Source organism: Nothobranchius furzeri, chromosome 17 (genome assembly GCF_043380555.1).
Source record: "Nothobranchius furzeri strain GRZ-AD chromosome 17, NfurGRZ-RIMD1, whole genome shotgun sequence".
In the NCBI taxonomy this organism is placed as follows: Eukaryota; Metazoa; Chordata; class Actinopteri; order Cyprinodontiformes; family Nothobranchiidae; genus Nothobranchius; species Nothobranchius furzeri.
In genome coordinates this window covers 7216786-7288874 of record NC_091757.1, presented here as the reverse complement: position 1 = coordinate 7288874, position 72089 = coordinate 7216786, and positions in this window count along the sequence as shown.

Below are 72089 nucleotides of genomic sequence, written 5' to 3'. Positions count from 1 at the left end.
CAGATCCAGTGACCTTTGGGACATGGTTTTACTCCCTTAGGAAAGTGCTATCATCATGAAACGTTCAGATCACTTACAACTCAATAGATTCTACCTTCCTGTAACGTTTCAGCCTGATTGGACCTTGTTTTCACACAAATGAACCCAGAATGATGTGAAATTGTACTTCGTGCAACATAATTCTGGGTGCCATTTAAAAACCATAAGTGCTAATGACTCCATTCCTTTTTGTGGTTGTAGGAGCTGTTGATTGGAGTACCCTAAAACAAACCTGATCTCTCTAGGACATTCAGAAGCCAAGTTATAAGCCCACAAATGTGTAACTGGACTACTTCTTTAAATTTACACCAGATCCGGTGACATTTGGGACATGGTTAGACCCCCTTAGGAAAGTGCTATCATCATGAAACGTTAAGATCACTTACAACTCAATAGATTCTACCTTCCTGTAACGTTTCAGACTGATTGGACCTTGTTTTCACACAAATGAACCCAGAATGATGTGAAATTGTGCTTCGTGCAACATAATTCTGGGTGCCATTTAAAAACCATAAGTGCTAATGTCTCCATTCCTTTTTGTGGTTGTAGGGGCTGTTGATTGGAGTACACTAAAACAAACCTGACCTCTCTAGGACATTCAGAAGCCAAGTTATAAGCCCACAAATGTGTAACTGGACTACTTCTTTAAAGTGACACCAGATCCGGTGACCTTTGGGACATGGTTTGACCCCCTTAGGAAAGTGCTATCATCATGAAACGTTCAGATCACTTACAACTCAATAGATTCTACCTTCCTGTGACATTTCAGCCTGATTGGACCTTGTTTTCACACAAATGAACCCAGAATGATGTGAAATTGTGCTTCGTGCAACATAATTCTGGGTGCCATTTACAAACCATAAGTGCTAATGACTCCATTACTTTTGTGGTTGTAGGGGCTTTTGATTGGAGTACACTAAAACAAACCTAACCTCTCTAGGACATTCAGAAGCCAAGTTATAAGCCCACAAATGTGTAACTGGACTACTTCTTTAAATTGACACCTGATCCGGTGACCTTTGGGACATGGTTTGACCCCCTTAGGAAAGTGCTATCATGATGAAACGTTCAGATCACTTACAACTCAATAGATTCTACCTTCCTGTAACGTTTCAGCCTGATTGGACCTTGTTTTAACACAAATGGACCCAGAATGATGTGAAATTGTGCTTCGTGCAACATAATTCTGGGTGCCATTTACAAACCATAAGTGCTAATGACTCCATTCCTTTTTGTGGTTGTAGGGGCTTTTGATTGGAGTACACTAAAACAAACCTAACCTCTCTAGGACATTCAGAAGCCAAGTTATAAGCCCACAAAGGTGTAACTGGACTACATCTTTAAATTGACACCAGGCCCGGTGACGTTTGGGACATGGTTTTACCCCCTATAGGAATGTGCGATCATCTTGAAACGTTCAGATCACTTACAACTCAATAGATTCTACCTTCTTGTAGCGTTTCAGCCTGATTGGACCTTGTTTTCACACAAATGGACACAAAATGATGTGAAATTGTGCTTCGTGCAACATGATTCTGGGTGCCATTTACAAACCATAAGTGCTAATGACTCCATTCCTTTTTGTGGTTGTAGGGGCTGTTGATTGGAGTACACTAAAACAAACCTGATCGCTCTAGGACATTCAGAAGCCAAGTTATAAGCCCACAAATGTGTAACTGGACTACTTCTTTAAATTGACACCTGATCCGGTGACCTTTGGGACATGGTTTGACCCCCTTAGGAAAGTGCTATCATGATGAAACGTTCAGATCACTTACAACTCAATAGATTCTACCTTCCTGTAACGTTTCAGCCTGATTGGACCTTGTTTTCACACAAATGAAGCCAGAATGATGTGAAATTGTGCTTCGTGCAACATAATTCTGGGTGCCATTTAAAAACCATAAGTGCTAATGTCTCCATTCCTTTTTGTGGTTGTAGGGGCTGTTGATTGGAGTACACTAAAACAAACCTGATCGCTCTAGGACATTCAGAAGCCAAGTTATAAGCCCACAAATGTGTAACTGGACAACTTCTTTAAATTGACACCAGATCCGGTGACCTTTGGGACATGGTTTGACCCCCTTAGGAAAGTGCTATCATCATGAAACGTTCAGATCACTTACAACTCAATAGATTCTACCTTCCTGTAACGTTTCAGCCTGATTGGACCTTGTTTTCACATAAATGAACCCAGAATGATGTGAAATTGTGCTTCGTGCAACATAATTCTGGGTGCCATTTAAAAACCATAAGTGCTAATGACTCCGATCCTTTTTGTGGTTGTAGGGGCTGTTGATTGGAGTATACTAAAACAAACCTGATCTCTCTAGGACATTCAGAAGCCAAGTTAGAAGCACACAAATGTGTAACTGGACTACTTCATTAAAGTGACACCAGATCCGGTGACCTTTGGGACATGGTTTGACCCCCTTAGGAAAGTCCTATCATCATGAAACGTTCAGATCACTTACAACTCAATAGATTCTACCTTCATGTAACGTTTCAGCCTGATTGGACCTTGTTTTCACACAAATGGACCCAGAATGATGTGAAATTGTTCTTCGTGCAACATAATTCTGGGTGCCATTTAAAAACCATAAGTGCTAATGTCTCCATTCCTTTTTGTGGTTGTAGGGGCTGTTGATTGGAGTACACTAAAACAAACCTGATCTCTCTAGGACATTCAGAAGCCAAGTTATAAGCCCACAAATGTGTAACTGGACTACTTCTTTAAATTGACACCAGATCCGGTGACCTTTGGGACATGGTTTGAACCCCTTTGGAAAGTGCTATCATCATGAAACGTTCAGATCACTTACAACTCAATAGATTCTACCTTCTTGTAGCGTTTCAGCCTGATTGGACCTTGTTTTCACACAAATGGACCCAGAATGATGTGAAATTGTTCTTCGTGCAACATAATTCTGGGTGCCATTTACAAACCATAAGTGCTAATGACTCCATTCCTTTTTGTGGTTGTAGGGGCTGTTGATTGGAGTACATTAAAACAAACCTGATCTCTCTAGGACATTCAGAAGCCAAGTTATAAGCCCACAAATGTGTAACTGGACTACTTTAAATTGACACCAGATCCGGTGACCTTTGGGACATGGTTTGACCCCCTTAGGTAAGTGCTATCATCATGAAACGTTCAGATCACTTACAACTCAATAGATTCTACCTTCCTGTAACGTTTCAGCCTGATTGGACCTTGTTTTCACACAAATGAACCCAGAATGATGTGAAATTGTGCTTCGTGCAACATAATTCTGGGTGCCATTTACAAACCATAAGTGCTTATGACTCCATTCCTTTTTGTGGTTGTAGGGGCTGTTGATTGGAGTACACTAAAACAAACCTGATCTCTCTAGGACATTCAGAAGCCAAGTTATAAGCCCACAAATGTGTAACTGGACTATTTCTTTAAATTGACACCCGATCCGGTGAACTTTGGGACATGGTTTGACCCCCTTAGGAAAGTGCTATCATCATGAAACGTTCAGATCACTTACAACTCAATAGATTCTACCTTCTTGTAGCGTTTCAGCCTGATTGGACCTTGTTTTCACACAAATGGACCCAGAATGATGTGAAATTGTGCTTCGTGCAACATAATTCTGGGTGCCATTTACAAACCATAAGTGCTAATTACTCCATTCCTTTTTGTGGTTGTAGGGGCTGTTGATTGGAGTACATTAAAACAAACCTGATCTCTCTAGGACATTCAGAAGCCAAGTTATAAGCCCACAAATGTGTAACTGGACTACTTTAAATTGACACCAGATCCGGTGACCTTTGGGACATGGTCTGACCCCCTTAGGAAAGTGCTATCATCATGAAACGTTCAGATCACTTACAACTCAATAGATTCTACCTTCCTGTAACGTTTCAGCCTGATTGGACCTTGTTTTCACACAAATGAACCCAGAATGATGTGAAATTGTGCTTCGTGCAACATAATTCTGGGTGCCATTTACAAACCATAAGTGCTTATGACTCCATTCCTTTTTGTGGTTGTAGGGGCTGTTGATTGGAGTACATTAAAACAAACCTGATCTCTCTAGGACATTCAGAAGCCAAGTTATAAGCCCACAAATGTGTAACTGGACTACTTCTTTAAATTGACACCAGATCCGGTGACCTTTGGGACATGGTTTGACCCCCTTAGGAAAGTGCTATCATCATGAAACGTTCAGATCACTTACAACTCAATAGAATCTACCTTCTTGTAGCGTTTCAGCCTGATTGGACCTTGTTTTCACACAAATGGACCCAGAATGATGTGAAATTGTGCTTCGTGCAACATAATTCTGGGTGCCATTTACAAACCATAAGTTCTAATGTCTCCATTCCTTTTTGTGGTTGTAGGGGCTGTTGATTGGAGTACAATAAAACAAACCTGACCTCTCTAGGACATTCAGAAGCCAAGTTATAAGCCCACAAATGTGTAACTGGACTACTTCTTTAAAGTGACACCAGATCCGGTGACCTTTGGGACATGGTTTGACCCCCTTAGGAAAGTGCTATCATCATGAAACGTTCAGATCACTTACAACTCAATAGATTCTACCTTCCTGTAACGTTTCAGCCTGATTGGACCTTGTTTTCACACAAATGAACCCAGAATGATGTGAAATTGTGCTTCGTGCAACATAATTCTGGGTGCCATTTAAAAACCATAAGTGCTAATGTCTCCATTCCTTTTTGTGGTTGTAGGGGCTGTGTATTGGAGTACACTAAAACAAACCTGATCGCTCTAGGAAATTCAGAAGCTAAGTTATAAGCCCACAAATGTGTAACTGGACAACTTCTTTAAATTGACACCAGATCCGGTGACCTTTGGGACATGGTTTGACCCCCTTAGGAAAGTGCTATCATCATGAAACGTTCAGATCACGTACAACTCAATAGATTCTACCTTCCTGTAACGTTTCAGCCTGACTGGACCTTGTTTTCACACAAATGAACCCAGAATGATGTGAAGTTGGGCTTCGTGCAACATAATTCTGGGTGCCATTTAAAAATCATAAGTGCTAATGTCTCCATTCCTTTTTGTGGTTGTAGGGGCTGTTGATTGGAGTACAGTAAAACAAACCTGACCTCTCTAGGACATTCAGAAGCCAAGTTATAAGCCCACAAAGGTGTAACTGGACTACATCTTTAAAGTGACACCAGGCCCGGTGACCTTTGGGACATGGTTTGACCCCCTTAGGAAAGTGCTATCATCATGAAACGTTCAGATCACTTACAACTCAATAGATTCTACCTTCCTGTAACGTTTCAGCCTGATTGGACCTTGTTTTCACACAAATGGACCCAGAATGATGTGAAATTGTGCTTCGTGAAACATAATTCTGGGTGCCATTTAAAAACCATAAGTGCTAATGACTACATTCCTTTTTGTGGTTGTAGGGGCTGTTGATTGGAGTATACTAAAACAAACCTGATCTCTCAGGGACATTCAGAAGCCAAGTTATAAGCCCACAAATGTGTAACTGGACTACTTCTTTAAATTGACACCAGATCCGGTGACCTTTGGGACATGGTTTGACCCCCTTAGGAAAGTGCTATCATCGTGAAACGTTCAGATCACTTACAACTCAATAGATTCTACCTTCCTGTAACGTTTCAGCCTGATTGGACCTTGTTTTCACACAAATGGACCCAGAATGATGTGAAATTGTGCTTCGTGCAACATAATTCTGGGTGCCATTTAAAAATCATACGTGCTAATGTCTCCATTCCTTTTTGTGGTTGTAGGGGCTGTTGATTGGAGTACACTAAAACAAACCTGACCTCTCTAGGACATTCAGAAGCCAAGTTATAAGCCCACAAATGTGTAACTGGACTACTTCTTTAAAGTGACACCAGATCCGTTGACCTTTGGGACATGGTTTGACCCCCTTAGGAAAGTGCTATCATCATGAAACGTTCAGATCACTTACAACTCAATAGATTCTACCTTCCTGTAACGTTTCAGCCTGATTGGACCTTGTTTTCACACAAATGAACCCAGAATGATGTGAAATTGTGCTTCGTGCAACATAATTCTGGGTGCCATTTACAAACCATAAGTGCTAATGACTCCATTCCTTTTTGTGGTTGTAGGGGCTGTTGATTGGAGTACACTAAAACAAACCTAACCTCTCTAGGACATTCAGAAGCCAAGTTATAAGCCCACAAAGGTGTAACTGGACTACATCTTTAAAGTGACATCAGGCCCGGTGACCTTTGGGACATGGTTTTACCCCCTATAGGAATGTGCGATCATCTTGAAACTTTCAGAACACTTACAACTCAATAGAATCTACCTTCTTGTAGCGTTTCAGCCTGATTGGACCTTGTTTTCACACAAATGGACCCAGAATGATGTGAAATTGTGCTTCGTGCAACATAATTCTGGGTGCCATTTACAAACCATAAGTGCTAATGTCTCCATTCCTTTTTGTGGTTGTAGGGGCTGTTGATTGGAGTAAAATAAAACAAACCTGACCTCTCTAGGACATTCAGAAGCCAAGTTATAAGCCCACAAATGTGTAACTGGACTACTTCTTTAAAGTGACACCAGATCCGGTGACCTTTGGGACATGGTTTGACCCCCTTAGGAAAGTGCTATCATCATGAAACGTTCAGATCACTTACAACTCAATAGATTCTACCTTCCTGTAACGTTTCAGCCTGATTGGACCTTGTTTTCACACAAATGAACCCAGAATGATGTGAAATTGTGCTTCGTGCAACATAATTCTGGGTGCCATTTAAAAACCATAAGTGCTAATGTCTCCATTCCTTTTTGTGGGTGTAGGGGCTGTTGATTGGAGTACACTAAAACAAACCTGATCGCTCTAGGACATTCAGAAGCCAAGTTATAAGCCCACAAATGTGTAACTGGACAACTTCTTTAAATTGACACCAGATCCGGTGACCTTTGGGACATGGTTTGACCCCCTTAGGAAAGTGCTATCATCATGAAACGTTCAGATCACTTACAACTCAATAGATTCTACCTTCCTGTAACGTTTCAGCCTGACTGGACCTTGTTTTCACACAAATGAACCCAGAATGATGTGAAGTTGGGCTTCGTGCAACATAATTCTGGGTGCCATTTAAAAATCATAAGTGCTAATGTCTCCATTCCTTTTTGTGGTTGTAGGGGCTGTTGATTGGAGTACACTAAAACAAACCTGACCTCTCTAGGACATTCAGAAGCCAAGTTATAAGCCCACAAAGGTGTAACTGGACTACATCTTTAAAGTGACACCAGGCCCGGTGACCTTTGGGACATGGTTTTACCCCCTATAGGAATGTGCGATCATCTTGAAACGTTCAGATCACTTACAACTCAATAGAATCTACCTTCTTGTAGCGTTTCAGCCTGATTGGACCTTGTTTTCACACAAATGGACCCAGAATGATGTGAAATTGTGCTTCGTGCAACATAATTCTGGGTGCCATTTACAAACCATAATTGCTAATGTCTCCATTCCTTTTTGTGGCTGTAGGGGCTGTTGATTGGAGTACAATAAAACAAACCTGACCTCTCTAGGACATTCAGAAGCCAAGTTATAAGCCCACAAATGTGTAACTGGACTACTTCTTTAAAGTGACACCAGATCCGGTGACCTTTGGGACATGGTTTGACCCCCTTAGGAAAGTGCTATCATCATGAAACGTTCAGATCACTTACAACTCAATAGATTCTACCTTCCTGTAACGTTTCAGCCTGATTGGACCTTGTTTTCACACAAATGAACCCAGAATGATGTGAAATTGTGCTTCGTGCAACACAATTCTGGGTGCCATTTAAAAACCATAAGTGCTAATGTCTCCATTCCTTTTTGTGGTTGTAGGGGCTGTTGATTGGAGTACACTAAAACAAACCTGATCTCTCTAGGACATTCAGAAGCCAAGTTATAAGCCCACAAATGTGTAACTGGACTACTTCTTTAAATTGACACCAGATCCGGTGACCTTTGGGACATGGTTTGAACCCCTTTGGAAAGTGCTATCATCATGAAACGTTCAGATCACTTACAACTCAATAGATTCTACCTTCTTGTAGCGTTTCAGCCTGATTGGACCTTGTTTTCACACAAATGGACCCAGAATGATGTGAAATTGTGCTTCGTGCAACATAATTCTGGGTGCCATTTACAAACCATAAGTGCTAATGACTCCATTCCTTTTTGTGGTTGTAGGGGCTGTTGATTGGAGTACAATAAAACAAACCTGATCTCTCTAGGACATTCAGAAGCCAAGTTATAAGCCCACAAATGTGTAACTGGACTACTTTAAATTGACACCAGATCCGGTGACCTTTGGGACATGGTTTGACCCCCTTAGGTAAGTGCTATCATCATGAAACGTTCAGATCACTTACAACTCAATAGATTCTACCTTCCTGTAACGTTTCAGCCTGATTGGACCTTGTTTTCACACAAATGAACCCAGAATGATGTGAAATTGTGCTTCGTGCAACATAATTCTGGGTGCCATTTACAAACCATAAGTGCTTATGACTCCATTCCTTTTTGTGGTTGTAGGGGCTGTTGATTGGAGTACACTAAAACAAACCTGATCTCTCTAGGACATTCAGAAGCCAAGTTATAAGCCCACAAATGTGTAACTGGACTATTTCTTTAAATTGACACCAGATCCGGTGAACTTTGGGACATGGTTTGACCCCCTTAGGAAAGTGCTATCATCATGAAACGTTCAGATCACTTACAACTCAATAGATTCTACCTTCTTGTAGCGTTTCAGCCTGATTGGACCTTGTTTTCACACAAATGGACCCAGAATGATGTGAAATTGTGCTTCGTGCAACATAATTCTGGGTGCCATTTACAAACCATAAGTTCTAATGTCTCCATTCCTTTTTGTGGTTGTAGGGGCTGTTGATTGGAGTACAATAAAACAAACCTGACCTCTCTAGGACATTCAGAAGCCAAGTTATAAGCCCACAAATGTGTAACTGGACTACTTCTTTAAAGTGACACCAGATCCGGTGACCTTTGGGACATGGTTTGACCCCCTTAGGAAAGTGCTATCATCATGAAACGTTCAGATCACTTACAACTCAATAGATTCTACCTTCCTGTAACGTTTCAGCCTGATTGGACCTTGTTTTCACACAAATGAACCCAGAATGATGTGAAATTGTGCTTCGTGCAACATAATTCTGGGTGCCATTTAAAAACCATAAGTGCTAATGTCTCCATTCCTTTTTGTGGTTGTAGGGGCTGTGTATTGGAGATACTAAAACAAACCTGATCGCTCTAGGACATTCAGAAGCCAAGTTATAAGCCCACAAATATGTAACTGGACAACTTCTTTAAATTGACACCAGATCCGGTGACCTTTGGGACATGGTTTGACCCCCTTAGGAAAGTGCTATCATCATGAAACGTTCAGATTTCTTACAACTCAATAGATTCTACCTTCCTGTAACGTTTCAGCCTGACTGGACCTTGTTTTCACACAAATGAACCCAGAATGATGTGAAGTTGGGCTTCGTGCAACATAATTCTGGGTGCCATTTAAAAATCATAAGTGCTAATGTCTCCATTCCTTTTTGTGGTTGTAGGGGCTGTTGATTGGAGTACAGTAAAACAAACCTGACCTCTCTAGGACATTCAGAAGCCAAGTTATAAGCCCACAAAGGTGTAACTGGACTATATCTTTAAAGTGACACCAGGCCCGGTGACCTTTGGGACATGGTTTTACCCCCTATAGGAATGTGCGATCATCTTGAAACGTTCAGATCACTTACAACTCAATAGAATCTACCTTCTTGTAGCGTTTCAGCCTGATTGGACCTTGTTTTCACACAAATGGACCCAGAATGATGTGAAATTGTGCTTCGTGCAACATAATTCTGGGTGCCATTTACAAACCATAAGTGCTAATGTCTCCATTCCTTTTTGTGGCTGTAGGGGCTGTTGATTGGAGTACAATAAAACAAACCTGACCTCTCTAGGACATTCAGAAGCCAAGTTATAAGCCCACAAATGTGTAACTGGACTACTTCTTTAAAGTGACACCAGATCCGGAGACCTTTGGGACATGGTTTGACCCCCTTAGGAAAGTGCTATCATCATGAAACGTTCAGATCAATTACAACTCAATAGATTCTACCTTCCTGTAACGTTTCAGCCTGATTGGACCTTGTTTTCACACAAATGAACCCAGAATGATGTGAAATTGTGCTTCGTGCAACATAATTCTGGGTGCCTTTTAAAAACCATAAGTGCTAATGTCTCCATTCCTTTTTGTGGTTGTAGGGGCTGTTGATTGGAGTACACTAAAACAAACCTGATCTCTCTAGGACATTCAGAAGCCAAGTTATAAGCCCACAAATGTGTAACTGGACTACTTCTTTAAATTGACACCAGATCCGGTGACCTTTGGGACATGGTTTGACCCCCTTTGGAAAGTGCTATCATCATGAAACGTTCAGATCACTTACAACTCAATAGATTCTACCTTCTTGTAGCGTTTCAGCCTGATTGGACCTTGTTTTCACACAAATGGACCCAGAATGATGTGAAATTGTGCTTCGTGCAACATAATTCTGGGTGCCATTTACAAACCATAAGTGCTAATGACTCCATTCCTTTTTGTGGTTGTAGGGGCTGTTGATTGGAGTACAGTAAAACAAACCTGATCTCTCTAGGACATTCAGAAGCCAAGTTATAAGCCCACAAAGGTGTAACTGGACTACTTTAAATTGACACCAGATCCGGTGACCTTTGGGACATGGTTTGACCCCCTTAGGTAAGTGCTATCATCATGAAACGTTCAGATCACTTACAACTCAATAGATTCTACCTTCCTGAAACGTTTCAGCCTGATTGGACCTTGTTTTCACACAAATGAACCCAGAATGATGTGAAATTGTGCTTCGTGCAACATAATTCTGGGTGCCATTTACAAACCATAAGTGCTTATGACTCCATTCCTTTTTGTGGTTGTAGGGGCTGTTGATTGGAGTACACTAAAACAAACCTGATCTCTCTAGGACATTCAGAAGCCAAGTTATAAGCCCACAAATGTGTAACTGGACTACTTCTTTAAATTGACACCAGATCCGGTGACCTTTGGGACATGGTTTGACCCCCTTAGGAAAGTGCTATCATCATGAAACGTTCAGATCACTTACAACTCAATAGATTCTACCTTCTTGTAGCGTTTCAGCCTGATTGGACCTTGTTTTCACACAAATGGACCCAGAATGATGTGAAATTGTGCTTCGTGCAACATAATTCTGGGTGCCATTTACAACCCATAAGTGCTAATGACTCCATTCCTTTTTGTGGTTGTAGGGGCTGTTGATTGGAGTACATTAAAACAAACCTGATCTCTCTAGGACATTCAGAAGCCAAGTTATAAGCCCACAAATGTGTAACTGGACTACTTTAAATTGACACCAGATCCGGTGACCTTTGGGACATGGTTTGACCCCCTTCGGAAAGTGCTATCATCATGAAACGTTCAGATCACTTACAACTCAATAGATTCTACCTTCCTGTAACGTTTCAGCCTGATTGGACCTTGTTTTCACACAAATGAACCCAGAATGATGTGAAATTGTGCTTCGTGCAACATAATTCTGGGTGCCATTTACAAACCATAAGTGCTTATGACTCCATTCCTTTTTGTGGTTGTAGGGGCTGTTGATTGGAGTACATTAAAACAAACCTGATCTCTCTAGGACATTCAGAAGCCAAGTTATAAGCCCACAAATGTGTAACTGGACTACTTCTTTAAATTGACACCAGATCCGGTGACCTTTGGGACATGGTTTGACCCCCTTAGGAAAGTGCTATCATCATGAAACGTTCAGATCACTTACAACTCAATAGATTCTACCTTCCTGTAACGTTTCAGCCTGATTGGACCTTGTTTTCACACAAATGAACCCAGAATGATGTGAAATTGTGCTTTGTTCAACATAATTCTGGGTGCCATTTACAAAGCATAAGTGCTAATGACTCCATTCCTTTTTGTGGTTGTAGGGGCTGTTGATTGGAGTATACTAAAACAAACCTGATCTCTCTAGGACATTCAGAAACCAAGTTATAAGCCCACAAATGTGTAACTGGACTACTTCTTTAAATTGACACCAGATCAGGTGACCTTTGGGACATGGTTTGACCCCCTTAGGAAAGTGCTATCATCATGAAACGTTCAGATCACTTACAACTCAATAGATTCTACCTTCCTGTAACGTTTCAGCCTGATTGGACCTTGTTTTCACACAAATGGACCCAGAATGATGTGAAATTGTGCTTCGTGCAACATAATTCTGGGTGCCATTTAAAAACCATACGTGCTAATGACTCCATTCCTTTTTGTGGTTGTAGGGGCTGTTGATTGGAGTATACTAAAACAAACCTGATCTCTCAGGGACATTCAGAAGCCAAGTTATAAGCCCACAAATGTGTAACTGGACTACTTCTTTAAATTGACACCAGATCCGGTGACCTTTGGGACATGGTTTGACCCCCTTAGGAAAGTGCTATCATCATGAAACGTTCAGATCACTTACAACTCAATAGATTCTACCTTCCTGTAACGTTTCAGCCTGATTGGACCTTGTTTTCACACAAATGGACCCAGAATGATGTGAAATTGTGCTTCGTGCAACATAATTCTGGGTGCCATTTACAAACCATAAGTGCTAATGACTCCATTCCTTTTTGTGGTTGTAGGGGCTGTTGATTGGAGTACCCTAAAACAAACCTGACCTCTCTAGGACATTCAGAAGCCAAGTTATAAGCCCACAAAGGTGTAACTGGACTACTTCTTTAAAGTGACACCAGGCCCGGTGACCTTTGGGACATGGTTTGACCCCCTATAGGAATGTGCGATCATCATGTAACGTTCAGATCACTTACAACTCAATAGATTCTACCTTCTTGTAACGTTTCAGCCTGATTGGACCTTGTTTTCACACAAATGGACCCAGAATGATGTTAAATTGTGCTTCGTGCAACATAATTCTGGGTGCCATTTACAAACCATAAGTGCTAATGACTCCAATCCTTTTTGTGGTTGTAGGGGCTGTTTTTTGGAGTACACTAAAACAAACCTGACCTCTCTAGGACATTCAGAAGCCAAGTTATAAGCCCACAAATGTGTAACTGGACTACTTCTTTAAATTGACACCAGATCCGGTGACCTTTGGGACATGGTTTGACCCCCTTAGGAAAGTGCTATCATCATGAAATGTTCAGACCACTTACAACTCAATAGATTCTACCTTCCTGTAACGTTTCAGCCTGAATGGACCTTGTTTTCACACAAATGAACCCAGAATGATGTGAAATTGTGCTTCGTGCAACATAATTCTGGGTGCCATTTACAAACCATAAGTGCTAATGACTCCATTCCTTTTTGTGGTTGTAGGGGCTGTTGATTGGAGTACACTAAAACAAACCTAACCTCTCTAGGACATTCAGAAGCCAAGTTATAAAACCACAAAGGTGTAACTGGACTATTCTTTAAAGTGACACAAGGCCCGGTGACCTTTGGGACATGGTTTTACCCCCTATAGGAATGTGCGATCATCTTGAAACGTTCAGATCACTTACAACTCAATAGATTCTACCTTCTTGTAGCGTTTCAGCCTGATTGGACATTGTTTTCACACAAATGGACCCAGAATGATCTGAAATTGTGCTTCGTGCAACATAATTCTGGGTGCCATTTACAAAGCATAAGTGCTAATGACTCCATTCCTTTTTGTGGTTGTAGGGGCTGTTGATTGGAGTACAGTAAAACAAACCTGATCTCTCTAGGACATTCAGAAGCCAAGTTATAAGCCCACAAATGTGTAACTGGACTACTTCTTTAAATTGACACCAGATCCGGTGACCTTTGGGACATGGTTTGACCCCCTTAGGAAAGTGCTATCATCATGAAACATTCAGATCACTTACATCTCAATAGATTCTACCTTCCTGTAACGTTTCAGCCTGATTGGACCTTGTTTTCACACAAATGGACCCAGAATGATGTGAAATTGTGCTTCGTGCAACATAATTCTGGGTGCCATTTAAAAACCATAAGTGCTAATGACTCCATTCCTTTTTGTGGTTGTAGGGGCTGTTGATTGGAGTACAGTAAAACAAACCTGATCTCTCTAGGACATTCAGAAGCCAAGTTATAAGCCCACAAATGTGTAACTGGACAACTTCTTTAAATTGACACCAGATCCGGTGACATTTGGGACATGGTTTGACCCCCTTAGGAAAGTGCTATCATCATGAAACGTTCAGATCACTTACAACTCAGTAGATTCTACCTTCCTGTAACGTTTCAGCCTGATTGGACCTTGTTTTCACACAAATGAACCCAGAATGATGTGAAATTGTGCTTTGTGCAACATAATTCTGGGTGCCATTTACAAACCATAAGTGCTAATGACTCCATTCCTTTTTGTGGTTGTAGGGGCTGTTGATTGGAGTACATTAAAACAAACCTCATCTCTCTAGGACATTCAGAAGCCAAGTTATAAGCCCACAAATGTGTAACTGGACTACTTCTTTAAATTGACACCAGATCCAGTGACCTTTGGGACATGGTTTTACTCCCTTAGGAAAGTGCTATCATCATGAAACGTTCAGATCACTTACAACTCAATAGATTCTACCTTCCTGTAACGTTTCAGCCTGATTGGACCTTGTTTTCACACAAATGAACCCAGAAAGATGTGAAATTGTACTTCGTGCAACATAATTCTGGGTGCCATTTAAAAACCATAAGTGCTAATGTCTCCATTCCTTTTTGTGGTTGTAGGGGCTGTTGATTGGAGTACACTAAAACAAACCTGACCTCTCTAGGACATTCAGAAGCCAAGTTATAAGCCCACAAATGTGTAACTGGACTACTTCTTTAAAGTGACACCAGATCCGGTGACCTTTGGGACATGGTTTGACCCCCTTAGGAAAGTGCTATCATCATGAAACGTTCAGATCACTTACAACTCAATAGATTCTACCTTCCTGTAACATTTCAGCCTGATTGGACCTTGTTTTCACACAAATGAACCCAGAATGATGTGAAATTGTGCTTCGTGCAACATAATTCTGGGTGCCATTTACAAACCATAAGTGCTAATGACTCCATTACTTTTGTGGTTGTAGGGGCTTTTGATTGGAGTACACTAAAACAAACCTAACCTCTCTAGGACATTCAGAAGCCAAGTTATAAGCCCACAAATGTGTAACTGGACTACTTCTTTAAATTGACACCTGATCCGGTGACCTTTGGGACATGGTTTGACCCCCTTAGGAAAGTGCTATCATGATGAAACGTTCAGATCACTTACAACTCAATAGATTCTACCTTCCTGTAACGTTTCAGCCTGATTGGACCTTGTTTTAACACAAATGGACCCAGAATGATGTGAAATTGTGCTTCGTGCAACATAATTCTGGGTGCCATTTACAAACCATAAGTGCTAATGACTCCATTCCTTTTTGTGGTTGTAGGGGCTTTTGATTGGAGTACACTAAAACAAACCTAACCTCTCTAGGACATTCAGAAGCCAAGTTATAAGCCCACAAAGGTGTAACTGGACTACATCTTTAAATTGACACCAGGCCCGGTGACGTTTGGGACATGGTTTTACCCCCTATAGGAATGTGCGATCATCTTGAAACGTTCAGATCACTTACAACTCAATAGATTCTACCTTCTTGTAGCGTTTCAGCCTGATTGGACCTTGTTTTCACACAAATGGACACAAAATGATGTGAAATTGTGCTTCGTGCAACATGATTCTGGGTGCCATTTACAAACCATAAGTGCTAATGACTCCATTCCTTTTTGTGGTTGTAGGGGCTGTTGATTGGAGTACACTAAAACAAACCTGATCGCTCTAGGACATTCAGAAGCCAAGGTATAAGCCCACAAATGTGTAACTGGACTACTTCTTTAAATTGACACCTGATCCGGTGACCTTTGGGACATGGTTTGACCCCCTTAGGAAAGTGCTATCATGATGAAACGTTCAGATCACTTACAACTCAATAGATTCTACCTTCCTGTAACGTTTCAGCCTGATTGGACCTTGTTTTCACACAAATGAAGCCAGAATGATGTGAAATTGTGCTTCGTGCAACATAATTCTGGGTGCCATTTAAAAACCATAAGTGCTAATGTCTCCATTCCTTTTTGTGGTTGTAGGGGCTGTTGATTGGAGTACACTAAAACAAACCTGATCGCTCTAGGACATTCAGAAGCCAAGTTATAAGCCCAAAAATGTGTAACTGGACAACTTCTTTAAATTGACACCAGATCCGGTGACCTTTGGGACATGGTTTGACCCCCTTAGGAAAGTGCTATCATCATGAAACGTTCAGATCACTTACAACTCAATAGATTCTACCTTCCTGTAACGTTTCAGCCTGATTGGACCTTGTTTTCACATAAATGAACCCAGAATGATGTGAAATTGTGCTTCGTGCAACATAATTCTGGGTGCCATTTAAAAACCCTAAGTGCTAATGACTCCAATCCTTTTTGTGGTTGTAGGGGCTGTTGATTGGAGTATACTAAAACAAACCTGATCTCTCTAGGACATTCAGAAGCCAAGTTAGAAGCCCACAAATGTGTAACTGGACTACTTCATTAAAGTGACACCAGATCCGGTGACCTTTGGGACATGGTTTGACCCCCTTAGGAAAGTCCTATCATCATGAAACGTTCAGATCACTTACAACTCAATAGATTCTACCTTCCTGTAACGTTTCAGCCTGATTGGACCTTGTTTTCACACAAATGAACGCAGAATGTTGTGAAATTGTGCTTCGTGCAACATAATTCTGGGTGCCATTAAAAAACCATAAGTGCTAATGACTCCATTCCTTTTTGTGGTTGTAGGGGCTGTTGATTGGAGTACACTAAAACAAACCTCATCGCTCCAGGACATTCAGAAGCCAAGTTATAAGCCCACAAATGTGTAACTGGACTACTTCTTTAAATTGACACCAGATCCGGTGACCTTTGGGACATGGTTTGACCCCCTTAGGAAAGTGCTATCATCATGAAATGTTCAGGTCACTTACAACTCAATAGATTCTACCTTCCTGTAACGTTTCAGCCTGATTGGACCTTGTTTTCACACAAATGAACCCAGAATGATGTGAAATTGTGCTTCGTGCAACATAATTCTGGGTGCCATTTACAAACCATAAGTGCTAATGACTCCATTCCTTTTTGTGGTTGTAGGGGCTGTTGATTGGAGTACACTAAAACAAACCTAACCTCTCTAGGACATTCAGAAGCCAAGTTATAAGCCCACAAAGGTGTAACTGGACTATTCTTTAAAGTGACACAAGGCCCGGTGACCTTTGGGACATAGTTTTACCCCCTATAGGAATGTGCGATCATCTTGAAACGTTCAGATCACTTACAACTCAATAGATTCTACCTTCTTGTAGCGTTTCAGCCTGATTGGACATTGTTTTCACACAAATGGACCCAGAATGATCTGAAATTGTGCTTCGTGCAACATAATTCTGGGTGCCATTTACAAAGCATAAGTTCTAATGACTCCATTCCTTTTTGTGGTTGTAGGGGCTGTTGATTGGAGTACATTAAAACAAACCTGATCTCTCTAGGACATTCAGAAGTCAAGTTATAAGCCCACAAATGTGTAACTGGACTACTTCTTTAAATTGACACCAGATCCGGTGACCTTTGGGACATGGTTTTACCCCCTTAGGAAAGTGCTATCATCATGAAATGTTCAGACCACTTACAACTCAATAGATTCTACCTTCCTGTAACGTTTCAGCCTGAATGGACCTTGTTTTCACACAAATGAACCCAGAATGATGTGAAATTGTGCTTCGTGCAACATAATTCTGGGTGCCATTTACAAACCATAAGTGCTAATGACTCCATTCCTTTTTGTGGTTGTAGGGGCTGTTGATTGGAGTACACTAAAACAAACCTAACCTCTCTAGGACATTCAGAAGCCAAGTTATAAGCCCACAAAGGTGTAACTGGACTATTCTTTAAAGTGACACAAGGCCCGGTGACCTTTGGGACATGGTTTTACCCCCTATAGGAATGTGCGATCATCTTGAAACGTTCAGATCACTTACAACTCAATAGATTCTACCTTCTTGTAGCGTTTCAGCCTGATTGGACATTGTTTTCACACAAATGGACCCAGAATGATCTGAAATTGTGCTTCGTGCAACATAATTCTGGGTGCCATTTAAAAAGCATAAGTGCTAATGACTCCATTCCTTTTTGTGGTTGTAGGGGCTGTTGATTGGAGTACAGTAAAACAAACCTGATCTCTCTAGGACATTCAGAAGCCAAGTTATAAGCCCACAAATGTGTAACTGGACTACTTCTTTAAATTGACACCAGATCCGGTGACTTTTGGGACATGGTTTGACCCCCTTAGGAAAGTGCTATCATCATGAAACATTCAGATCACTTACATCTCAATAGATTCTACCTTCCTGTAACGTTTCAGCCTGATTGGACCTTGTTTTCACACAAATGGACCCAGAATTATGTGAAATTGTGCTTCGTGCAACATAATTCTGGGTGCCATTTAAAAACCATAAGTGCTAATGACACCATTCCTTTTTGTGGTTGTAGGGGCTGTTGATTGGAGTACAGTAAAACAAACCTGATCTCTCTAGGACATTCAGAAGCCAAGTTATAAGCCCACAAATGTGTAACTGGACTACTTCTTTAAATTGACACCAGATCCGGTGACATTTGGGACATGGTTTGACCCCCTTAGGAAAGTGCTATCATCATGAAACGTTCAGATCACTTACAACTCAGTAGATTCTACCTTCCTGTAACGTTTCAGCCTGATTGGACCTTGTTTTCACACAAATGAACCCAGAATGATGTGAAATTGTGCTTTGTGCAACATAATTCTGGGTGCCATTTACAAACCATAAGTGCTAATGACTCCATTCCTTTTTGTGGTTGTAGGGGCTGTTGATTGGAGTACATTAAAACAAACCTCATCTCTCTAGGACATTCAGAAGCCAAGTTATAAGCCCACAAATGTGTAACTGGACTACTTCTTTAAATTGACACCAGATCCAGTGACCTTTGGGACATGGTTTTACTCCCTTAGGAAAGTGCTATCATCATGAAACGTTCAGATCACTTACAACTCAATAGATTCTACCTTCCTGTAACGTTTCAGCCTGATTGGACCTTGTTTTCACACAAATGAACCCAGAATGATGTTAAATTGTACTTTGTGCAACATAATTCTGGGTGCCATTTAAAAACCATAAGTGCTAATGACTCCATTCCTTTTTGTGGTTGTAGGAGCTGTTGATTGGAGTACCCTAAAACAAACCTGATCTCTCTAGGACATTCAGAAGCCAAGTTATAAGCCCACAAATGTGTAACTGGACTACTTCTTTAAATTTACACCAGATCCGGTGACATTTGGGACATGGTTTGACCCCCTTAGGAAAGTGCTATCATCATGAAACGTTAAGATAACTTACAACTCAATAGATTCTACCTTCCTGTAACGTTTCAGACTGATTGGACCTTGTTTTCACACAAATGAACCCAGAATGATGTGAAATTGTGCTTCGTGCAACATAATTCTGGGTGCCATTTAAAAACCATAAGTGCTAATGTCTCCATTCCTTTTTGTGGTTGTAGGGGCTGTTGATTGGAGTACACTAAAACAAACCTGACCTCTCTAGGACATTCAGAAGCCAAGTTATAAGCCCACAAATGTGTAACTGGACTACTTCTTTAAAGTGACACCAGATCCGGTGACCTTTGGGACATGGTTTGACCCCCTTAGGAAAGTGCTATCATCATGAAACGTTCAGATCACTTACAACTCAATAGATTCTACCTTCCTGTAACATTTCAGCCTGATTGGACCTTGTTTTCACACAAATGAACCCAGAATGATGTGAAATTGTGCTTCGTGCAACATAATTCTGGGTGCCATTTACAAACCATAAGTGCTAATGACTCCATTCCTTTTTGTGGTTGTAGGGGCTGTTGATTGGAGTACACTAAAACAAACCTGATCGCTCTAGGACATTCAGAAGCCAAGTTATAAGCCCACAAATGTGTAACTGGACTACTTCTTTAAATTGACACCTGATCCGGTGACCTTTGGGACATGGTTTGACCCCCTTAGGAAAGTGCTATCAAGATGAAACGTTCAGATCACTTACAACTCAATAGATTCTACCTTCCTGTAACGTTTCAGCCTGATTGGACCTTGTTTTCACACAAATGAAGCCAGAATGATGTGAAATTGTGCTTCGTGCAACATAATTCTGGGTGCCATTTAAAAACCATAAGTGCTAATGTCTCCATTCCTTTTTGTGGTTGTAGGGGCTGTTGATTGGAGTACACTAAAACAAACCTGATCGCTCTAGGACATTCAGAAGCCAAGTTATAAGCCCACAAATGTGTAACTGGACAACTTCTTTAAATTGACACCAGATCCGGTGACCTTTGGGACATGGTTTGACCCCCTTAGGAAAGTGCTATCATAATGAAACGTTCAGATCACTTACAACTCAATAGATTCTACCTTCCTGTAACGTTTCAGCCTGATTGGACCTTGTTTTCACACAAATGAACCCAGAATGATGTGAAATTGTGCTTCGTGCAACATAATTCTGGGTGCCATTTAAAAAGCATAAGTGCTAATGACTCCATTCCTTTTTGTGGTTGTAGGGGCTGTTGATTGGAGTACAGTAAAACAAACCTGATCTCTCTAGGACATTCAGAAGCCAAGTTATAAGCCAACAAATGTGTAACTGGACTACTTCTTTAAATTGACACCAGATCCGGTGACTTTTGGGACATGGTTTGACCCCCTTAGGAAAGTGCTATCATCATGAAACATTCAGATCACTTACATCTCAATAGATTCTACCTTCCTGTAACGTTTCAGCCTGATTGGACCTTGTTTTCACACAAATGGACCCAGAATTATGTGAAATTGTGCTTCGTGCAACATAATTCTGGGTGCCATTTAAAAACCATAAGTGCTAATGACACCATTCCTTTTTGTGGTTGTAGGGGCTGTTGATTGGAGTACAGTAAAACAAACCTGATCTCTCTAGGACATTCAGAAGCCAAGTTATAAGCCCACAAATGTGTAACTGAACTACTTCTTTAAATTGACACCAGATCCAGTGACCTTTGGGACATGGTTTTACTCCCTTAGGAAAGTGCTATCATCATGAAACGTTCAGATCACTTACAACTCAATAGATTCTACCTTCCTGTAACGTTTCAGCCTGATTGGACCTTGTTTTCACACAAATGAACCCAGAATGATGTTAAATTGTACTTCGTGCAACATAATTCTGGGTGCCATTTAAAAACGATAAGTGCTAATGACTCCATTCCTTTTTGTGGTTGTAGGAGCTGTTGATTGGAGTACCCTAAAACAAACCTGATCTCTCTAGGACATTCAGAAGCCAAGTTATAAGCCCACAAATGTGTAACTGGACTACTTCTTTAAATTTACACCAGATCCGGTGACATTTGGGACATGGTTTGACCCCCTTAGGAAAGTGCTATCATCATGAAACGTTAAGATCACTTACAACTCAATAGATTCTACCTTCCTGTAACGTTTCAGACTGATTGGACCTTGTTTTCACACAAATGAACCCAGAATGATGTGAAATTGTACTTCGTGCAACATAATTCTGGGTGCCATTTAAAAACCATAAGTGCTAATGTCTCCATTCCTTTTTGTGGTTGTAGGGGCTGTTGATTGGAGTACACTAAAACAAACCTGACCTCTCTAGGACATTCAGAAGCCAAGTTATAAGCCCACAAATGTGTAACTGGACTACTTCTTTAAAGTGACACCAGATCCGGTGACCTTTGGGACATGGTTTGACCCCCTTAGGAAAGTGCTATCATCATGAAACGTTCAGATCACTTACAACTCAATAGATTCTACCTTCCTGTAACATTTCAGCCTGATTGGACCTTGTTTTCACACAAATGAACCCAGAATGATGTGAAATTGTGCTTCGTGCAACATAATTCTGGGTGCCATTTACAAACCATAAGTGCTAATGACTCCATTCCTTTTTGTGGTTGTAGGGGCTGTTGATTGGAGTACACTAAAACAAACCTGATCGCTCTAGGACATTCAGAAGCCAAGTTATAAGCCCACAAATGTGTAACTGGACTACTTCTTTAAATTGACACCTGATCCGGTGACCTTTGGGACATGGTTTGACCCCCTTAGGAAAGTGCTATCAAGATGAAACGTTCAGATCACTTACAACTCAATAGATTCTACCTTCCTGTAACGTTTCAGCCTGATTGGACCTTGTTTTCACACAAATGAAGCCAGAATGATGTGAAATTGTGCTTCGTGCAACATAATTCTGGGTGCCATTTAAAAACCATAAGTGCTAATGTCTCCATTCCTTTTTGTGGTTGTAGGGGCTGTTGATTGGAGTACACTAAAAAAAACCTGATCGCTCTAGGACATTCAGAAGCCAAGTTATAAGCCCACAAATGTGTAACTGGACAACTTCTTTAAATTGACACCAGATCCGGTGACCTTTGGGACATGGTTTGACCCCCTTAGGAAAGTGCTATCATCATGAAACGTTCAGATCACTTACAACTCAATAGATTCTACCTTCCTGTAACGTTTCAGCCTGATTGGACCTTGTTTTCACACAAATGAACCCAGAATGATGTGAAATTGTGCTTCGTGCAACATAATTCTGGGTGCCATTTAAAAACCATAAGTGCTAATGACTCAGATCCTTTTTGTGGTTGTAGGGGCTGTTGATTGGAGTATACTAAAACAAACCTGATCTCTCTAGGACATTCAGAAGCCAAGTTAGAAGCCCACAAATGTGTAACTGGACTACTTCATTAAAGTGACACCAGATCCGGTGACCTTTGGGACATGGTTTGACCCCCTTAGGAAAGTCCTATCATCATGAAACGTTCAGATCACTTACAACTCAATAGATTCTACCTTCCTGTAACGTTTCAGCCTGATTGGACCTTGTTTTCACACAAATGAACGCAGAATGTTGTGAAATTGTGCTTCGTGCAACATAATTCTGGGTGCCATTAAAAAACCATAAGTGCTAATGACTCCATTCCTTTTTGTGGTTGTAGGGGCTGTTGATTGGAGTACACTAAAACAAACCTCATCGCTCCAGGACATTCAGAAGCCAAGTTATAAGCCCACAAATGTGTAACTGGACTACTTCTTTAAATTGACACCAGATCCGGTGACCTTTGGGACATGGTTTGACCCCCTTAGGAAAGTGCTATCATCATGAAATGTTCAGATCACTTACAACTCAATAGATTCTACCTTCCTGTAACGTTTCAGCCTGATTGGACCTTGTTTTCACACAAATGAACCCAGAATGATGTGAAATTGTGCTTCGTGCAACATAATTCTGGGTGCCATTTACAAACCATAAGTGCTAATGACTCCATTCCTTTTTGTGGTTGTAGGGGCTTTTGATTGGAGTACACTAAAACAAACCTAACCTCTCTAGGACATTCAGAAGCCAAGTTATAAGCCCACAAAGGTGTAACTGGACTATTCTTTAAAGTGACACAAGGCCCGGTGACCTTTGGGACATGGTTTTACCCCCTATAGGAATGTGCGATCATCTTGAAACGTTCAGATCACTTACAACTCAATAGATTCTACCTTCTTGTAGCGTTTCAGCCTGATTGGACATTGTTTTCACACAAATGGACCCAGAATGATCTGAAATTGTGCTTCGTGCAACATAATTCTGGGTGCCATTTACAAAGCATAAGTGCTAATGACTCCATTCCTTTTTGTGGTTGTAGGGGCTGTTGATTGGAGTACATTAAAACAAACCTGATCTCTCTAGGACATTCGGAAGCCAAGTTATAAGCCCACAAATGTGTAACTGGACTACTTCTTTAAATTGACACCAGATCCGGTGACCTTTGGGACATGGTTTGACCCCCTTAGGAAAGTGCTATCATCATGAAACGTTCAGATCACTTACAACTCAATAGATTCTACCTTCCTGTAACGTTTCAGCCTGATTGGACCTTGTTTTCACACAAATGAACCCAGAATGATGTGAAATTGTGCTTCGTGCAACATAATTCTGGGTGCCATTTAAAAACCATAAGTGCTAATGACTCCATTCCTTTTTGTGGTTGTAGGAGCTGTTGATTGGAGTACACTAAAACAAACCTGATCTCTCTAGGACATTCAGAAGCCAAGTTATAAGCCCACAAATGTGTAACTGGACTACTTCTTTAAAGTGACACCAGATCCGGTGACCTTTGGGACATGGTTTGACCCCCTTAGGAAAGTGCTATCATCATGAAACAATCAGATCACTTACAACTCAATAGATTCTACCTTCCTGTAACGTTTCAGCCTGATTGGGCCTTGTTTTCACACAAATGAACCCAGAATGATGTGAAATTGTGCTTCGTGCAACATAATTCTGGGTGCCATTTACAAACCATAAGTGCTAATGACTCCATTCCTTTTTGTGGTTGTAGGGGCATTTGTTTGGAGTACACTAAAACAAACCTAACCTCTCTAGGACATTCAGAAGCCAAGTTATAAGCCCACAAAGGTGTAACTGGACTACATCTTTAAAGTGACACCAGGCCCGGTGACCATTGGGACATGGTTTTACCCCCTATAGGAATGTGCGATCATCTTGAAACGTTCAGATCACTTACAACTCAATAGATTCTACCTTCTTGTAGCGTTTCAGCCTAATTGGACCTTGTTTTCACACAAATGGACACAGAATGATGTGAAATTGTGCTTCGTGCAACATAATTCTGGGTGCCATTTACAAACCATAAATGCTAATGACTCCATTCCTTTTTGTGGTTGTAGGGGCTGTTGATTGGAGTACACTAAAACAAATCTGATCTCTCTAGGACATTCAGAAGCCAAGTTATAAGCCCACAAATGTGTAACTGGACTACTTCTTTAAATTGACACCTGATCCGGTGACCTTTGGGACATGGTTTGACCCCCTTAGGAAAGTGCTATCATCATGAAACGTTCAGATCACTTACAACTCAGTAGATTCTACCTTCCTGTAACGTTTCAGCCTGATTGGACCTTGTTTTCACACAAATGGACACAGAATGATGTGAAATTGTGCTTCGTGCAACATAATTCTGGGTGCCATTTACAAACCATAAGTGCTAATGACTCCATTCCTTTTTGTGGTTGTAGGGGCTGTTGATTGGAGTACACTAAAACAAACCTGATCGCTCTAGGACATTCAGAAGCCAAGTTATAAGCCCACAAATGTGTAACTGGACTACTTCTTTAAATTGACACCTGATCCGGTGACCTTTGGGACATGGTTTGACCCCCTTAGGAAAGTGCTATCATGATGAAACGTTCAGATCACTTACAACTCAATAGATTCTACCTTCCTGTAACGTTTCAGCCTGATTGGACCTTGTTTTCACACAAATGAACCCAGAATGATGTGAAATTGTGCTTCGTGCAACATAATTCTGGGTGCCATTTAAAAACCATAAGTGCTAATGACTCCGATCCTTTTTGTGGTTTTAGGGGCTGTTGATTGGAGTATACTAAAACAAACCTGATCTCTCTAGGACATTCAGAAACCAAGTTATAAGCCCACAAAAGTGTAACTGGACTACTTCTTTAAATTGACACCAGATCAGGTGACCTTTGGGACATGGTTTGACCCCCTTAGGAAAGTGCTATCATCATGAAATGTTCAGATCACTTACAACTCAATAGATTCTACCTTCCTGTAACGTTTCAGCCTGATTGGACCTTGTTTTCACACAAATGGACCCAGAATGATGTGAAATTGTGCTTCGTGCAACATAATTCTGGGTGCCATTTAAAAACCATACGTGCTAATGACTCCATTCCTTTTTGTGGTTGTAGGGGCTGTTGATTGGAGTATACTAAAACAAACCTGATCTCTCAGGGACATTCAGAAGCCAAGTTATAAGCCCACAAATGTGTAACTGGACTACTTCTTTAAATTGACACCAGATCCGGTGACCTTTGGGACATGGTTTGACCCCCTTAGGAAAGTGCTATCATCATGAAACGTTCAGATCACTTACAACTCAATAGATTCTACCTTCCTGTAACGTTTCAGCCTGATTGGACCTTGTTTTCACACAAATGGACCCAGAATGATGTGAAATTGTGCTTCGTGCAACATAATTCTGGGTGCCATTTACAAACCATAAGTGCTAATGACTCCATTCCTTTTTGTGGTTGTAGGGGCTGTTGATTGGAGTACCCTAAAACAAACCTGACCTCTCTAGGACATTCAGAAGCCAAGTTATAAGCCCACAAAGGTGTAACTGGACTACTTCTTTAAAGTGACACCAGGCCCGGTGACCTTTGGGACATGGTTTGACCCCCTTAGGAAAGTGCTATCATCATGAAATGTTCAGACCACTTACAACTCAATAGATTCTACCTTCCTGTAACGTTTCAGCCTGAATGGACCTTGTTTTCACACAAATGAACCCAGAATGATGTGAAATTGTGCTTCGTGCAACATAATTCTGGGTGCCATTTACAAAGCATAAGTGCTAATGACTCCATTCCTTTTTGTGGTTGTAGGGGCTGTTGATTGGAGTACAGTAAAACAAACCTCATCTCTCTAGGACATTCAGAAGCCAAGTTATAAGCCCACAAATGTGTAACTGGACTAAATCTTTAAATTGACACCAGATCCAGTGACCTTTGGGACATGGTTTTACTCCCTTAGGAAAGTGCTATCATCATGAAACGTTCAGATCACTTACAACTCAATAGATTCTACCTTCCTGTAACGTTTCAGCCTGATTGGACCTTGTTTTCACACAAATGAACCCAGAATGATGTGAAATTGTACTTCGTGCAACATAATTCTGGGTGCCATTTAAAAACCATGAGTGCTAATGACTCCATTCCTTTTTGTGGTTGTAGGAGCTGTTGATTGGAGTACGCTAAAACAAACCTGATCTCTCTAGGACATTCAGAAGCCAAGTTATAAGCCCACAAATGTGTAACTGGACTACTTCTTTAAATTTACACCAGATCCGGTGACATTTGGGACATGGTTTGACCCCCTTAGGAAAGTGCTATCATCATGAAACGTTAAGATCACTTACAACTCAATAGATTCTACCTTCCTGTAACGTTTCAGACTGATTGGACCTTGTTTTCACACAAATGAACCCAGAATGATGTGAAATTGTGCTTCGTGCAACATAATTCTGGGTGCCATTTAAAAACCATAAGTGCTAATGTCTCCATTCCTTTTTGTGGTTGTAGGGGCTGTTGATTGGAGTACACTAAAACAAACCTGACCTCTCTAGGACATTAAGAAGCCAAGTTATAAGCCCACAAATGTGTAACTGGACTACTTCTTTAAAGTGACACCAGATCCGGTGACCTTTGGGACATGGTTTGACCCCCTTAGGAAAGTGCTATCATCATGAAACGTTCAGATCACTTACAACTCAATAGATTCTACCTTCCTGTAACATTTCAGCCTGATTGGACCTTGTTTTCACACAAATGAACCCAGAATGATGTGAAATTGTGCTTCGTGCAACATAATTCTGGGTGCCATTTACAAACCATAAGTGGTAATGACTCCATTACTTTTGTGGTTGTAGGGGCTTTTGATTGGAGTACACTAAAACAAACCTAACCTCTCTAGGACATTCAGAAGCCAAGTTATAAGCCCACAAATGTGTAACTGGACTACTTTAAATTGACACCTGATCCGGTGACCTTTGGGACATGGTTTGACCCCCTTAGGAAAGTGCTATCATGATGAAACGTTCAGATCACTTACAACTCAATAGATTCTACCTTCCTGTAACGTTTCAGCTTGATTGGACCTTGTTTTAACACAAATGGACCCAGAATGATGTGAAATTGTGCTTCGTGCAACATAATTCTGGGTGCCATTTACAAACCATAAGTGCTAATGACTCCATTCCTTTTTGTGGTTGTAGGGGCTTTTGATTGGAGTACACTAAAACAAACCTAACCTCTCTAGGACATTCAGAAGCCAAGTTATAAGCCCACAAAGGTGTAACTGGACTACATCTTTAAAGTAACACCAGGCCCGGTGACCTTTGGGACATGGTTTTACCCCCTATAGGAATGTGCGATCATCTTGAAACGTTCAGATCACTTACAACTCAATAGATTCTACCTTCTTGTAGCGTTTCAGCCTGAATGGACCTTGTTTTCACACAAATGGACACAAAATGATGTGAAATTGTGCTTCGTGCAACATAATTCTGGGTGCCATTTACAAACCATAAGTGCTAATGACTCCATTCCTTTTTGTGGTTGTAGGGGCTGTTGATTGGAGTACACTAAAACAAACCTGATCGCTCTAGGACATTCAGAAGCCAAGTTATAAGCCCACAAATGTGTAACTGGACTACTTCTTTAAATTGACACCTTATCCGGTGACCTTTGGGACATGGTTTGATCCCCTTAGGAAAGTGCTATCATGATGAAACGTTCAGATCACTTACAACTCAATAGATTCTACCTTCCTGTAACGTTTCAGCCTGATTGGACCTTGTTTTCACACAAATGAAGCCAGAATGATGTGAAATTGTGCTTCGTGTAACATAATTCTGGGTGCCATTTAAAAACCATAAGTGCTAATGTCTCCATTCCTTTTTGTGGTTGTAGGGGCTGTTGATTGGAGTACACTAAAACAAACCTGATCGCTCTAGGACATTCAGAAGCCAAGTTTTAAGCCCACAAATGTGTAACTGGACAACTTCTTTAAATTGACACCAGATCCGGTGACCTTTGGGACATGGTTTGACCCCCTTAGGAAAGTGCTATCATCATGAAACGTTCAGATCACTTACAACTCAATAGATTCTACCTTCCTGTAACGTTTCAGCCTGATTGGACCTTGTTTTCACACAAATGAACCCAGAATGATGTGAAATTGTGCTTCGTGCAACATAATTCTGGGTGCCATTTAAAAACCATAAGTGCTAATGACTCCGATCCTTTTTGTGGTTGTAGGGCCTGTTGATTGGAGTATACTAAAACAAACCTGATCTCTCTAGGACATTCAGAAGCCAAGTTAGAAGCCCACAAATGTGTAACTGGACTACTTCATTAAAGTGACACCAGATCCGGTGACCTTTGGGACATGGTTTGACCCCCTTAGGAAAGTCCTATCATCATGAAACGTTCAGATCACTTACAACTCAATAGATTCTACCTTCCTGTAACGTTTCAGCCTGATTGGACCTTGTTTTCACACAAATGAACGCAGAATGTTGTGAAATTGTGCTTCGTGCAAGATAATTCTGGGTGCCATTAAAAAACTATAAGTGCTAATGACTCCATTCCTTTTTGTGGTTGTAGGGGCTGTTGATTGGAGTACACTAAAACAAACCTCATCGCTCCAGGACATTCAGAAGCCAAGTTATAAGCCCACAAATGTGTAACTGGACTACTTCTTTAAATTGACACCAGATCCGGTGACCTTTGGGACATGGTTTTACCCCCTTAGGAAAGTGCTATCATCATGAAACGTTCAGATCACTTACAACTCAATAGATTCTACCTTCCTGTAACGTTTCAGCCTGATTGGACCTTGTTTTCACACAAATGAACCCAGAATGATGTGAAATTGTGCTTCGTGCAACATAATTCTGGGTGCCATTTAAAAACCATAAGTGCTAATGACTCCATTCCTTTTTGTGGTTGTAGGAGCTGTTGATTGGAGTACCCTAAAACAAACCTGATCTCTCTAGGACATTCAGAAGCCAAGTTATAAGCCCACAAATGTGTAACTGGACTACTTCTTTAAAGTGACACCAGATCCGGTGACCTTTGGGACATGGTTTGACCCCCTTAGGAAAGTGCTATCATCATGAAACAATCAGATCACTTACAACTCAATAGATTCTACCTTCCTGTAACGTTTCAGCCTGATTGGGCCTTGTTTTCACACAAATGAACCCAGAATGATGTGAAATTGTGCTTCGTGCAACATAATTCTGGGTGCCATTTACAAACCATAAGTGCTAATGACTCCATTCCTTTTTGTGGTTGTAGGGGCATTTGTTTGGAGTACACTAAAACAAACCTAACCTCTCTAGGACATTCAGAAGCCAAGTTATAAGCCCACAAAGGTGTAACTGGACTACATCTTTAAAGTGACACCAGGCCCGGTGACCTTTGGGACATGGTTTTACCCCCTATAGGAATGTGCGATCATCTTGAAACGTTCAGATCACTTACAACTCAATAGATTCTACCTTCTTGTAGCGTTTCAGCCTAATTGGACCTTGTTTTCACACAAATGGACACAGAATGATGTGAAATTGTGCTTCGTGCAACATAATTCTGGGTGCCATTTACAAACCATAAATGCTAATGACTCCATTCCTTTTTGTGGTTGTAGGGGCTGTTGATTGGAGTACACTAAAACAAACCTGATCTCTCTAGGACATTCAGAAGCCAAGTTATAAGCCCACAAATGTGTAACTGGACTACTTCTTTAAATTGACACCTGATCCGGTGACCTTTGGGACATGGTTTGACCCCCTTAGGAAAGTGCTATCATCATGAAACGTTCAGATCACTTACAACTCAGTAGATTCTACCTTCCTGTAACGTTTCAGCCTGATTGGACCTTGTTTTCACACAAATGGACACAGAATGATGTGAAATTGTGCTTCGTGCAACATAATTCTGGGTGCCATTTACAAACCATAAGTGCTAATGACTCCATTCCTTTTTGTGGTTGTAGGGGCTGTTGATTGGAGTACACTAAAACAAACCTGATCGCTCTAGGACATTCAGAAGCCAAGTTATAAGCCCACAAATGTGTAACTGGACTACTTCTTTAAATTGACACCTGATCCGGTGACCTTTGGGACATGGTTTGACCCCCTTAGGAAAGTGCTATCATGATGAAACGTTCAGGTCACTTACAACTCAATAGATTCTACCTTCCTGTAACGTTTCAGCCTGATTGGACCTTGTTTTCACACAAATGAAGCCAGAATGATGTGAAATTGTGCTTCGTGCAACATAATTCTGGGTGCCATTTAAAAACCATAAGTGCTAATGTCTCCATTCCTTTTTGTGGTTGTAGGGGCTGTTCATTGGAGTACACTAAAACAAACCTGATCGCTCTAGGACATTCAGAAGCCAAGTTATAAGCCCACAAATGTGTAACTGGACAACTTCTTTAAATTGACACCAGATCCGGTGACCTTTGGGACATGGTTTGACCCGCTTAGGAAAGTGCTATCATCATGAAACGTTCAGATCACTTACAACTCAATAGATTCTACCTTCCTGTAACGTTTCAGCCTGATTGGACCTTGTTTTCACACAAATGAACCCAGAATGATGTGAAATTGTGCTTCGTGCAACATAATTCTGGGTGCCATTTAAAAACCATAAGTGCTAATGACTCCGATCCTTTTTGTGGTTTTAGGGGCTGTTGATTGGAGTATACTAAAACAAACCTGATCTCTCTAGGACATTCAGAAACCAAGTTATAAGCCCACAAAAGTGTAACTGGACTACTTCTTTAAATTGACACCAGATCAGGTGACCTTTGGGACATGGTTTGACCCCCTTAGGAAAGTGCTATCATCATGAAACGTTCAGATCACTTACAACTCAATAGATTCTACCTTCCTGTAACGTTTCAGCCTGATTGGACCTTGTTTTCACACAAATGGACCCAGAATGATGTGAAATTGTGCTTCGTGCAACATAATTCTGGGTGCCATTTAAAAACCATACGTGCTAATGACTCCATTCCTTTTTGTGGTTGTAGGGGCTGTTGATTGGAGTATACTAAAACAAACCTGATCTCTCAGGGACATTCAGAAGCCAAGTTATAAGCCCACAAATGTGTAACTGGACTACTTCTTTAAATTGACACCAGATCCGGTGACCTTTGGGACATGGTTTGACCCCCTTAGGAAAGTGCTATCATCATGAAACGTTCAGATCACTTACAACTCAATAGATTCTACCTTCCTGTAACGTTTCAGCCTGATTGGACCTTGTTTTCACACAAATGGACCCAGAATGATGTGAAATTGTGCTTCGTGCAACATAATTCTGGGTGCCATTTACAAACCATAAGTGCTAATGACTCCATTCCTTTTTGTGGTTGTAGGGGCTGTTGATTGGAGTACCCTAAAACAAACCTGACCTCTCTAGGACATTCAGAAGCCAAGTTATAAGCCCACAAAGGTGTAACTGGACTACTTCTTTAAAGTGACACCAGGCCCGGTGACCTTTGGGACATGGTTTGACCCCCTTAGGAAAGTGCTATCATCATGAAATGTTCAGACCACTTACAACTCAATAGATTCTACCTTCCTGTAACGTTTCAGCCTGAATGGACCTTGTTTTCACACAAATGAACCCAGAATGATGTGAAATTGTGCTTCGTGCAACATAATTCTGGGTGCCATTTACAAACCATAAGTGCTAATGACTCCATTCCTTTTTGTGGTTGTAGGGGCTGTTGATTGGAGTACACTAAAACAAACCTAACCTCTCTAGGACATTCAGAAGCCAAGTTATAAGCCCACAAAGGTGTAACTGGACTATTCTTTAAAGTGACACAAGGCCCGGTGACCTTTGGGACATGGTTTTACCCCCTATAGGAATGTGCGATCATCTTGAAACGTTCAGATCACTTACAACTCAATAGATTCTACCTTCTTATAGCGTTTCAGCCTGATTGGACATTGTTTTCACACAAATGGACCCAGAATGATCTGAAATTGTGCTTCGTGCAACATAATTCTGGGTGCCATTTACAAAGCATAAGTGCTAATGACTCCATTCCTTTTTGTGGTTGTAGGGGCTGTTGATTGGAGTACAGTAAAACAAACCTCATCTCTCTAGGACATTCAGAAGCCAAGTTATAAGCCCACAAATGTGTAACTGGACTACTTCTTTAAATTGACACCAGATCCAGTGACCTTTGGGACATGGTTTTACTCCCTTAGGAAAGTGCTATCATCATGAAACGTTCAGATCACTTACAACTCAATAGATTCTACCTTCCTGTAACGTTTCAGCCTGATTGGACCTTGTTTTCACACAAATGAACCCAGAATGATGTGAAATTGTACTTCGTGCAACATAATTCTGGGTGCCATTTAAAAACCATAAGTGCTAATGACTCCATTCCTTTTTGTGGTTGTAGGAGCTGTTGATTGGAGTACCCTAAAACAAACCTGATCTCTCTAGGACATTCAGAAGCCAAGTTATAAGCCCACAAATGTGTAACTGGACTACTTCTTTAAATTTACACCAGATCCGGTGACATTTGGGACATGGTTTGACCCCCTTAGGAAAGTGCTATCATCATGAAACGTTAAGATCACTTACAACTCAATAGATTCTACCTTCCTGTAACGTTTCAGACTGATTGGACCTTGTTTTCACACAAATGAACCCAGAATGATGTGAAATTGTGCTTCGTGCAACATAATTCTGGGTGCCATTTAAAAACCATAAGTGCTAATGTCTCCATTCCTTTTTGTGGTTGTAGGGGCTGTTGATTGGAGTACACTAAAACAAACCTGACCTCTCTAGGACATTCAGAAGCCAAGTTATAAGCCCACAAATGTGTAACTGGACTACTTCTTTAAAGTGACACCAGATCCGGTGACCTTTGGGACATGGTTTGACCCCCTTAGGAAAGTGCTATCATCATGAAACGTTCAGATCACTTACAACTCAATAGATTCTACCTTCCTGTAACATTTCAGCCTGATTGGACCTTGTTTTCACACAAATGAACCCAGAATGATGTGAAATTGTGCTTCGTGCAACATAATTCTGGGTGCCATTTACAAACCATAAGTGGTAATGACTCCATTACTTTTGTGGTTGTAGGGGCTTTTGATTGGAGTACACTAAAACAAACCTAACCTCTCTAGGACATTCAGAAGCCAAGTTATAAGCCCACAAATGTGTAACTGGACTACTTTAAATTGACACCTGATCCGGTGACCTTTGGGACATGGTTTGACCCCCTTAGGAAAGTGCTATCATGATGAAACGTTCAGATCACTTACAACTCAATAGATTCTACCTTCCTGTAACGTTTCAGCTTGATTGGACCTTGTTTTAACACAAATGGACCCAGAATGATGTGAAATTGTGCTTCGTGCAACATAATTCTGGGTGCCATTTACAAACCATAAGTGCTAATGACTCCATTCCTTTTTGTGGTTGTAGGGGCTTTTGATTGGAGTACACTAAAACAAACCTAACCTCTCTAGGACATTCAGAAGCCAAGTTATAAGCCCACAAAGGTGTAACTGGACTACTTCTTTAAAGTGACACCAGGCCCGGTGACCTTTGGGACATGGTTTGACCCCCTTAGGAAAGTGCTATCATCATGAAATGTTCAGACCACTTACAACTCAATAGATTCTACCTTCCTGTAACGTTTCAGCCTGAATGGACCTTGTTTTCACACAAATGAACCCAGAATGATGTGAAATTGTGCTTCGTGCAACATAATTCTGGGTGCCATTTACAAACCATAAGTGCTAATGACTCCATTCCTTTTTGTGGTTGTAGGGGCTGTTGATTGGAGTACACTAAAACAAACCTAACCTCTCTAGGACATTCAGAAGCCAAGTTATAAGCCCACAAAGGTGTAACTGGACTATTCTTTAAAGTGACACAAGGCCCGGTGACCTTTGGGACATGGTTTTACCCCCTATAGGAATGTGCGATCATCTTGAAACGTTCAGATCACTTACAACTCAATAGATTCTACCTTCTTATAGCGTTTCAGCCTGATTGGACATTGTTTTCACACAAATGGACCCAGAATGATCTGAAATTGTGCTTCGTGCAACATAATTCTGGGTGCCATTTACAAAGCATAAGTGCTAATGACTCCATTCCTTTTTGTGGTTGTAGGGGCTGTTGATTGGAGTACAGTAAAACAAACCTCATCTCTCTAGGACATTCAGAAGCCAAGTTATAAGCCCACAAATGTGTAACTGGACTACTTCTTTAAATTGACACCAGATCCAGTGACCTTTGGGACATGGTTTTACTCCCTTAGGAAAGTGCTATCATCATGAAACGTTCAGATCACTTACAACTCAATAGATTCTACCTTCCTGTAACGTTTCAGCCTGATTGGACCTTGTTTTCACACAAATGAACCCAGAATGATGTGAAATTGTACTTCGTGCAACATAATTCTGGGTGCCATTTAAAAACCATAAGTGCTAATGACTCCATTCCTTTTTGTGGTTGTAGGAGCTGTTGATTGGAGTACCCTAAAACAAACCTGATCTCTCTAGGACATTCAGAAGCCAAGTTATAAGCCCACAAATGTGTAACTGGACTACTTCTTTAAATTTACACCAGATCCGGTGACATTTGGGACATGGTTTGACCCCCTTAGGAAAGTGCTATCATCATGAAACGTTAAGATCACTTACAACTCAATAGATTCTACCTTCCTGTAACGTTTCAGACTGATTGGACCTTGTTTTCACACAAATGAACCCAGAATGATGTGAAATTGTGCTTCGTGCAACATAATTCTGGGTGCCATTTAAAAACCATAAGTGCTAATGTCTCCATTCCTTTTTGTGGTTGTAGGGGCTGTTGATTGGAGTACACTAAAACAAACCTGACCTCTCTAGGACATTCAGAAGCCAAGTTATAAGCCCACAAATGTGTAACTGGACTACTTCTTTAAAGTGACACCAGATCCGGTGACCTTTGGGACATGGTTTGACCCCCTTAGGAAAGTGCTATCATCATGAAACGTTCAGATCACTTACAACTCAATAGATTCTACCTTCCTGTAACATTTCAGCCTGATTGGACCTTGTTTTCACACAAATGAACCCAGAATGATGTGAAATTGTGCTTCGTGCAACATAATTCTGGGTGCCATTTACAAACCATAAGTGGTAATGACTCCATTACTTTTGTGGTTGTAGGGGCTTTTGATTGGAGTACACTAAAACAAACCTAACCTCTCTAGGACATTCAGAAGCCAAGTTATAAGCCCACAAATGTGTAACTGGACTACTTTAAATTGACACCTGATCCGGTGACCTTTGGGACATGGTTTGACCCCCTTAGGAAAGTGCTATCATGATGAAACGTTCAGATCACTTACAACTCAATAGATTCTACCTTCCTGTAACGTTTCAGCTTGATTGGACCTTGTTTTAACACAAATGGACCCAGAATGATGTGAAATTGTGCTTCGTGCAACATAATTCTGGGTGCCATTTACAAACCATAAGTGCTAATGACTCCATTCCTTTTTGTGGTTGTAGGGGCTTTTGATTGGAGTACACTAAAACAAACCTAACCTCTCTAGGACATTCAGAAGCCAAGTTATAAGCCCACAAAGGTGTAACTGGACTACATCTTTAAAGTAACACCAGGCCCGGTGACCTTTGGGACATGGTTTTACCCCCTATAGGAATGTGCGATCATCTTGAAACGTTCAGATCACTTACAACTCAATAGATTCTACCTTCTTGTAGCGTTTCAGCCTGATTGGACCTTGTTTTCACACAAATGGACACAAAATGATGTGAAATTGTGCTTCGTGCAACATAATTCTGGGTGCCATTTACAAACCATAAGTGCTAATGACTCCATTCCTTTTTGTGGTTGTAGGGGCTGTTGATTGGAGTACACTAAAACAAACCTGATCGCTCTAGGACATTCAGAAGCCAAGTTATAAGCCCACAAATGTGTAACTGGACTACTTCTTTAAATTGACACCTGATCCGGTGACCTTTGGGACATGGTTTGATCCCCTTAGGAAAGTGCTATCATGATGAAACGTTCAGATCACTTACAACTCAATAGATTCTACCTTCCTGTAACGTTTCAGCCTGATTGGACCTTGTTTTCACACAAATGAAGCCAGAATGATGTGAAATTGTGCTTCGTGCAACATAATTCTGGGTGCCATTTAAAAACCATAAGTGCTAATGTCTCCATTCCTTTTTGTGGTTGTAGGGGCTGTTGATTGGAGTACACTAAAACAAACCTGATCGCTCTAGGACATTCAGAAGCCAAGTTATAAGCCCACAAATGTGTAACTGGACAACTTCTTTAAATTGACACCAGATCCGGTGACCTTTGGGACATGGTTTGACCCCTTTAGGAAAGTGCTATCATCATGAAACGTTCAGATCACTTACAACTCAATAGATTCTACCTTCCTGTAACGTTTCAGCCTGATTGGACCTTGTTTTCACACAAATGAACCCAGAATGATGTGAAATTGTGCTTCGTGCAACATAATTCTGGGTGCCATTTAAAAACCATAAGTGCTAATGACTCCGATCCTTTTTGTGGTTGTAGGGGCTGTTGATTGGAGTATACTAAAACAAACCTGATCTCTCTAGGACATTCAGAAGCCAAGTTAGAAGCCCACAAATGTGTAACTGGACTACTTCATTAAAGTGACACCAGATCCGGTGACCTTTGGGACATGGTTTGACCCCCTTAGGAAAGTCCTATCATCATGAAACGTTCAGATCACTTACAACTCAATAGATTCTACCTTCCTGTAACGTTTCAGCCTGATTGGACCTTGTTTTCACACAAATGAACGCAGAATGTTGTGAAATTGTGCTTCGTGCAACATAATTCTGGGTGCCATTAAAAAACTATAAGTGCTAATGACTCCATTCCTTTTTGTGGTTGTAGGGGCTGTTGATTGGAGTACACTAAAAGAAACCTCATCGCTCCAGGACATTCAGAAGCCAAGTTATAAGCCCACAAATGTGTAACTGGACTACTTCTTTAAATTGACACCAGATCCGGTGACCTTTGGGACATGGTTTGACCCCCTTAGGAAAGTGCTATCATCATGAAATGTTCAGATCACTTACAACTCAATAGATTCTACCTTCCTGTAACGTTTCAGCCTGATTGGACCTTGTTTTCACACAAATGAACCCAGAATGATGTGAAATTGTGCTTCGTGCAACATAATTCTGGGTGCCATTTACAAACCATAAGTGCTAATGACTCCATTCCTTTTTGTGGTTGTAGGGGCTGTTGATTGGAGTACACTAAAACAAACCTAACCTCTCTAGGACATTCAGAAGCCAAGTTATAAGCCCACAAAGGTGTGACTGGACTATTCTTTAAAGTGACACAAGGCCCGGTGACCTTTGGGACATGGTTTTACCCCCTATAGGAATGTGCGATCATCTTGAAACGTTCAGATCACTTACAACTCAATAGATTCTACCTTCTTGTAGCGTTTCAGCCTGATTGGACATTGTTTTCACACAAATGGACCCAGAATGATCTGAAATTGTGCTTCGTGCAACATAATTCTGGGTGCCATTTACAAAGCATAAGTGCTAATGACTCCATTCCTTTTTGTGGTTGTAGGGGCTGTTGATTGGAGTACATTAAAACAAACCTGATCTCTCTAGGACATTCAGAAGCCAAGTTATAAGCCCACAAATGTGTAACTGGACTACTTCTTTAAATTGACACCAGATCCGGTGACCTTTGGGACATGGTTTTACCCCCTATAGGAATGTGCGATCATCTTGAAACGTTCAGATCACTTACAACTCAATAGATTCTACCTTCTTGTAGCGTTTCAGCCTGATTGGACCTTGTTTTCACACAAATGGACACAAAATGATGTGAAATTGTGCTTCGTGCAACATAATTCTGGGTGCCATTTACAAACCATAAGTGCTAATGACTCCATTCCTTTTTGTGGTTGTAGGGGCTTTTGATTGGAGTACACTAAAACAAACCTAACCTCTCTAGGACATTCAGAAGCCAAGTTATAAGCCCACAAAGGTGTAACTGGACTACATCTTTAAAGTAACACCAGGCCCGGTGACCTTTGGGACATGGTTTTACCCCCTATAGGAATGTGCGATCATCTTGAAACGTTCAGATCACTTACAACTCAATAGATTCTACCTTCTTGTAGCGTTTCAGCCTGATTGGACCTTGTTTTCACACAAATGGACACAAAATGATGTGAAATTGTGCTTCGTGCAACATAATTCTGGGTGCCATTTACAAACCATAAGTGCTAATGACTCCATTCCTTTTTGTGGTTGTAGGGGCTGTTGATTGGAGTACACTAAAACAAACCTCATCGCTCCAGGACATTCAGAAGCCAAGTTATAAGCCCACAAATGTGTAACTGGACTACTTCTTTAAATTGACACCAGATCCGGTGACCTTTGGGACATGGTTTTACCCCCTTAGGAAAGTGCTATCATCATGAAACGTTCAGATCACTTACAACTCAATAGATTCTACCTTCCTGTAACGTTTCAGCCTGATTGGACCTTGTTTTCACACAAATGAACCCAGAATGATGTGAAATTGTGCTTCGTGCAACATAATTCTGGGTGCCATTTAAAAACCATAAGTGCTAATGACTCCATTCCTTTTTGTGGTTGTAGGAGCTGTTGATTGGAGTACCCTAAAACAAACCTGATCTCTCTAGGACATTCAGAAGCCAAGTTATAAGCCCACAAATGTGTAACTGGACTACTTCTTTAAAGTGACACCAGATCCGGTGACCTTTGGGACATGGTTTGACCCCCTTAGGAAAGTGCTATCATCATGAAACAATCAGATCACTTACAACTCAATAGATTCTACCTTCCTGTAACGTTTCAGCCTGATTGGGCCTTGTTTTCACACAAATGAACCCAGAATGATGTGAAATTGTGCTTCGTGCAACATAATTCTGGGTGCCATTTACAAACCATAAGTGCTAATGACTCCATTCCTTTTTGTGGTTGTAGGGGCATTTGTTTGGAGTACACTAAAACAAACCTAACCTCTCTAGGACATTCAGAAGCCAAGTTATAAGCCCACAAAGGTGTAACTGGACTACATCTTTAAAGTGACACCAGGCCCGGTGACCTTTGGGACATGGTTTTACCCCCTATAGGAATGTGCGATCATCTTGAAACGTTCAGATCACTTACAACTCAATAGATTCTACCTTCTTGTAGCGTTTCAGCCTAATTGGACCTTGTTTTCACACAAATGGACACAGAATGATGTGAAATTGTGCTTCGTGCAACATAATTCTGGGTGCCATTTACAAACCATAAATGCTAATGACTCCATTCCTTTTTGTGGTTGTAGGGGCTGTTGATTGGAGTACACTAAAACAAACCTGATCTCTCTAGGACATTCAGAAGCCAAGTTATAAGCCCACAAATGTGTAACTGGACTACTTCTTTAAATTGACACCTGATCCGGTGACCTTTGGGACATGGTTTGACCCCCTTAGGAAAGTGCTATCATCATGAAACGTTCAGATCACTTACAACTCAGTAGATTCTACCTTCCTGTAACGTTTCAGCCTGATTGGACCTTGTTTTCACAAAAATGGACACAGAATGATGTGAAATTGTGCTTCGTGCAACATAATTCTGGGTGCCATTTACAAACCATAAGTGCTAATGACTCCATTCCTTTTTGTGGTTGTAGGGGCTGTTGATTGGAGTACACTAAAACAAACCTGATCGCTCTAGGACATTCAGAAGCCAAGTTATAAGCCCACAAATGTGTAACTGGACTACTTCTTTAAATTGACACCTGATCCGGTGACCTTTGGGACATGGTTTGACCCCCTTAGGAAAGTGCTATCATGATGAAACGTTCAGGTCACTTACAACTCAATAGATTCTACCTTCCTGTAACGTTTCAGCCTGATTGGACCTTGTTTTCACACAAATGAAGCCAGAATGATGTGAAATTGTGCTTCGTGCAACATAATTCTGGGTGCCATTTAAAAACCATAAGTGCTAATGTCTCCATTCCTTTTTGTGGTTGTAGGGGCTGTTCATTGGAGTACACTAAAACAAACCTGATCGCTCTAGGACATTCAGAAGCCAAGTTATAAGCCCACAAATGTGTAACTGGACAACTTCTTTAAATTGACACCAGATCCGGTGACCTTTGGGACATGGTTTGACCCGCTTAGGAAAGTGCTATCATCATGAAACGTTCAGATCACTTACAACTCAATAGATTCTACCTTCCTGTAACGTTTCAGCCTGATTGGACCTTGTTTTCACACAAATGAACCCAGAATGATGTGAAATTGTGCTTCGTGCAACATAATTCTGGGTGCCATTTAAAAACCATAAGTGCTAATGACTCCGATCCTTTTTGTGGTTTTAGGGGCTGTTGATTGGAGTATACTAAAACAAACCTGATCTCTCTAGGACATTCAGAAACCAAGTTATAAGCCCACAAAAGTGTAACTGGACTACTTCTTTAAATTGACACCAGATCAGGTGACCTTTGGGACATGGTTTGACCCCCTTAGAAAAGTGCTATCATCATGAAACGTTCAGATCACTTACAACTCAATAGATTCTACCTTCCTGTAACGTTTCAGCCTGATTGGACCTTGTTTTCACACAAATGGACCCAGAATGATGTGAAATTGTGCTTCGTGCAACATAATTCTGGGTGCCATTTAAAAACCATACGTGCTAATGACTCCATTCCTTTTTGTGGTTGTAGGGGCTGTTGATTGGAGTATACTAAAACAAACCTGATCTCACAGGGACATTCAGAAGCCAAGTTATAAGCCCACAAATGTGTAACTGGACTACTTCTTTAAATTGACACCAGATCCGGTGACCTTTGGGACATGGTTTGACCCCCTTAGGAAAGTGCTATCATCATGAAACGTTCAGATCACTTACAACTCAATAGATTCTACCTTCCTGTAACGTTTCAGCCTGATTGGACCTTGTTTTCACACAAATGGACCCAGAATGATGTGAAATTGTGCTTCGTGCAACATAATTCTGGGTGCCATTTACAAACCATAAGTGCTAATGACTCCATTCCTTTTTGTGGTTGTAGGGGCTGTTGATTGGAGTACCCTAAAACAAACCTGACCTCTCTAGGACATTCAGAAGCCAAGTTATAAGCCCACAAAGGTGTAACTGGACTACTTCTTTAAAGTGACACCAGGCCCGATGACCTTTGGGACATGGTTTGACCCCCTTAGGAAAGTGCTATCATCATGAAATGTTCAGACCACTTACAACTCAATAGATTCTACCTTCCTGTAACGTTTCAGCCTGAATGGACCTTGTTTTCACACAAATGAACCCAGAATGATGTGAAATTGTGCTTCGTGCAACATAATTCTGGGTGCCATTTACAAACCATAAGTGCTAATGACTCCATTCCTTTTTGTGGTTGTAGGGGCTGTTGATTGGAGTACACTAAAACAAACCTAACCTCTCTAGGACATTCAGAAGCCAAGTTATAAGCCCACAAAGGTGTAACTGGACTATTCTTTAAAGTGACACAAGGCCCGGTGACCTTTGGGACATGGTTTTACCCCCTATAGGAATGTGCGATCATCTTGAAACGTTCAGATCACTTACAACTCAATAGATTCTACCTTCTTATAGCGTTTCAGCCTGATTGGACATTGTTTTCACACAAATGGACCCAGAATGATCTGAAATTGTGCTTCGTGCAACATAATTCTGGGTGCCATTTACAAAGCATAAGTGCTAATGACTCCATTCCTTTTTGTGGTTGTAGGGGCTGTTGATTGGAGTACAGTAAAACAAACCTCATCTCTCTAGGACATTCAGAAGCCAAGTTATAAGCCCACAAATGTGTAACTGGACTACTTCTTTAAATTGACACCAGATCCAGTGACCTTTGGGACATGGTTTTACTCCCTTAGGAAAGTGCTATCATCATGAAACGTTCAGATCACTTACAACTCAATAGATTCTACCTTCCTGTAACGTTTCAGCCTGATTGGACCTTGTTTTCACACAAATGAACCCAGAATGATGTGAAATTGTACTTCGTGCAACATAATTCTGGGTGCCATTTAAAAACCATAAGTGCTAATGACTCCATTCCTTTTTGTGGTTGTAGGAGCTGTTGATTGGAGTACCCTAAAACAAACCTGATCTCTCTAGGACATTCAGAAGCCAAGTTATAAGCCCACAAATGTGTAACTGGACTACTTCTTTAAATTTACACCAGATCCGGTGACATTTGGGACATGGTTTGACCCCCTTAGGAAAGTGCTATCATCATGAAACGTTAAGATCACTTACAACTCAATAGATTCTACCTTCCTGTAACGTTTCAGACTGATTGGACCTTGTTTTCACACAAATGAACCCAGAATGATGTGAAATTGTGCTTCGTGCAACATAATTCTGGGTGCCATTTAAAAACCATAAGTGCTAATGTCTCCATTCCTTTTTGTGGTTGTAGGGGCTGTTGATTGGAGTACACTAAAACAAACCTGACCTCTCTAGGACATTCAGAAGCCAAGTTATAAGCCCACAAATGTGTAACTGGACTACTTCTTTAAAGTGACACCAGATCCGGTGACCTTTGGGACATGGTTTGACCCCCTTAGGAAAGTGCTATCATCATGAAACGTTCAGATCACTTACAACTCAATAGATTCTACCTTCCTGTAACATTTCAGCCTGATTGGACCTTGTTTTCACACAAATGAACCCAGAATGATGTGAAATTGTGCTTCGTGCAACATAATTCTGGGTGCCATTTACAAACCATAAGTGGTAATGACTCCATTACTTTTGTGGTTGTAGGGGCTTTTGATTGGAGTACACTAAAACAAACCTAACCTCTCTAGGACATTCAGAAGCCAAGTTATAAGCCCACAAATGTGTAACTGGACTACTTTAAATTGACACCTGATCCGGTGACCTTTGGGACATGGTTTGACCCCCTTAGGAAAGTGCTATCATGATGAAACGTTCAGATCACTTACAACTCAATAGATTCTACCTTCCTGTAACGTTTCAGCTTGATTGGACCTTGTTTTAACACAAATGGACCCAGAATGATGTGAAATTGTGCTTCGTGCAACATAATTCTGGGTGCCATTTACAAACCATAAGTGCTAATGACTCCATTCCTTTTTGTGGTTGTAGGGGCTTTTGATTGGAGTACACTAAAACAAACCTAACCTCTCTAGGACATTCAGAAGCCAAGTTATAAGCCCACAAAGGTGTAAATGGACTACATCTTTAAAGTAACACCAGGCCCGGTGACCTTTGGGACATGGTTTTACCCCCTATAGGAATGTGCGATCATCTTGAAACGTTCAGATCACTTACAACTCAATAGATTCTACCTTCCTGTAACGTTTCAGCCTGATTGGACCTTGTTTTCACACAAATGAAGCCAGAATGATGTGAAATTGTGCTTCGTGCAACATAATTCTGGGTGCCATTTAAAAACCATAAGTGCTAATGTCTCCATTCCTTTTTGTGGTTGTAGGGGCTGTTGATTGGAGTACACTAAAACAAACCTGATCGCTCTAGGACATTCAGAAGCCAAGTTATAAGCCCACAAATGTGTAACTGGACAACTTCTTTAAATTGACACCAGATCCGGTGACCTTTGGGACATGGTTTGACCCCCTTAGGAAAGTGCTATCATCATGAAACGTTCAGATCACTTACAACTCAATAGATTCTACCTTCCTGTAACGTTTCAGCCTGATTGGACCTTGTTTTCACACAAATGAACCCAGAATGATGTGAAATTGTGCTTCGTGCAACATAATTCTGGGTGCCATTTAAAAACCATAAGTGCTAATGACTCCGATCCTTTTTGTGGTTGTAGGGGCTGTTGATTGGAGTATACTAAAACAAACCTGATCTCTCTAGGACATTCAGAAGCCAAGTTAGAAGCCCACAAATGTGTAACTGGACTACTTCATTAAAGTGACACCAGATCCGGTGACCTTTGGGACATGGTTTGACCCCCTTAGGAAAGTCCTATCATCATGAAACGTTCAGATCACTTACAACTCAATAGATTCTACCTTCCTGTAACGTTTCAGCCTGATTGGACCTTGTTTTCACACAAATGAACGCAGAATGTTGTGAAATTGTGCTTCGTGCAACATAATTCTGGGTGCCATTAAAAAACTATAAGTGCTAATGACTCCATTCCTTTTTGTGGTTGTAGGGGCTGTTGATTGGAGTACACTAAAAGAAACCTCATCGCTCCAGGACATTCAGAAGCCAAGTTATAAGCCCACAAATGTGTAACTGGACTACTTCTTTAAATTGACACCAGATCCGGTGACCTTTGGGACATGGTTTGACCCCCTTAGGAAAGTGCTATCATCATGAAATGTTCAGATCACTTACAACTCAATAGATTCTACCTTCCTGTAACGTTTCAGCCTGATTGGACCTTGTTTTCACACAAATGAACCCAGAATGATGTGAAATTGTGCTTCGTGCAACATAATTCTGGGTGCCATTTACAAACCATAAGTGCTAATGACTCCATTCCTTTTTGTGGTTGTAGGGGCTGTTGATTGGAGTACACTAAAACAAACCTAACCTCTCTAGGACATTCAGAAGCCAAGTTATAAGCCCACAAAGGTGTAACTGGACTATTCTTTAAAGTGACACAAGGCCCGGTGACCTTTGGGACATGGTTTTACCCCCTATAGGAATGTGCGATCATCTTGAAACGTTCAGATCACTTACAACTCAATAGATTCTACCTTCTTGTAGCGTTTCAGCCTGATTGGACATTGTTTTCACACAAATGGACCCAGAATGATCTGAAATTGTGCTTCGTGCAACATAATTCTGGGTGCCATTTACAAAGCATAAGTGCTAATGACTCCATTCCTTTTTGTGGTTGTAGGGGCTGTTGATTGGAGTACATTAAAACAAACCTGATCTCTCTAGGACATTCAGAAGCCAAGTTATAAGCCCACAAATGTGTAACTGGACTACTTCTTTAAATTGACACCAGATCCGGTGACCTTTGGGACATGGTTTTACCCCCTTAGGAAAGTGCTATCATCATGAAACGTTCAGATCACTTACAACTCAATAGATTCTACCTTCCTGTAACGTTTCAGCCTGATTGGACCTTGTTTTCACACAAATGAACCCAGAATGATGTGAAATTGTGCTTCGTGCAACATAATTCTGGGTGCCATTTAAAAACCATAAGTGCTAATGACTCCATTCCTTTTTGTGGTTGTAGGAGCTGTTGATTGGAGTACCCTAAAACAAACCTGATCTCTCTAGGACATTCAGAAGCCAAGTTATAAGCCCACAAATGTGTAACTGGACTACTTCTTTAAATTGACACCAGATCCGGTGACATTTGGGACATGGTTTGACCCCCTTAGGAAAGTGCTATCATCATGAAACGTTAAGATCACTTACAACTCAATAGATTCTACCTTCCTGTAACGTTTCAGCCTGATTGGACCTTGTTTTCACACAAATGAACCCAGAATGATGTGAAATTGTGCTTCGTGCAACATAATTCTGGGTGCCATTTAAAAACCATAAGTGCTAATGTCTCCATTCCTTTTTGTGGTTGTAGGGGCTGTTGATTGGAGTACACTAAAACAAACCTGACCTCTCTAGGACATTCAGAAGCCAAGTTATAAGCCCACAAATGTGTAACTGGACTACTTCTTTAAAGTGACACCAGATCCGGTGACCTTTGGGACATGGTTTGACCCCCTTAGGAAAGTGCTATCATCATGAAACAATCAGATCACTTACAACTCAATAGATTCTACCTTCCTGTAACGTTTCAGCCTGATTGGACCTTGTTTTCACACAAATGAACCCAGAATGATGTGAAATTGTGCTTCGTGCAACATAATTCTGGGTGCCATTTACAAACCATAAGTGCTAATGACTCCATTCCTTTTTGTGGTTGTAGGGGCATTTGTTTGGAGTACACTAAAACAAACCTAACCTCTCTAGGACATTCAGAAGCCAAGTTATAAGCCCACAAAGGTGTAACTGGACTACATCTTTAAAGTGACACCAGGCCCGGTGACCTTTGGGACATGGTTTTACCCCCTATAGGAATGTGCGATCATCTTGAAACGTTCAGATCACTTACAACTCAATAGATTCTACCTTCTTGAAGCGTTTCAGCCTAATTGGACCTTGTTTTCACACAAATGGGCACAGAATGATGTGAAATTGTGCTTCGTGCAACATAATTCTGGGTGCCATTTACAAACCATAAGTGCTAATGACTCCATTCCTTTTTGTGGTTGTAGGGGCTGTTGATTGGAGTACACTAAAACAAACCTGATCTCTCTAGGACATTCAGAAGCCAAGTTATAAGCCCACAAATGTGTAACTGGACTACTTCTTTAAATTGACACCTGATCCGGTGACCTTTGGGACATGGTTTGACCCCCTTAGGAAAGTGCTATCATGATGAAACGTTCAGATCACTTACAACTCAGTAGATTCTACCTTCCTGTAACGTTTCAGCCTGATTGGACCTTGTTTTCACACAAATGAAGCCAGAATGATGTGAAATTGTGCTTCGTGCAACATAATTCTGGGTGCCATTTAAAAACCATAAGTGCTAATGTCTCCATTCCTTTTTGTGGTTGTAGGGGCTGTTCATTGGAGTACACTAAAACAAACCTGATCGCTCTAGGACATTCAGAAGCCAAGTTATAAGCCCACAAATGTGTAACTGGACAACTTCTTTAAATTGACACCAGATCCGGTGACCTTTGGGACATGGTTTGACCCCCTTAGGAAAGTGCTATCATCATGAAACGTTCAGATCACTTAAAACTCAATAGATTCTACCTTCCTGTAACGTTTCAGCCTGATTGGACCTTGTTTTCACACAAATGAACCCAGAATGATGTGAAATTGTGCTTCGTGCAACATAATTCTGGGTGCCATTTAAAAACCATAAGTGCTAATGACTCCGATCCTTTTTGTGGTTTTAGGGGCTGTTGATTGGAGTATACTAAAACAAACCTGATCTCTCTAGGACATTCAGAAGCCAAGTTAGAAGCCCACAAATGTGTAACTGGACTACTTCATTAAAGTGACACCAGATCCGGTGACCTTTGGGACATGGTTTGACCCCCTTAGGAAAGTGCTATCATCATGAAACGTTCAGATCACTTACAACTCACTAGATTCTACCTTCCTGTAACGTTTCAGCCTGATTGGACCTTGTTTTCACACAAATGAACCCAGAATGATGTGAAATTGTGCTTCGTGCAACATAATTCTGGGTGCCATTTACAAACCATAAGTGCTAATGACTCCATTCCTTTTTGTGGTTGTAGGGGCTGTTGATTGGAGTATACTAAAACAAACCTGATCTCTCTAGGACATTCAGAAGCCAAGTTATAAGCCCACAAATGTGTAACTGGACTACTTCTTTAAATTGACACCAGATCCGGTGACCTTTGGGACATGGTTTGACCCCCTTAGGAAAGTGCTATCATCTTGAAATGTTCAGATCACTTACAACTCAATAGATTCTACCTTCCTGTAACGTTTCAGCCTGATTGGACCTTGTTTTCACACAAATGGACCCAGAATGATGTGAAATTGTGCTTCGTGCAACATAATTCTGGGTGCCATTTACAAACCATAAGTGCTAAAGACTCCATTCATTTTTGTGGTTGTAGGGGCTGTTGATTGGAGTACACTAAAACAAACCTGACCTCTCTAGGACATTCAGAAGCCAAGTTATAAGCCCACAAATGTGTAACTGGACTACTTCTTTAAAGTGACACCAGGCCCGGTGACCTTTGGGACATGGTTTGACCCCCTATAGGAATGTTCGATCATCATGAAACGTTCAGATCACTTACAACTCAATAGATTCTACCTTCTTGTAACGTTTCAGCCTGATTGGACCTTGTTTTCACACAAATGAACCCAGAATGATGTGAAATTGTGCTTCGTGCAACATAATTCTGGGTGCCATTTACAAACCATAAGTGCTAATGACTCCATTCCTTTTTGTGGTTGTAGGGGCTGTTGATTGGAGTACACTAAAACAAACCTGACCTCTCTAGGACATTCAGAAGCCAAGTTATAAGCCCACAAAGGTGTAACTGGACTACTTCTTTAAAGTGACACCAGGCCCGGTGACCTTTGGGACATGGTTTGACCCCCTATAGGAATGTGCGATCATCATTAAACGTTCAGATCACTTACAACTCAATAGATTCTACCTTCTTGTAACGTTTCAGCCTGATTGGACCTTGTTTTCACACAAATGAACCCAGAATGATGTGAAATTGTGCTTCGTGCAACATAATTCTGGGTGCCATTTACAAACCATAAGTGCTAATGACTCCATTCCTTTTTGTGGTTGTAGGGGCTGTTGATTGGAGTACACTAAAACAAACCTGATCTCTCTAGGACATTCAGAAGCCAAGTTATAAGCCCACAAATGTGTAACTGGACTATTTCTTTAAATTGACACCAGATCCGGTGAACTTTGGGACATGGTTTGACCCCCTTAGGAAAGTGCTATCATCGTGAAACGTTCAGATCACTTACAACTCAATAGATTCTACCTTCCTGTAACGTTTCAGCCTGATTCGACCTTGTTTTCACACAAATGAACCCAGAATGATGTGAAATTGTGCTTTGTGCAACATAATTCTGGGTGCCATTTAAAAACCATAAGTGCTAATGACTCCATTCCTTTTTGTGGTTGTAGGGGCTGTTGATTGGAGTATACTAAAACAAACCTTATCTCTCTAGGACATTCAGAAGCCAAGTTATAAGCCCACAAATGTGTAACTGGACTACTTCTTTAAATTGACACCAGATCCGGTGACCTTTGGGACATGGTTTGACCCCCTTAGGAAAATGCTATCATCATGAAACGTTAGGATCACTTACAACTCAATAGATTCTACCTTCCTGTAACGTTTCAGCCTGATTGGACCTTGTTTTCATACAAATGGACCCAGAATGATGTGAAATTGTGCTTCGTGCAACATAATTCAGGGTGCCATTTACAAACCATAAGTGCTAATGACTCCATTCCTTTTTGTGGTTGTAGGGGCTGTTTATTGGAGTACACTTAAACAAACCTGACCTCTCTAGGACATTCAGAAGCCAAGTTATAAGCCCACAAAGGTGTAACTGGACTACTTCTTTAAAGTGACACCAGGCCCGGTGACCTTTGGGACATGGTTTGACCCCCTATAGGAATGTGCGATCATCATGAAACGTTCAGATCACTTACAACGCAATAGATTCTACCTTCTTGTAACGTTTCAGCCTGATTGGACCTTGTTTTCACACAAATGGACCCAGAATGATGTGAAATTGTGCTTTGTGCAACATAATTCTGGGTGCCATTTACAAACCATAAGTGCTAATGACTCCATTCCTTTTTGTGGTTGTAGGGACTGTTGATTGGAGTACACTAAAACAAACCTGACCTCTCTAGGACATTCAGAAGCCAAGTTATAAGCCCACAAATGTGTAACTGGACTACTTCTTTAAATTGACACCAGATCCGGTGACCTTTGGGACATGGTTTGACCCCCTTAGGAAAATGCTATCATCATGAAACGTTCAGATCACTTACAACTCAATAGATTCTACCTTCCTGTAACGTTTCAGCCTGATTGGACCTTGTTTTCATACAAATGGACCCAGAATGATGTGAAATTGTGCTTCGTGCAACATAATTCAGGGTGCCATTTACAAACCATAGGTGCTAATGACTCCATTCCTTTTTGTGGTTGTAGGGGCTGTTTATTGGAGTACACTTAAACAAACCTGACCTCTCTAGGACATTCGGAAGCCAAGTTATAAGCCCACAAAGGTGTAACTGGACTACTTCTTTAAAGTGACACCAGGCCCGGTGACCTTTGGGACATGGTTTGACCCCCTATAGGAATGTGCGATCATCATGAAACGTTCAGATCACTTACAACTCAATAGATTCTACCTTCTTGTAACGTTTCAGCCTGATTGGACCTTGTTTTCACACAAATGGACCCAGAATGATGTGAAATTGTGCTTTGTGCAACATAATTCTGGGTGCCATTTACAAACCATAAGTGCTAATGACTCCATTCCTTTTTGTGGTTGTAGGGACTGTTGATTGGAGTACACTAAAACAAACCTGACCTCTCTAGGACATTCAGAAGCCAAGCTATAAGCCCACAAATGTGTAACTGGACTACTTCTTTAAAGTGACACCAGATCCGGTGACCTTTGGGACATGGTTTGACCCCCTTAGGAAAGTGCTATCATCATGAAACGTTCAGATCACTTACAACTCAATAGATTCTACCTTCCTGTAACGTTTCAGCCTGATTGGACCTTGTTTTCACACAAATGAACCCGGAATGATGTGAAATTGTGCTTCGTGCAACATAATTCTGGGTGCCATTTACAAACCATAAGTGCTAATGACTCCATTCCTTTTTGTGGTTGTAGGGGCTGTTGATTGGAGTACACTAAAACAAACCTAACCTCTCTAGGACATTCAGAAGCCAAGTTATAAGCCCACAAATGTGTAACTGGACTACTTCTTTAAATTGACACCAGATCCGGTGACCTTTGGGACATGGTTTTACCCCCTTAGGAAAGTGCAATCATCATGAAACGTTCAGATCACTTACAACTCAATAGATTCTACCTTCCTGTAACGTTTCAGCCTGATTGGACCTTGTTTTCACACAAATGAACCCAGAATGATGTGAAATTGTGCTTCGTGCAACATAACTCTGGGTGCCATTTAAAAACCATAAGTGCTAATGACTCCATTCCTTTTTGTGGTTGTAGAGGCTGTTGATTGGAGTACCGTAACACAAACCTGATCTCTCTAGGACATTCAGAAGCCAAATTATAAGCCCACAAAGGTGTAACTGGACTACTTCTTTAAATTGACACCAGATCCGGTGACATTTGGGACATGGTTTGACCCCCTTAGGAAAGTGCTATCATCATGAAACGTTCAGATCACTTACAACTCAATAGATTCTACCTTCCTGTAACGTTTCAGCCTGATTGGACCTTGTTTTCACACAAATGAACCCAGAATGATGTGAAATTGTGCTTCGTGCAACATAATTCTGGGTGCCATTTAAAAACCATAAGTGCTAATGTCTCCATTCCTTTTTGTGGTTGTAGGGGCTGTTGATTGGAGCACACTAAAACAAACCTGACCTCTCTAGGACATTCAGAAGCCAAGTTATAAGCCCACAAATGTGTAACTGGACTACTTCTTTAAAGTGACACCAGATCCGGTGACCTTTGGGACATGGATTGACCCCCTTAGGAAAGTGCTATCATCATGAAACGTTCAGATCACTTACAACTCAATAGATTCTACCTTCCTCTAACATTTCAGCCTGATTGGACCTTGTTTTCACACAAATGAACCCAGAATGATGTGAAATTGTGCTTCGTGCAACATAATTCTGGGTGCCATTTACAAACCATAAGTGCTAATGACTCCATTCCTTTTTGTGGTTGTAGGGGCTTTTGATTGGAGTACACTAAAACAAACCTAACCTCTCTAGGACATTCAGAAGCCAAGTTATAAGCCCACAAAGGTGTAACTGGACTACATCTTTAAAGTGACACCAGGCCCGGTGAACTTTGGGACATGGTTTTACCCCCTATAGGAATGTGCGATCATCTTGAAACATTCAGATCACTTACAATTCAATAGATTCTACCTTCTTGTAGAGTTTCAGCCTGATTGGACCTTGTTTTCACACAAATGGACCCAGAATGATGTGAAATTGTGCTTCGTGCAACATAATTCTGGGTGCCATTTACAAACCATAAGTGCTAATGTCTCCATTCCTTTTTGTGGTTGTAGGGGCTGTTGATTGGAGTACAATAAAAAAAAACCTGACCTCTCTAGGACATTCAGAAGCCAAGTTGTAAGCCCACAAATGTGCAACTGGACTACTTCTTTAAAGTGACACCAGATCCGGTGACCTTTGGGACATGGTTTGACCCCCTTAGGAAAGTGCTATCATCATGAAACGTTCAGATCACTTACAACTCCATAGATTCTACCTTCCTGTAACTTTTCAGCCTGATTGGACCTTGTTTTCACACAAATGAACCCAGAATGATGTGAAATTGTGCTTCGTGCAACATAATTCTGGGTGCCATTTAAAAACCATAAGTGCTAATGTCTCCATTCCTTTTTGTGGTTGTAGGGGCTGTTGATTGGAGTACACTAAAACAAACTTGATCGCTCTAGGACATTCCGAAGCCAAGTTATGAGCCCACAAATGTGTAACTGGACAACTTCTTTAAATTGACACCAGATCCGGTGACCTTTGGGACATGGTTTGACCCCCTTAGGAAAGTGCTATCATCATGAAACGTTCAGATCAATTACAACTCAATAGATTCTACCTTCCTGTAACGTTTCAGCCTGACTGGACCTTGTTTTCACACAAATGAACCCAGAATGATGTGAAATTGGGCTTCGTGCAACATAATTCTGGGTGCCATTTAAAAACCATAATTGCTAATGTCTCCATTCCTTTTTGTGGTTGTAGGGGCTGTTGATTGGAGTATACTAAAACAAACCTGATCTCTCTAGGACATTCAGAAGCCAAGTTATAAGCCCACAAATGTGTAACTGGACTACTTCTTTAAATTGACACCAGATCCGGTGACCTTTGGGACATGGTTTGACCCCTTTAGGAAAATGCTATCATCTTGAAACGTTCAGATCACTTACAACTCAATAGATTCTACCTTCCTGTAACGTTTCAGCCTGATTGGACCTTGTTTTCACACAAATGGACCCAGAATGATGTGAAATTGTGCTTCGTGCAACATAATTCTGGGTGCCATTTACAAACCATAAGTGCTAATGACTCCATTCCTTTTTGTGGTTTTAGGGGCTGTTGATTGGAGTACACTAAAACAAACCTGATCTCTCTAGGACATTCAGAAGCCAAGTTATAAGCCCACAAATGTGTAACTGGACTACTTTAAATTGACACCAGATCCGGTGACCTTTGGGACATGGTTTGACCCCCTTAGGAAAGTGCTATCATCATGAAACGTTCAGATCACTTACAACTCAATAGATTCTACCTTCTTGTAGCGTTTCAGCCTGATTGGACCTTGTTTTCACACAAATGGACCCAGAATGATGTGAAATTGTGCTTCGTGCAACATAATTCTGGGTGCCATTTACAAACCATAAGTGCTAATGACTCCATTACTTTTTGTGGTTGTAGGGGCTGTTGATTGGAGTACATTAAAACAAACCTGATCTCTATAGGACATTCAGAAGCCAACTTATAAGCCCACAAATGTGTAACTGGACTACTTCTTTAAATTGACACCAGATCCGGTGACCTTTGGGACATGGTTTGACCCCCTTAGGAAAGTGCTATCATCATGAAACGTTCAGATCACTTACAACTCAATAGATTCTACCTTCCTGTAACGTTTCAGCCTGATTGGACCTTGTTTTCACACAAATGAACCCAGAATTATGTGAAATTGTGCTTCGTTCAACATAATTCTGGGTGCCATTTACAAAGCATTAGTGCTAATGACTCCATTCCTTTTTGTGGTTGTAGGGGCTGTTGATTGGAGTACACTAAAACAAACCTGATCTCTCTAGGACATTCAGAAGACAAGTTATAAGCCCACAAATGTGTAACTGGACTACTTCTTTAAATTGACACCAGATCCGTTGACCTTTGGGACATGGTTTGACCCCCTTAGGAAAGTGCTATCATCATGAAACGTTCAGATCACTTACAACTCAATAGATTCTACCTTCCTGTAACGTTTCAGCCTGATTGGACCTTGTTTTCACACAAATGAACCCAGAATTATGTGAAATTGTGCTTCGTTCAACATAATTCTGGGTGCCATTTACAAAGCATAAGTGCTAATGACTCCATTCCTTTTTGTGGTTGTAGGGGCTGTTGATTGGAGTATACTAAAACAAACCTGATCTCTCTAGGACATTCAGAAGCCAAGTTATAAGCCCACAAATGTGTAACTGGACTACTTCTTTAAATTGACACCAGATCCGGTGACCTTTGGGACATGGTTTGACCCCCTTAGGAAAGTGCTATCATCATGAAACGTTCAGATCACTTACAACTCAATAGATTCTACCTTCCTGTAACGTTTCAGCCTGATTGGACCTTGTTTTCACACAAATGGACCTAGAATGATGTGAAATTGTGCTTCGTGCAACATAATTCTGGGTGCCATTTAAAAACCATAAGTGCTAATGACTACATTCCTTTTTGTGGTTGTAGGGGCTGTTGATTGGAGTATACTAAAACAAACCTGATCTCTCAGGGACATTCAGAAGCCAAGTTATAAGCCCACAAATGTGTAACTGGACTACTTCTTTAAATTGACACCAGATCCGGTGACCTTTGGGACATGGTTTGACCCCCTTAGGAAAGTGCTATCATCATGAAACATTCAGATCACTTACAACTCAATAGATTCTACCTTCCTGTAACGTTTCAGCCTGATTGGACCTTGTTTTCACACAAATGGACCCAGAATGATGTGAAATTGTGCTTCGTGCAACATAATTCTGGGTGCCATTTAAAAACCATAAGTGCTAATGACTCCATTCCTTTTTGTGGTTGTAGGGGCTGTTGATTGGAGTACACTAAAACAAACCTGATCGCTCCAGGACATTCAGAAGCCAATTTATAAGCCCACAAATGTGTAACTGGACAGCTTCTTTAAATTGACACCAGATCCGGTGACCTTTGGGACATGGTTTGACCCCCTTAGGAAAGTGCTATCATCATGAAACGTTCAGATCACTTACAACTCAATAGATTCTACCTTCCTGTAACATTTCAGCCTGATTGGACCTTGTTTTCACACAAATGGACCCAGAATGATGTGAAATAGTGCTTCGTGCAACATAATTCTGGGTGCCATTTATAAACCATAAGTGCTAATGACTCCATTCCTTTTTGTGGTTGTAGGGGCTGTTGATTGGAGTACACTAAAACAAACCTGATCTCTCTAGGACATTCAGAAGCCAAGTTATAAGCCCACAAATGTGTAACTGGACTACTTCTTTAAATTGACACCAGATCCGGTGACCTTTGGGACATGGTTTGACCCCCTTAGGAAAGTGCTATCATCATGAAACGTTCAGATCACTTACAACTCAATAGATTCTACCTTCCTGTAACGTTTCAGCCTGATTGGACCTTGTTTTCACACAAATGGACCCAGAATGATGTGAAATTGTGCTTCGTGCAACATAATTCTGGGTGCCATTTAAAAATCATAAGTGATAATGTCTCCATTCCTTTTTGTGGTTGTAGGGGCTGTTGACTGGAGTACACTAAAACAAACCTGACCTCTCTAGGACATTCAGAAGCCAAGTTATAAGCCCACAAATGTGTAACTGGACTACTTCTTTAAAGTGACACCAGATCCGGTGACCTTTGGGACATGGTTTGACCCCCTTAGGAAAGTGCTATCATCATGAAACGTTCAGATCACTTACAACTCAATAGATTCTACCTTCCTGTAACGTTTCAGCCTGATTGGACCTTGTTTTCACACAAATGAACCCAGAATGATGTGAAATTGTGCTTCGTGCAACATAATTCTGGGTGCCATTTACAAACCATAAGTGCTAATGACTCCATTCCTTTTTGTGGCTGTAGGGGCTTTTGATTGGAGTACACTAAAACAAACCTAACCTCTCTAGGACATTCAGAAGCCAAGTTATAAGCCCACAAAGGTGTAACTGGACTACATCTTTAAAGTGACACCAGGCCCGGTGACCTTTGGGACATGGTTTTACCCCCTATAGGAATGTGCGATCATCTTGAAACGTTCAGATCACTTACAACTCAATAGATTCTACCTTCCTGTAACGTTTCAACCTGATTGGACCTTGTTTTCACACAAATGGACCCAGAATGATGTGAAATTGTGCTTCGTGCAACATAATTCTGGGTGCCATTTACAAAGCATAAGTGCTAATGACTCCATTCCTTTTTGTGGTTGTAGGGGCTGTTGATTGGAGTATACTAAAACAAACCTGATCTCTCTAGGACATTCAGAAGCCAAGTTATAAGCCCACAAATGTGTAACTGGACTACTTCTTTAAAGTGACACCAGATCCGGTGAACTTTGGGACATGGTTTGACCCCCTTAGGAAAGTGCTATCATCATGAAACGTTCAGATCACTTACAACTCAATAGATTCTACCTTCCTGTAACGTTTCAGCCTGATTGGACCTTGTTTTCACACAAATGAACCCAGAATGATGTGAAATTGTGCTTCGTGCAACATAATTCTGGGTGCCATTTAAAAACCATAAGTGCTAATGTCTCCATTCCTTTTTGTGGTTGTAGGGGCTGTTGATTGGAGTACACTAAAACAAACCTGATCGCTCTAGGACATTCAGAAGCCAAGTTATAAGCCCACAAATGTGTAACTGGACAACTTCTTTAAATTGACACCAGATCCGGTGACCTTTGGGACATGGTTTGACCCCCTTAGGAAAGTGCTATCATCATGAAACGTTCAGATCACTTACAACTCAATAGATTCTACCTTCCTGTAACGTTTCAGCCTGACTGGACCTTGTTTTCACACAAATGAACACAGAATGATGTGAAATTGGGCTTCGTGCAACATAATTCTGGGTGCCATTTAAAAACCATAAGTGCTAATGACTCCATTCCTTTTTCTGGTTGTAGGGGCTGTTGATTGGAGTATACTAAAACAAACCTGATCTCTCTAGGACATTCAGAAGCCAAGTTATAAGCCCACAAATGTGTAACTGGACTACTTCTTTAAAGTGACACCAGATCCGGTGACCTTTGGGACATGGTTTGACCCCCTTAGGAAAGTGCTATCATCATGAAACGTTCAGATCACTTACAACTCAATAGATTCTACCTTCCTGTAACGTTTCAGCCTGATTGGACCTTGTTTTCACACAAATGGACCCAGAATGATGTGAAATTGTGCTTCGTGCAACATAATTCTGGGTGCCATTTAAAAACCATAAGTGCTAATGTCTCCATTCCTTTTTGTGGTTGTAGGGGCTGTTGATTGGAGTACACTAAAACAAACCTGATCGCTCTAGGACATTCAGAAGCCAAGTTATAAGCCCACAAATGTGTAACTGGACAACTTCTTTAAATTGACACCAGATCCGGTGACCTTTGGGACATGGTTTGACCCCCTTAGGAAAGTGCTATCATCATGAAACGTTCAGATCACTTACAACTCAATAGATTCTACCTTCCTGTAACGTTTCAGCCTGATTGGACCTTGTTTTCACACAAATGGACCCAGAATGATGTGAAATTGTGCTTCGTGCAACATAATTCTGGGTGCCATTTACAAACCATAAGTGCTAATGTCTCCATTCCTTTTTGTGGTTGTAGAGGCTGTTGATTGGAGTACAATAAAACAAACCTGACCTCTCTAGGACATTCAGAAGCCAAGTTATAAGCCCACAAATGTGTGACTGGACTACTTCTTTAAAGTGACACCAGATCCGGTGACCTTTGGGACATGGTTTGACCCCCTTAGGAAAGTGCTATCATCATTAAACGTTCAGATCACTTACAACTCAATAGATTCTACCTTCCTGTAACGTTTCAGTCTGATTGGACCTTGTTTTCACACAAATGAACCCAGAATGATGTGAAATTGTGCTTCGTGCAACATAATTCTGGGTGCCATTTAAAAACCATAAGTGCTAATGTCTCCATTCCTTTTTGTGGTTGTAGGGGCTGTTGATTGGAGTACACTAAAACAAACCTGATCGCTCTAGGACATTCAGAAGCCAAGTTATAAGCCCACAAATGTGTAACTGGACAACTTCTTTAAATTGACACTAGATCCGGTGACCTTTGGGACATGGTTTGACCCCCTTAGGAAAGTGCTATCATCATGAAACGTTCAGATCACTTACAACTCAATAGATTCTACCTTCCTGTAACGTTTCAGCCTGATTGGACCTTGTTTTCACACAAATGAACCCAGAATTATGTGAAATTGTGCTTCGTTCAACATAATTCTGGGTGCCATTTACAAAGCATAAGTGCTAATGACTCCATTCCTTTTTGTGGTTGTAGGGGCTGTTGATTGGAGTATACTAAAACAAACCTGATCTCTCTAGGACATTCAGAAGCCAAGTTATAAGCCCACAAATGTGTAACTGGACTACTTCTTTAAATTGACACCAGATCCGGTGACCTTTGGGACATGGTTTGACCCCCTTAGGAAAGTGCTATCATCATGAAACGTTCAGATCACTTACAACTCAATAGATTCTACCTTCCTGTAACGTTTCAGCCTGATTGGACCTTGTTTTCACACAAATGGACCTAGAATGATGTGAAATTGTGCTTCGTGCAACATAATTCTGGGTGCCATTTAAAAACCATAAGTGCTAATGACTACATTCCTTTTTGTGGTTGTAGGGGCTGTTGATTGGAGTATACTAAAACAAACCTGATCTCTCAGGGACATTCAGAAGCCAAGTTATAAGCCCACAAATGTGTAACTGGACTACTTCTTTAAATTGACACCAGATCCGGTGACCTTTGGGACATGGTTTGACCCCCTTAGGAAAGTGCTATCATCATGAAACATTCAGATCACTTACAACTCAATAGATTCTACCTTCCTGTAACGTTTCAGCCTGATTGGACCTTGTTTTCACACAAATGGACCCAGAATGATGTGAAATTGTGCTTCGTGCAACATAATTCTGGGTGCCATTTACAAACCATAAGTGCTAATGTCTCCATTCCTTTTTGTGGTTGTAGAGGCTGTTGATTGGAGTACAATAAAACAAACCTGACCTCTCTAGGACATTCAGAAGCCAAGTTATAAGCCCACAAATGTGTGACTGGACTACTTCTTTAAAGTGACACCAGATCCGGTGACCTTTGGGACATGGTTTGACCCCCTTAGGAAAGTACTATCATCATTAAACGTTCAGATCACTTACAACTCAATAGATTCTACCTTCCTGTAACGTTTCAGCCTGATTGGACCTTGTTTTCACACAAATGGACCCAGAATGATGTGAAATTGTGCTTCGTGCAACATAATTCTGGGTGCCATTTAAAAATCATAAGTGCTAATGTCTCCATTCCTTTTTGTGGTTGTAGGGGCTGTTGATTGGAGTACACTAAAACAAACCTGACCTCTCTAGGACATTCAGAAGCCAAGTTATAAGCCCACAAATGTGTAACAGGACTACTTCTTTAAAGTGACACCAGATCCGGTTACCTTTGGGACATGGTTTGACCCCCTTAGGAAAGTGCTATCATCATGAAACGTTCAGATCACTTACAACTCAATAGATTCTACCTTCCTGTAACGTTTCAGCCTGATTGGACCTTGTTTTCACACAAATGAACCCAGAATGATGTGAAATTGTGCTTCGTGCAACATAATTCTGGGTGCCATTTACAAACCATAAGTGCTAATGACTCCATTCCTTTTTGTGGCTGTAGGGGCTTTTGATTGGAGTACACTAAAACAAACCTAACCTCTCTAGGACATTCAGAAGCCAAGTTATAAGCCCACAAAGGTGTAACTGGACTACATCTTTAAAGTGACACCAGGCCCGGTGACCTTTGGGACATGGTTTTACCCCCTATAGGAATGTGCGATCATCTTGAAACGTTCAGATCACTTACAACTCAATAGATTCTACCTTCCTGTAACATTTCAGCCTGATTGGACCTTGTTTTCACACAAATGGACCCAGAATGATGTGAAATTGTGCTTCGTGCAACATAATTCTGGGTGCCATTTACAAAGCATAAGTGCTAATGACTCCATTCCTTTTTGTGGTTGTAGGGGCTGTTGATTGGAGTATACTAAAACAAACCTGATCTCTCTAGGACATTCAGAAGCCAAGTTATAAGCCCACAAATGTGTAACTGGACTACTTCTTTAAAGTGACACCAGATCCGGTGAACTTTGGGACATGGTTTGACCCCCTTAGGAAAGTGCTATCATCATGAAACATTCAGATCACTTACAACTCAATAGATTCTACCTTCCTGTAACGTTTCAGCCTGATTGGACCTTGTTTTCACACAAATGGACCCAGAATGATGTGAAATTGTGCTTCGTGCAACATAATTCTGGGTGCCATTTAAAAATCATAAGTGCTAATGTCTCCATTCCTTTTTGTGGTTGTAGGGGCTGTTGATTGGAGTACACTAAAACAAACCTGACCTCTCTAGGACATTCAGAAGCCAAGTTATAAGCCCACAAATGTGTAACTGGACTACTTCTTTAAAGTGACACCAGATCCGGTGACCTTTGGGACATGGTTTGACCCCCTTAGGAAAGTGCTATCATCATGAAACGTTCAGATCACTTACAACTCAATAGATTCTACCTTCCTGTAACGTTTCAGCCTGATTGGACCTTGTTTTCACACAAATGAACCCAGAATGATGTGAAATTGTGCTTCGTGCAACATAATTCTGGGTGCCATTTACAAACCATAAGTGCTAATGACTCCATTCCTTTTTGTGGCTGTAGGGGCTTTTGATTGGAGTACACTAAAACAAACCTAACCTCTCTAGGACATTCAGAAGCCAAGTTATAAGCCCACAAAGGTGTAACTGGACTACATCTTTAAAGTGACACCAGGCCCGGTGACCTTTGGGACATGGTTTTACCCCCAATAGGAATGTGCGATCATCTTGAAACGTTCAGATAACTTACAACTCAATAGATTCTACCTTCCTGTAACGTTTCAGCCTGATTGGACCTTGTTTTCACACAAACTGACCCAGAATGATGTGAAATTGTGCTTCGTGCAACATAATTCTGGGTGCCATTTACAAAGCATAAGTGCTAATGACTCCATTCCTTTTTGTGGTTGTAGGGGCTGTTGATTGGAGTATACTAAAACAAACCTGATCTCTCTAGGACATTCAGAAGCCAAGTTATAAGCCCACAAATGTGTAACTGGACTACTTCTTTAAAGTGACACCAGATCCGGTGAACTTTGGGACATGGTTTGACCCCCTTAGGAAAGTGCTATCATCATGAAACGTTCAGATCACTTACAACTCAATAGATTCTACCTTCCTGTAACGTTTCAGCCTGATTGGACCTTGTTTTCACACAAATGAACCCAGAATGATGTGAAATTGTGCTTCGTGCAACATAATTCTGGGTGCCATTTAAAAACCATAAGTGCTAATGTCTCCATTCCTTTTTGTGGTTGTAGGGGCTGTTGATTGGAGTACACTAAAACAAACCTGATCGCTCTAGGACATTCAGAAGCCAAGTTATAAGCCCACAAATGTGTAACTGGACAACTTCTTTAAATTGACACCAGATCCGGTGACCTTTGGGACATGGTTTGACCCCCTTAGGAAAGTGCTATCATCATGAAACGTTCAGATCACTTACAACTGAATAGATTCTACCTTCCTGTAACGTTTCAGCCTGACTGGACCTTGTTTTCACACAAATGAACCCAGAATGATGTGAAATTGGGCTTCGTGCAACATAATTCTGGGTGCCATTTAAAAACCATAAGTGCTAATGACTCCATTCCTTTTTCTGGTTGTAGGGGCTGTTGATTGGAGTATACTAAAACAAACCTGATCTCTCTAGGACATTCAGAAGCCAAGTTATAAGCCCACAAATGTCTAACTGGACTACTTCTTTAAATTGACACCAGATCCGTTGACCTTTGGGACATGGTTTGACCCCCTTAGGAAAGTGCTATCATCATGAAACGTTCAGATCACTTACAACTCAATAGATTCTACCTTCCTGTAACGTTTCAGCCTGATTGGACCTTGTTTTCACACAAATGGACCCAGAATGATGTGAAATTGTGCTTCGTGCAACATAATTCTGGGTGCCATTTACAAACCATAAGTGCTAATGTCTCCATTCCTTTTTGTGGTTGTAGAGGCTGTTGATTGGAGTACAATAAAACAAACCTGACCTCTCTAGGACATTCAGAAGCCAAGTTATAAGCCCACAAATGTGTGACTGGACTACTTCTTTAAAGTGACACCAGATCCGGTGACCTTTGGGACATGGTTTGACCCCCTTAGGAAAGTACTATCATCATTAAACGTTCAGATCACTTACAACTCAATAGATTCTACCTTCCTGTAACGTTTCAGCCTGATTGGACCTTGTTTTCACACAAATGGACCTAGAATGATGTGAAATTGTGCTTCGTGCAACATAATTCTGGGTGCCATTTAAAAACCATAAGTGCTAATGACTACATTCCTTTTTGTGGTTGTAGGGGCTGTTGATTGGAGTATACTAAAACAAACCTGATCTCTCAGGGACATTCAGAAGCCAAGTTATAAGCCCACAAATGTGTAACTGGACCACTTCTTTAAATTGACACCAGATCCGGTGACCTTTGGGACATGGTTTGACCCCCTTAGGAAAGTGCTATCATCATGAAACATTCAGATCACTTACAACTCAATAGATTCTACCTTCCTGTAACGTTTCAGCCTGATTGGACCTTGTTTTCACACAAATGGACCCAGAATGATGTGAAATTGTGCTTCGTGCAACATAATTCTGGGTGCCATTTAAAAATCATAAGTGCTAATGTCTCCATTCCTTTTTGTGGTTGTAGGGGCTGTTGATTGGAGTACACTAAAACAAACCTGACCTCTCTAGGACATTCAGAAGCCAAGTTATAAGCCCACAAATGTGTAACAGGACTACTTCTTTAAAGTGACACCAGATCCGGTTACCTTTGGGACATGGTTTGACCCCCTTAGGAAAGTGCTATCATCATGAAACGTTCAGATCACTTACAACTCAATAGATTCTACCTTCCTGTAACGTTTCAGCCTGATTGGACCTTGTTTTCACACAAATGAACCCAGAATGATGTGAAATTGTGCTTCGTGCAACATAATTCTGGGTGCCATTTACAAACCATAAGTGCTAATGTCTCCATTCCTTTTTGTGGTTGTAGAGGCTGTTGATTGGAGTACAATAAAACAAACCTGACCTCTCTAGGACATTCAGAAGCCAAGTTATAAGCCCACAAATGTGTGACTGGACTACTTCTTTAAAGTGACACCAGATCCGGTGACCTTTGGGACATGGTTTGACCCCCTTAGGAAAGTGCTATCATCATTAAACGTTCAGATCACTTACAACTCAATAGATTCTACCTTCCTGTAACGTTTCAGCCTGATTGGACCTTGTTTTCACACAAATGGACCTAGAATGATGTGAAATTGTGCTTCGTGCAACATAATTCTGGGTGCCATTTAAAAACCATAAGTGCTAATGACTACATTCCTTTTTGTGGTTGTAGGGGCTGTTGATTGGAGTATACTAAAACAAACCTGATCTCTCAGGGACATTCAGAAGCCAAGTTATAAGCCCACAAATGTGTAACTGGACTACTTCTTTAAATTGACACCAGATCCGGTGACCTTTGGGACATGGTTTGACCCCCTTAGGAAAGTGCTATCATCATGAAACATTCAGATCACTTACAACTCAATAGATTCTACCTTCCTGTAACGTTTCAGCCTGATTGGACCTTGTTTTCACACAAATGGACCCAGAATGATGTGAAATTGTGCTTCGTGCAACATAATTCTGGGTGCCATTTAAAAATCATAAGTGCTAATGTCTCCATTCCTTTTTGTGGTTGTAGGGGCTGTTGATTGGAGTACACTAAAACAAACCTGACCTCTCTAGGACATTCAGAAGCCAAGTTATAAGCCCACAAATGTGTAACAGGACTACTTCTTTAAAGTGACACCAGATCCGGTTACCTTTGGGACATGGTTTGACCCCCTTAGGAAAGTGCTATCATCATGAAACGTTCAGATCACTTACAACTCAATAGATTCTACCTTCCTGTAACGTTTCAGCCTGATTGGACCTTGTTTTCACACAAATGAACCCAGAATGATGTGAAATTGTGCTTCGTGCAACATAATTCTGGGTGCCATTTACAAACCATAAGTGCTAATGACTCCATTCCTTTTTGTGGCTGTAGGGGCTTTTGATTGGAGTACACTAAAACAAACCTAACCTCTCTAGGACATTCAGAAGCCAAGTTATAAGCCCACAAAGGTGTAACTGGACTACATCTTTAAAGTGACACCAGGCCCGGTGACCTTTGGGACATGGTTTTACCCCCTATAGGAATGTGCGATCATCTTGAAACGTTCAGATCAATTACAACTCAATAGATTCTACCTTCCTGTAACATTTCAGCCTGATTGGACCTTGTTTTCACACAAATGGACCCAGAATGATGTGAAATTGTGCTTCGTGCAACATAATTCTGGGTGCCATTTACAAAGCATAAGTGCTAATGACTCCATTCCTTTTTGTGGTTGTAGGGGCTGTTGATTGGAGTATACTAAAACAAACCTGATCTCTCTAGGACATTCAGAAGCCAAGTTATAAGCCCACAAATGTGTAACTGGACTACTTCTTTAAAGTGACACCAGATCCGGTGAACTTTGGGACATGGTTTGACCCCCTTAGGAAAGTGCTATCATCATGAAACATTCAGATCACTTACAACTCAATAGATTCTACCTTCCTGTAACGTTTCAGCCTGATTGGACCTTGTTTTCACACAAATGGACCCAGAATGATGTGAAATTGTGCTTCGTGCAACATAATTCTGGGTGCCATTTAAAAATCATAAGTGCTAATGTCTCCATTCCTTTTTGTGGTTGTAGGGGCTGTTGATTGGAGTACACTAAAACAAACCTGACCTCTCTAGGACATTCAGAAGCCAAGTTATAAGCCCACAAATGTGTAACTGGACTACTTCTTTAAAGTGACACCAGATCCGGTGACCTTTGGGACATGGTTTGACCCCCTTAGGAAAGTGCTATCATCATGAAACGTTCAGATCACTTACAACTCAATAGATTCTACCTTCCTGTAACGTTTCAGCCTGATTGGACCTTGTTTTCACACAAATGAACCCAGAATGATGTGAAATTGTGCTTCGTGCAACATAATTCTGGGTGCCATTTACAAACCATAAGTGCTAATGACTCCATTCCTTTTTGTGGCTGTAGGGGCTTTTGATTGGAGTACACTAAAACAAACCTAACCTCTCTAGGACATTCAGAAGCCAAGTTATAAGCCCACAAAGGTGTAACTGGACTACATCTTTAAAGTGACACCAGGCCCGGTGACCTTTGGGACATGGTTTTACCCCCAATAGGAATGTGCGATCATCTTGAAACGTTCAGATAACTTACAACTCAATAGATTCTACCTTCCTGTAACGTTTCAGCCTGATTGGACCTTGTTTTCACACAAACTGACCCAGAATGATGTGAAATTGTGCTTCGTGCAACATAATTCTGGGTGCCATTTACAAAGCATAAGTGCTAATGACTCCATTCCTTTTTGTGGTTGTAGGGGCTGTTGATTGGAGTATACTAAAACAAACCTGATCTCTCTAGGACATTCAGAAGCCAAGTTATAAGCCCACAAATGTGTAACTGGACTACTTCTTTAAAGTGACACCAGATCCGGTGAACTTTGGGACATGGTTTGACCCCCTTAGGAAAGTGCTATCATCATGAAACGTTCAGATCACTTACAACTCAATAGATTCTACCTTCCTGTAACGTTTCAGCCTGATTGGACCTTGTTTTCACACAAATGAACCCAGAATGATGTGAAATTGTGCTTCGTGCAACATAATTCTGGGTGCCATTTAAAAACCATAAGTGCTAATGTCTCCATTCCTTTTTGTGGTTGTAGGGGCTGTTGATTGGAGTACACTAAAACAAACCTGATCGCTCTAGGACATTCAGAAGCCAAGTTATAAGCCCACAAATGTGTAACTGGACAACTTCTTTAAATTGACACCAGATCCGGTGACCTTTGGGACATGGTTTGACCCCCTTAGGAAAGTGCTATCATCATGAAACGTTCAGATCACTTACAACTGAATAGATTCTACCTTCCTGTAACGTTTCAGCCTGACTGGACCTTGTTTTCACACAAATGAACCCAGAATGATGTGAAATTGGGCTTCGTGCAACATAATTCTGGGTGCCATTTAAAAACCATAAGTGCTAATGACTCCATTCCTTTTTCTGGTTGTAGGGGCTGTTGATTGGAGTATACTAAAACAAACCTGATCTCTCTAGGACATTCAGAAGCCAAGTTATAAGCCCACAAATTTTTAACTGGACTACTTCTTTAAATTGACACCAGATCCGTTGACCTTTGGGACATGGTTTGACCCCCTTAGGAAAGTGCTATCATCATGAAACGTTCAGATCACTTACAACTCAATAGATTCTACCTTCCTGTAACGTTTCAGCCTGATTGGACCTTGTTTTCACACAAATGGACCCAGAATGATGTGAAATTGTGCTTCGTGCAACATAATTCTGGGTGCCATTTACAAACCATAAGTGCTAATGTCTCCATTCCTTTTTGTGGTTGTAGAGGCTGTTGATTGGAGTACAATAAAACAAACCTGACCTCTCTAGGACATTCAGAAGCCAAGTTATAAGCCCACAAATGTGTGACTGGACTACTTCTTTAAAGTGACACCAGATCCGGTGACCTTTGGGACATGGTTTGACCCCCTTAGGAAAGTGCTATCATCATTAAACGTTCAGATCACTTACAACTCAATAGATTCTACCTTCCTGTAACGTTTCAGCCTGATTGGACCTTGTTTTCACACAAATGAACCCAGAATGATGTGAAATTGTGCTTCGTGCAACATAATTCTGGGTGCCATTTAAAAACCATAAGTGCTAATGTCTCCATTCCTTTTTGTGGTTGTAGGGGCTGTTGATTGGAGTACACTAAAACAAACCTGATCGCTCTAGGACATTCAGAAGCCAAGTTATAAGCCCACAAATGTGCAACTTCTTTAAATTGACACCAGATCCGGTGACCTTTGGGACATGGTTTGACCCCCTTAGGAAAGTGCTATCATCATGAAACGTTCAGATCACTTACAACTCAATAGATTCTACCTTCCTGTAACGTTTCAGCCTGACTGGACCTTGTTTTCACACAAATGAACCCAGAATGATGTGAAATTGGGCTTCGTGCAACATAATTCTGGGTGCCATTTAAAAACCATAAGTGCTAATGACTCCATTCCTTTTTGTGGTTGTAGGGGCTGTTGATTGGAGTATACTAAAACAAACCTGATCTCTCTAGGACATTCAGAAGCCAAGTTATAAGCCCACAAATGTTTAACTGGACTACTTCTTTAAATTGACACCAGATCCGGTGACCTTTGGGACATGGTTTGACCCCCTTAGGAAAATGCTATCATCTTGAAACGTTCAGATCACTTACAACTCAATAGATTCTACCTTCCTGTAACGTTTCAGCCTGATTGGACCTTGTTTTCACACAAATGGACCCAGAATGATGTGAAATTGTGCTTCGTGCAACATAATTCTGGGTGCAATTTACAAACCATAAGTGCTAATGACTCCATTCCTTTTTGTGGTTTTAGGGGCTGTTGATTGGAGTACATTAAAACAAACCTGATCTCTATAGGACATTCAGAAGCCAAGTTATAAGCCCACAAATGTGTAACTGGACAACTTCTTTAAATTGACACCAGATCCGGTGACCTTTGGGACATGGTTTGACCCCCTTAGGAAAGTGCTATCATCATGAAACGTTCAGATCACTTACAACTCAATAGATTCTACCTTCCTGTAACGTTTCAGCCTGATTGGACCTTGTTTTCACACAAATGAACCCAGAATTATGTGAAATTGTGCTTCGTTCAACATAATTCTGGGTGCCATTTACAAAGCATAAGGGCTAATGACTCCATTCCTTTTTGTGGTTGTAGGGGCTGTTGATTGGAGTATACTAAAACAAACCTGATCTCTCTAGGACATTCAGAAGCCAAGTTATAAGCCCACAAATGTGTAACTGGACTATTTCTTTAAATTGACACCAGATCCTGTGACATTTGGGACATGGTTTGACCCCCTTAGGAAAGTGCTATCATCATGAAACGTTCAGATCACTTACAACTCAATAGATTCTACCTTCCTGTAACGTTTCAGCCTGATTGGACCTTGTTTTCACACAAATGGACCTAGAATGATGTGAAATTGTGCTTCGTGCAACATAATTCTGGGTGCCATTTAAAAACCATAAGTGCTAATGACTCCATTCCTTTTTGTGGTTGTAGGGGCTGTTGATTGGAGTATACTAAAACAAACCTGATCTCTCAGGGACATTCAGAAGCCAAGTTATAAGCCCACAAATGTGTAACTGGACTATTTCTTTAAATTGACACCAGGCCCGTTGACCTTTGGGACATGGTTTGACCCCCTTAGGAAAGTGCTATCATCATGAAACATTCAGATCACTTACAACTCAATAGATTCTACCTTCCTGTAACGTTTCAGCCTGATTGGACCTTGTTTTCACACAAATGGACCCAGAATGATGTGAAATTGTGCTTCGTGCAACATAATTCTGGGTGTCATTTAAAAATCATAAGTGCTAATGTCTCCATTCCTTTTTGTGGTTGTAGGGGCTGTTGATTGGAGTACACTAAAACAAACCTGACCTATCTAGGATATTCAGAAGCCAAGTTATAAGCCCACAAATGTGTAACTGGACTACTTCTTTAAAGTGACACCAGATCCGGTGACCTTTGGGACATGGTTTGACCCCCTTAGGAAAGTGCTATCATCATGAAACGTTCAGATCACTTACTACTCAATAGATTCTACCTTCCTGTAACTTTTCAGCCTGATTGGACCTTGTTTTCACACAAATGAACCCAGAATGATGTGAAATTGTGCTTCGTGCAACATAATTCTGGGTGCCATTTACAAACCATAAGTGCTAATGACTCCATTCCTTTTTATGGCTGTAGGGGCTTTTGATTGGAGTACACTAAAACAAACCTAACCTCTCTAGGACATTCAGAAGCCAAGTTATAAGCCCACAAAGGTGTAACTGGACTACATCTTTAAAGTGACACCAGGCCCGGTGACCTTTGGGACATGGTTTTACCCCCTATAGGAATGTGCGATCATCTTGAAACGTTCAGATCACTTACAACTCAATAGATTCTACCTTCTTGTAGCGTTTCAGCCTGATTGGACCTTGTTTTCACACAAATGGACACAGAATGATGTGAAATTGTGCTTCGTGCAACATAATTCTGGGTGCCATTTACAAACCATAAGTGCTAATGACTCCATTCCTTTTTGTGGTTGTAGGGGCTGTTGATTGGAGTATACTAAAACAAACCTGATCTCTCTAGGACATTCAGAAGCCAAGTTATAAGCCCACAAATGTGTAACGGGACTACTTCTTTAAATTGACACCAGATCCGTTGACCTTTGGGACATGGTTTGACCCCCTTAGGAAAGTGCTATCATCATGAAACGTTCAGATCACTTACAACTCAATAGACTCTACCTTCCTGTAACGTTTCAGCCTGATTGGACCTTGTTTTCACACAAATGGACCCAGAATGATGTGAAATTGTGCTTCGTGCAACATAATTCTGGGTGCCATTTACAAACCATAAGTGCTAATGTCTCCATTCCTTTTTGTGGTTGTAGAGGCTGTTGATTGGAGTACAATAAAACAAACCTGACCTCTCTAGGACATTCAGAAGCCAAGTTATAAGCCCACAAATGTGTAACTGGACTACTTCTTTAAAGTGACACCAGATCCGGTGAGCTTTGGGACATGGTTTGACCCCCTTAGGAAAGTGCTATCATCATGAAACGTTCAGATCACTTACAACTCAATAGATTCTACCTTCCTGTAACGTTTCAGCCTGATTGGACCTTGTTTTCACACAAATGAACCCAGAATGATGTGAAATTGTACTTCGTGCAACATAATTCTGGGTGCCATTTAAAAACCATAAGTGCTAATGTCTCCATTCCTTTTTGTGGTTGTAGGGGCTGTTGATTGGAGTACACTAAAACAAACCTGATCGCTCTAGGACATTCAGAAGCCAAGTTATAAGCCCACAAATGTGTAACTGGACAACTTCTTTAAATTGACACCAGATCGGGTGACATTTGGGACATGGTTTGACCCCCTTAGGAAAGTGCTATCATCATGAAACGTTCAGATCACTTACAACTCAATAGATTCTACCTTCCTGTAACGTTTCAGCCTGACTGGACCTTGTTTTCACACAAATGAACCCAGAATGATATGAAATTGGGCTTCATGCAACATAATTCTGGGTGCCATTTAAAAACCATAAGTGCTAATGACTCCATTCCTTTTTGTGGTTGTAGGGGCTGTTGATTGGAGTATAGTAAAACAAACCTGATCTCTCTAGGACATTCAGAAGCCAAGTTATAAGCCCACAAATGTGTAACTGGACTACTTCTTTAAATTGACACCAGATCCGGTGACCTTTGGGACATGGTTTGACCCCCTTAGGAAAATGCTATCATCTTGAAACGTTCAGATCACTTACAACTCAATAGATTCTACCTTCCTGTAACGTTTCAGCCTGATTGGACCTTGTTTTCACACAAATGGACCCAGAATGATGTGAAATTGTGCTTCGTGCAACATAATTCTGGGTGCCATTTACAAACCATAAGTGCTAATGACTCCATTCCTTTTTGTGGTTGTAGGGGCTGTTGATTGGAGTACACTAAAACAAACCTGATCTCTCTAGGACATTCAGAAGCCAAGTTATAAGCCCACAAATGTGTAACTGGACTACTTCTTTAAAGTGACACCAGATCCGGTGAACTTTGGGACATGGTTTGACCCCCTTAGGAAAGTGCTATCATCATGAAACGTTCAGATCACTTACAACTCAATAGATTCTACCTTCCTGTAACGTTTCAGCCTGATTGGACCTTGTTTTCACACAAATGAACCCAGAATGATGTGAAATTGTGCTTCGTGCAACATAATTCTGGGTGCCATTTAAAAACCATAAGTGCTAATGTCTCCATTCCTTTTTGTGGTTGTAGGGGCTGTTGATTGGAGTACACTAAAACAAACCTGATCGCTCTAGGACATTCAGAAGCCAAGTTATAAGCCCACAAATGTGTAACTGGACAACTTCTTTAAATTGACACCAGATCCGGTGACCTTTGGGACATGGTTTGACCCCCTTAGGAAAGTGCTATCATCATGAAACGTTCAGATC